The sequence below is a fragment of the Mastacembelus armatus genome, chromosome 15, assembly GCF_900324485.2.
Source record: "Mastacembelus armatus chromosome 15, fMasArm1.2, whole genome shotgun sequence".
NCBI classification, from domain to species: domain Eukaryota; kingdom Metazoa; phylum Chordata; class Actinopteri; order Synbranchiformes; family Mastacembelidae; genus Mastacembelus; species Mastacembelus armatus.
In genome coordinates, this window is record NC_046647.1 from 15,446,234 (window position 1) to 15,505,955 (window position 59,722).

At 38.0% G+C, this 59,722-nt stretch overlaps 6 protein-coding genes across 6 annotated transcripts; 2 read left to right on the forward strand and 4 right to left on the reverse strand.

Annotated features, from left to right (window-relative positions):
* The first annotated feature begins 5,152 nt into the window (after nucleotides 1-5,152).
* On the forward strand, nucleotides 5,153-10,063 carry LOC113132042 (protein phosphatase 2, regulatory subunit B, delta). The gene is made up of 10 exons (XM_026309846.1): nucleotides 5,153-5,347; nucleotides 5,550-5,624; nucleotides 6,062-6,159; nucleotides 6,257-6,422; nucleotides 6,526-6,638; nucleotides 6,739-6,916; nucleotides 7,030-7,194; nucleotides 7,595-7,764; nucleotides 8,289-8,380; nucleotides 8,471-10,063. The coding sequence occupies exons 1-10, from the start codon at nucleotides 5,341-5,343 to the stop codon at nucleotides 8,748-8,750; spliced, it is 1,344 nt and encodes a 447-aa protein (XP_026165631.1). The 5' UTR covers nucleotides 5,153-5,340; the 3' UTR covers nucleotides 8,751-10,063.
* A 238-nt stretch (nucleotides 10,064-10,301) lies between these two features.
* Nucleotides 10,302-12,846, reverse strand: bnip4 (BCL2 interacting protein 4). The gene is made up of 6 exons (XM_026309736.1): nucleotides 12,708-12,846; nucleotides 12,154-12,325; nucleotides 11,970-12,030; nucleotides 11,691-11,797; nucleotides 11,190-11,339; nucleotides 10,302-10,805 (listed from the first exon to the last, which is right to left on the reverse strand). The coding sequence occupies exons 1-6, from the start codon at nucleotides 12,748-12,750 to the stop codon at nucleotides 10,763-10,765; spliced, it is 576 nt and encodes a 191-aa protein (XP_026165521.1). The 5' UTR covers nucleotides 12,751-12,846; the 3' UTR covers nucleotides 10,302-10,762.
* An 8,356-nt stretch (nucleotides 12,847-21,202) lies between these two features.
* On the reverse strand, nucleotides 21,203-22,423 carry LOC113131949 (alpha-2A adrenergic receptor-like). Its single transcript, XM_026309732.2, has one exon. It carries the CDS (start codon nucleotides 22,421-22,423, stop codon nucleotides 21,221-21,223), a length of 1,203 nt encoding a protein of 400 aa, XP_026165517.1. The 3' UTR covers nucleotides 21,203-21,220.
* Nucleotides 22,424-24,229: 1,806 nt separating this feature from the next.
* smndc1 (survival motor neuron domain containing 1) lies at nucleotides 24,230-28,455 on the forward strand. The gene is made up of 6 exons (XM_026309734.1): nucleotides 24,230-24,377; nucleotides 24,752-24,871; nucleotides 25,335-25,477; nucleotides 26,132-26,293; nucleotides 27,178-27,331; nucleotides 27,862-28,455. Exons 2-6 carry the CDS (start codon nucleotides 24,752-24,754, stop codon nucleotides 27,997-27,999), a joined length of 717 nt encoding a protein of 238 aa, XP_026165519.1. The 5' UTR covers nucleotides 24,230-24,377; the 3' UTR covers nucleotides 28,000-28,455.
* Nucleotides 28,456-29,778: 1,323 nt separating this feature from the next.
* On the reverse strand, nucleotides 29,779-36,363 carry LOC113131950 (max-interacting protein 1-like). Its single transcript, XM_026309733.1, has 6 exons — nucleotides 36,005-36,363; nucleotides 34,785-34,887; nucleotides 34,579-34,608; nucleotides 33,069-33,183; nucleotides 30,879-31,050; nucleotides 29,779-30,745 (listed from the first exon to the last, which is right to left on the reverse strand). Exons 1-6 carry the CDS (start codon nucleotides 36,231-36,233, stop codon nucleotides 30,582-30,584), a joined length of 813 nt encoding a protein of 270 aa, XP_026165518.1. The 5' UTR covers nucleotides 36,234-36,363; the 3' UTR covers nucleotides 29,779-30,581.
* Nucleotides 36,364-39,037: 2,674 nt separating this feature from the next.
* Nucleotides 39,038-53,593, reverse strand: LOC113131947 (gamma-adducin-like). The gene is made up of 15 exons (XM_026309731.1): nucleotides 53,347-53,593; nucleotides 52,270-52,507; nucleotides 50,997-51,141; nucleotides 50,184-50,335; nucleotides 49,420-49,500; nucleotides 46,989-47,138; nucleotides 46,566-46,709; nucleotides 45,982-46,080; nucleotides 45,333-45,506; nucleotides 43,585-43,845; nucleotides 43,275-43,391; nucleotides 42,891-42,980; nucleotides 42,355-42,478; nucleotides 40,924-41,019; nucleotides 39,038-40,771 (listed from the first exon to the last, which is right to left on the reverse strand). Exons 2-15 carry the CDS (start codon nucleotides 52,468-52,470, stop codon nucleotides 40,521-40,523), a joined length of 2,085 nt encoding a protein of 694 aa, XP_026165516.1. The 5' UTR covers nucleotides 52,471-52,507; nucleotides 53,347-53,593; the 3' UTR covers nucleotides 39,038-40,520.
* Between the last annotated feature and the right edge of the window lie 6,129 nt (nucleotides 53,594-59,722).

Here is a 59,722-nt window from a genome sequence, read left to right on the forward strand (position 1 = left end):
TACACATTTATGTTATCAAGTGCCATGTAGAAAAAACACTGATTTAAATTGGTTTTCTTTTTGCAATTAAAATGCATCTCAGGATAAAGGATGACTCCTCTCTTATACCATTGTTCTTTGCTTCACATCAACAACTGTCTCAAGGGAGACCCTTAATGATGTTTTTTGACATTAACATTTCGGATTAGATGAGCAGACCAAGGTATCATGCGAGCAGGAGACGGAAACGGTATCATCACAGAGATCATAAAATGGTGTCGTGAGTAGTCTTTTGTCCTGGACCATAGGAGAGTTCTGTTGCTAAAGGGAAGGACAAAAGCAGAAGGCGCCACGGGTATAAGGTTCCCCTGAGCAACAATGCTGAAAGTTTCAACTTGCAGCACATGGGTGTAACTTTAACTCGAATACTGTGGATCAAAGACTCACAAACAAAGTGGGTGGAAATGCTGGAGGAGTGTCTGTGCTCAAGTGAAGGACAGGTTCACTAGAGAGAGAACGGTAGAGACCATTTATGAAACACAGACCAGGCAATCAAGGCTAATTACTGAGACTGTGTTTTATGAACTCAAAGGGCAGAGTGATTCAATTAACAAAATTGATGTGTATAATAATTTTCGCTCATTTTGAAAAATTAAAATTACATTCACAATAACAGCTGCGAAACAAGCTTATCAGATATAAAACAAAATCAGCATTAAATTAAATCTAACAAAGAGATTTAAAAATTCTCAATGCTTCATGCACACAGAGGATACACGGTGGATTTTGCGTTGCATCTCAAACATTCATTCCACACTCCTGTCATCTTTTAGAGAGTGGGAGAATTATTCAGTTCTACTTCTTTAAATAAGAAACGCAGCCTTGAAATTTGTGGGGCTTAAGGCAACTCATCAGGTTAGATCAGTACAATGTGGATGTGTAACCTTTACACTGCAGTCGAACCTGCACATACAAGTGTTATGAAAGTTCCCCGTGGCACTCTGCTCTTCTGACATGGATTTGAAGACTTGCCACTTTATTAGCTGCTAAGCCCCCAATACTTGTTCTATATAGTGGAGGCCTATGTTATGAGCTGGGATCTCATTGTCTAGCGTTATTAGAGGAAGAGTCTGCAGCACTCTCTTGTCCCCCCGAGAGAATAGCCTGACTGTTTGAAGGCAAGCTACAAGTGCAATTTAACCCATCTTATTTACAATATGATCTGTTACAAGGACATCATTGCTACAAGGATTCACATCTAATATATCCTCAATGTGATTCTTTCCTGTTTTCAATGATTCGAGAGAGTATTTTGTTTGATGTTCACTTGAGTCTTTTTATAAAAACTGTGAATCTGTCAAGTTGGAGTAAACCTGAAGATAAACTGAAAACTTTAGTGATCTATGTTACTTCTAATTCAGTATTTTTCTGTATATATATTTGACTTGAAATTATGGAAGTCAAAATTAAAACAGCTGCTTTTGCCTAAAGGTTGAGACAGTTAATTAATAAATGTAATTGGATATGGAGTTCTCCATGATACTATCAACATCAGCTCGGGGAAAACAAGCCGTTTGTGATCATCACTTGTGTCAGCAGCACACACTTATCCTCCAAAATGGAAATTATCTGTTGGCATTGAATAATAAGTGTCATAGTGCCATCTAGTGCACAAATCTGCACACTGAAGAATGACAGACCTGTATGTTAAATATATACACTGTGTTATATATGTAGAATATCTTTTCAAAGAAGCACAGCTGATAAAGAAATTAGAAAAAGCAAAGGACAGTATATTGTTTACACTGATCATTGTGTGCTTTAGTGTAGGGTTTACCTACACTGAATGACCAGGCTAAAAATGATCACCCCTGGGGAAAATAAACAAGGAGGCAGAGGTTTTTCTTCCAAGCCAGGACTCTGACAACCCTTGGATATAGATAGCTACAAGGATAATCTTCTTTACACAGTGAGGCAGTGTTGAAGGCTCTGCATATAAATTATACCGTACCATCTAAATTACAAAGACATAGATGGACCTCCAATCATCAGGTCTCATAGCTAACTCATTGGGCCTCCTGGCTGTTAGGTTGCCAGAGGATGCTATAGAAACAACAGAACAGAAATAATAAGAAAAAACACATGAGCCAAAACAAGAGTCTTGAATAATTGATTGTGTTTGTCTTTGCCGTTTTTCTGTGTGTCTATATGTGTATGTGTGTGTGTGAGAGAGAGAGAGTTAAGACTGAGGGTCTGGACAGAGCTTATGCCTCTGAGCAGAGCAGACACAACCACTGGCCAACGGTTTGTGTTAAAACTGTCTGATGAACCAACTGTGGGGGAAGGGCATGTTTGTGTGTGCAGGGTGCATGTGTATGGGTATTTATGTGCATGACTCTGTGTGTAAATTCAAACTGAAATAAACGAGGGCAGCAGCGGTGTTTGATTTTGTCAAAAGAATATTCAACAATGATGAGGTCATGTTGAAATCGGCACTGTTTTTGTATGCACTCACATGACAATAAAATGAAGTAATGATTTCCAGGATAACAACACTTGTTGTTAAATGGCTCAGGAATAGGTGTGTTGCAAGATGTTAAAAAGTCAATATACCTTCATTTTGTCTGTGCTGGTAATGAGCCATATTTTCTGGGGAAAATGGCTGCTTCTCCGGAGGCACCATGTCTACTGAATGTGGCCGTGATCCTGGATGAAACAGAAGGCTCACCAATCAATCTCTCCAGGTTGCCCACAGCCAGAGAAAGCAGCTGCACCACATGTTTGCCTTGCGCGATAGCGACAAGTTAACATACGGGCAGCACAGTAACCATCCACAAGCAGCCTCTAGCTGTCTTATAATGAATTCCCACAGGGATGGGGAACTATCAGAGTCAGTGGTGTTACTGGAGGCTCGGAATAAAGTCAACACCTCTCCTTATACCTGATGAAGCTACGGCACAGTAGCACATACACGTACGCATGAACACACAGTCACAGCCACAACACTGAACTCTTGAAAATGTGAAAAATCTTGTGTACACAACAGTTCAGCCATACAGTTTATTAAATCACAAATTAAGTTGAAGTCAGATGTTTCTCCTTCATATGGTGATGGTGAATACAAACAGTTTTTGCTTTTTGAAATTGCACTATTAGTGAATGCAGCAAATTTCTTTAGTCCAATTTGTAAGTATGATATATCGTAAAGGCAGATATTTTAGAATGCAGTAAGACAAAAGAAAAACACCTCTTTCGATGAAATGCTAGAATTCAAATGCAGTATTTATTTTCTTTTACTCTAATTTGGCCTTTAGTATAGTATCTATACCCACACTATATACTGCTTTCAAATCTAGACACATTTGTTCATCCTGTATCCAACAAGTAATGCAAACCCTGCCTCAGAAATTTTGTTCCATTTAGTCAGAGGTTAGAGCTGTCAAAATAAAAACCACCGCAGACTCATTTAGCACTGCGTGTAACTGCACAGGGCTTCTACTGTACAAGTCAAGGTTCAAGTGGATCTTAAAATAATAATGGTTTTATAAAACACTGGTTTTTATTTCAAGCTAACATTCCCATAGCTACTAACTACAACTAGGACAACTAGATGTTAAATATGTATATAAGCAAACATTTAAAAATTATACAAATAACACATATTAAAATGCAATGTGAGCCTGTATAATCTCAAGTTCATATGCCATATTTCTATTTCTGCTATTTCATTTCTATGAATAGTCTGACCAGCCAAAATGTAGCAACACTGCAGGTACAAGTTGGTCCACCTTTATATATAGTCTTTCTAACCTCCAGGCCTCTGCTCTGCTGCTCCCCAAGGGATGCTGTAAGTGATGAGAATGTTGTGGAGCTCGGTAGGTATCAGGGAGAAGGTTTGGTCAGATCTGGTCCAGGTCTTTCAGGGTACATTCCTATTTATTCACCTTCAGGACAATCCACAGATGCAGAAAATAGATAAAAACACTTTGGACACACTAAGTCAGTGTTTATGATTAGTTGGAGTAAAAAATGTATGCAGCCTATTTAGTTTGATTTATACAAGAATTATAATTCACACTTTTAAAGCATAAATTAAGAATTTACAAACAGAGGACCTCCTTTTACTTTGGGGTATAAATATTGTTTTTCTATCAAGTCGTGCACTTAGAAGAACATACTATATACAGTATCTGGTTATTTTATTTTACCTACTGAAATGTGGCCTAGATATTACATATTCTCACACTTCATCAGCATTTTTCATTTTTGGAATGCAACTTTTTTATTGCACAATCAGCCCCTATGGGCTATCCAAGTCCCACCCTTCAGAGAATGCCATTTACAAAAAATAGGCATAAAACTAAAAACAAATATAACTTTTGATAGATTTTGAGCTGAACACATTAAAAGGTCTTTCCCTAAAGTAACAACTATTATTTTAGGAAGGCAATATAAATAAATTATCATATAATGAAAGTAAATAATAAAATAATATAAGCATTACGATAGATAGATAGATAGATAGATAGATAGATAGATAGATAGATAGATAGATAGATAGATAGATAGATAGATGTCAGGACAAATATTTTTTTCTTGGATGAAGAAAAAAATGGACTAACAATAATATAAATTCACAAAGCTTCTTGTAGCAACCAGTTTCACAATTTCTCCAGTAGATGTCACCCACTGACCATACAATACACTGGGCTACTCGCACGCTGTCATACATTTTTTTGAGCTGAGACACTTCACAGCCTAATTAGCAGCAACAGTGACCAAGCGAACACTAAAAAAAAGTTTGTTCACGTGTAATATAATTTGTAAATATAAGTTAACGTGTTTTCCTCGTATCTCTGCAACAACTTTAGCAAGTAGCCCACTCTTATAATAAAACGTACATATCCGGCGTGTGAGTACAGACTAACAAATCTTTTTTACTGCAGGGCTGTGTTTTGTTTTATTTTATTTCTTTCAGAGCCACCTACACCCTGATTTGTAAATATTATTCGTCCCACCCATCAGAGACGGACTTTACCGGGCCCAATAAGCATGTATTAATGTGTAATGTCATGCGATAAAGTCGATTGCAGGGGAAACACAGGCGAAAAGCTCAGTTGATAATAAGATGCTCGGGAGGATGGATGGAGCAGGATGTGGCATGTGTGCATGACGTCATTTCTCCATGTACTGTGCGCCATTTTGGAAGAGAAAAAAAAATCACGGATAATTTCCGTGGTCTTGACAGATCTGGACCCGAGTCTTCACGCTGATTGTGGATGCTATCTGTTTTCCTGAGCAAGCCGCGGAGGTTAATCGGGTATCGGAAGCTGCGTACAGCAAGAGCTGCTAAATGAAGCAATGGCGGGTAAGCTACTTTTGAAGGGAGGGAAAGGATCCGGCTCACTTGGTGTGTGTGATGGCCTGAATCTGCAAGTTAGCTAGCCAACGTTAGCGCTGGCGGGCTAGGCTGCTAGTTGTCAAACTGTGTCACTGTCCGGTCATTTCATCGCCAGACGAAACGCGAAGCTGACTCAAACTAACTGTGTGTTTCTTTTTTTTTTTTACAGGGGTTGCAGGAGGAAATGATTTTCAGTGGTGTTTCTCTCAAGTGAAAGGAGCGATAGATGAAGATGTTGCGGAAGGTATGGAGCTAACCTTAGCTTGGCGGCTAGGCTAAAACGGCAGGCAGCTAGGTTAGCTAGGGGATGCTCACATGAATTAGCTAGGAGGTCGAGTAGCTTTTATTGTAACACACTTATTGTGGTTGGTGCAAAGCTGCGTGTGGAGAACTTGCACAAACGCCCTTGTGCGAAATAAATGTATGCTAGTTGCTGGTTAGGTGCTAGGTGGTGGCTAAGCTATTAAAGGGGAGCGACCGTGTCCATGACGTCAATGTGCTGCGTCCATAAATTGCCGAGTGACATCATGCTTGTTTTCATTCATTCATACACACCTGAATATGTACGTGTCTGTTTACCAGGTAATTCATTTGAGAAATGTAGCATGATTACAGTTGCCATTGGAGCCATCGTCATAAAAGTAGTTTGTTTGATTCAGTCTGGTTTGTGCTCATTTTCAGCGGACATAATCTCTACAGTTGAATTCAACTATTCCGGAGAATTGCTCGCAACTGGAGATAAAGGAGGGAGAGTAGTGATATTTCAGCATGAACAGGAGGTAAGAGTCAAACGTCTTCAACAACAGTGTTAGCTCAGGCTTTATTTACTGACTGTGTTGCAGTGATAATGAACATGATTTTTTTTTTTTTTTTCAGTCTAAGAATCGTCCACACCTGCGTGGGGAGTACAATGTCTATAGCACTTTTCAGAGTCACGAGCCAGAATTTGACTATTTGAAAAGTTTAGAAATTGAGGAAAAAATTAATAAAATAAGATGGCTACCCCAACAAAATGCTGCTCACTTTCTACTTTCGACAAATGGTAAGAGTTGTTAGAATCAGAAATAATGCCAATTCCTGTGTTGGTTTTTTTTCTCATGCAATTCTTCTACATGAAAATGTTATGACTTTCTTGTTTTTCTTAGATAAAACTATCAAATTGTGGAAAATAAGTGAAAGGGATAAACGGGCGGAAGGTTACAACCTGAAAGATGAGGATGGACGACTCAGAGATCCCTTTAGAATCACCTCTTTACGGGTATATTTAATCATATATCAAACCTGTCTCTTTTTTTGAATGTTGCCTTTTTTCTGTTTATATAAAATCTTGTCTAAAAATGAATGTGTTTGTATTTCAGGTACCAGTACTGATGCCAATGGATCTCATGGTAGAAGCAAGCCCACGGAGGATCTTTGCAAACGCACACACCTATCACATTAATTCCATTTCTGTAAATAGTGATCATGAAACGTACCTCTCTGCAGATGACCTAAGAATAAATCTATGGCACTTGGAAATCACAGACAGAAGTTTTAGTATCCTTTTCACCAGAAAGCAAACATTCGATATGTGGCTTGTAAGCCAGTATACTCCACGCTGCATCATGATGAAACATAAGGCTGCTAGTTCCTTAACAGTGTGTTTCCAGATATTGTAGACATCAAGCCCGCCAACATGGAGGAACTGACAGAAGTAATCACAGCTGCTGAGTGCCATCCACACCAATGCAATGTATTTGTGTACAGCAGTAGCAAAGGCACCATCCGCTTGTGTGACATGCGAGCAGCAGCTCTTTGTGATAGGCACTCAAAGTGTAAGTACCTCTACGGTAGTGCTGCAGTGTACTGTCAGTCTATAGGTGAAAAATTATTTGATCAAATGTTCATACATTTGAGAATTTATGAAATAATCCTAGGTGGCGGTACTTTCTAAAGATCGCAGTAGTAACATTTCAATTTGTCTATGTTATTCCTTTTACTTTTGGTCAGACAAAATAAATATAAAGACCTTACACTTTAAACTTTTGGATCTGGTAGACTGTGATTGGGATTTCTATATTTGACATGCATTAGACTGAATAGGATTGATAATTGAAATACCAGAGTATTTGCTGTGCTAATCATTTAAAAACATGTTGCTGCTAAAATAACAAAACATGACAGTTTTAATGATTTCACTGAATTGTAAAAGTTTTCTTTTTTTTTTTTGTAAAGTCTTTGAGGAACCTGAGGATCCAAGCAGCCGATCCTTTTTCTCTGAGATCATCTCCTCCATCTCAGACGTGAAGTTCAGTCACAGCGGACGCTATATGATGACACGTGACTACCTCTCCGTCAAAGTTTGGGACCTCAACATGGAGAACAGGCCAGTGGAGACGTATCAGGTGCTTAAACATACTTATCTAGTTACTTATGACATACAACTGATGGGAACACTAAGAACAAAATAAGCTCTGTAATAGCACTGTCTATATTCTGTAATTTCCACTGTGTCATTATTTTCCTCGAAAAATGTAATATGCTTGTCATGCTTCCCTGTACTTCTCATATGCAACTCCACATTGTTACTCGTCCATTTTGTTTGAAAGTGCATATTCTCATAATTTATGTAAAAATATTTTTTTGGAAGCCGGTAATGAAACAACTATGTATATGTTTAAAAAGATCATACAGAAATACCAGAAGATATGGTCCTTTCAGTGAATGGCATACATGCTTCTTGTGACTTGCAAAAAGAGTGGCTTTACAGATATGTGTGGGGCTCTTTTTAAAAAAAAAAAAAAATCTTGAGTATCAAATAGATCCATAGTATAATACTTGGACCAAGCATTGTGTTAGATGATATCATTGCAGCTAAAGACAGTGAGTTCAATTGAATATTTGTTAAGTCAACATGTTACTGTTACAGGTCCATGAATACCTTCGCAGTAAACTCTGCTCCTTGTATGAAAATGACTGCATCTTTGACAAGTTCGAATGCTGCTGGAATGGAAGTGACAGGTAAGCATCGGAAAGGATTTTATGTTCTACTACTTTGACGTGTAAGTCAAAATATCAGTCTTTGGTGACACATTTTCTTTTTTCCATCAGTGCCATCATGACTGGCTCCTACAACAACTTCTTCCGAATGTTTGACCGCAACACCAGACGGGACATCACACTGGAGGCATCCCGGGAGAGCAGCAAACCACGGGCTACGCTCAAACCCCGCAAAGTGTCCACTGGTGGCAAGAGGAAGAAGGATGAGATCAGTGTGGACAGCCTGGACTTCAACAAGAAGATCCTCCACACTGCCTGGCACCCCAAAGATAACGTGATAGCTGTGGCAGCCACCAACAACTTGTACATTTTCCAGGACAAAATTAACTAGAAGATTTGGGGCTCCAGAGGATAGGGCTTTTACCGTACCTGTGTAGTTAAGCCTACTACTTGTCTATCTGTATAAGAAGAAACAGCCTCGTTGTCCTCCTGGTCAAGAATTCGAAAGCACGTGTCTACTTTTTTTGCCACAGGAGGTTGATCCATAGGCCTGTTTTATTTTGAGTCTGAGCTTAGGTTGTTTTTGCCTTTGGCACCCAGGCGGTCAACATGCCCCCCTGACCCAGAAAGCCCAATTCGGGTCTAATTGACGGAATGGCACTCTCTAGAGGTCAAACTCTTGAACGTTGGTGTTTGTGTTGACATTTTAAGCCTTCATTTCATGATTTAACGACAGAACTCTTGGAAGCCCTTAAAATGACGTCTTGTCAAAAGTTATAACAGCATTTCAAAGATTCTGGGCCCACTGAAGCACGGATTAATGGCCAATAAGCCTAACTGTAACATTCCCCCCCACTGGCCATGTATTCAGGCCAAACTACTGGTGGAAGAGGCCATGAATTTGGAAAGTGGACTTGTTTCTTTTCTTGCCCCCCTCCTCTTACTTTACCCCAGTCAATACAGTGACATAATTTCACTGACTGTATCTACTCAAGTACACCTTGTCATCCACATAATAAAAGAACTAAAACTACAGATGTGTTTTTAAATTTAGAAGTATGTATTAAAACATGTTTATTGCTTTGCATGTTTTTATGTTGTAGAGAGGTGGAAAAGTGTCCAGTCACACCACTGTCTTTTGAGCAGATCTCAAGCAAACCTGTTATGGAAATACTATTTGGGGCTCCCAGTTTCAGAACCGCTGTTAAGAGACAACTAATGTGTTTGTGTTGAGAGATTCATTTGTAGGTTTTGACCATGTTTTAAGGTGCAGGCTGGAAACTACATGGCACAAGATGGGGCCCAAGACAAAGGGAATCTGCAGCCTTAATACCTACTCCTATCAGTGACAGCTACAAGTTATGTCCCCAGACGTTTTACAGACCTCATGTGCATTATTTGTAAATCCTATTTTATAGAGTTATGTCCTCATATACTGCTGCTATATGTGGCTGTCTATGAAAAAACATTATGGAGGAAAATTGCACACCATACAGTTTATGTGAGAGTGCCTCCAGATCATGTAATAAGTAGGAAATCCAGACAGGCCTCATACATGTGCCCTTATTCATCTATTAGATGTCACACAAATTTGAACCGCAAAATTCAAATGTGGATCTTCTCTCCATAGTTGTGAATGCAGAAATGAAGGTTGACTACACAAAACATATACTGATGACATTAAAATAAACACATAATAATGCATTGTCTTTGTCCATTGATTCCTAACATGGTGGCAATGTATTCACTTGTTTATTTTGACCAAAGTTCAATAAAATTTTAATTGTGTTCATCTCCATGTGTTCCTGTACTTTGATAGCTGTGTTTAGAAAATATAACTCCATCAGACCCATGTCATGTGTTTCCAACTTTTATTTTGTGTAGGATGAACAAAATGGACTACATTTGTGCATAGGCTAATACTTGATTTTCTTACAGTTTACAATTTCAGAGCAATTGGTGCGATCTCAAACACAAAACTGATCCCATAGGTCAAATAAAAAAAAATTACAAATCAAAACAATTTCCTTTATCCACAGCAGATCTAAAAAGAAAAGCAATCAGTTGACAGTACATCATTTTAAACCCAAAGTGATTTCTCATTGCAAAAGGAAAACTTAATGACATACAACATATATCAGTCCTCTGCCGTGCAGATTTAAACAGCAGGAAGTAGCAAAACATTCATCTCCAGGCCAGAACAGGGCCTACAGCAAGGAGCAGAGGACTGGTCATTATTGAGTTCTGGAGTATATACACCAGGAAACAACAATAACGCACCCTTAACTCTGAGCTGGTGTATGTTCTCAAATTGGACATTGTCACATGGCCACATCTTCCTTGCTCTTCAGAAGGTCCCATTTTAAGGCATGGCACGATGATAGGAACACACCACCATCCTCCTTAGTAGGTGTTGTGGGAGGTTAGGCGCTTCCCAATATATATTCTAAATGGAGAGAGTGAAATGTAAAATGTCATGGTGCTAAGAGTAGGATGTGAGTACATTTTAAGATTTTCACACTAACACTGACAGGTTGTTCAATACAGGGACTACCATTAGACAACTATTAAATTATTCATGCTCTGTTGGAGCAATTAAAAGTCTTCTTACATCAGTGATTTCTAAACAGTGGGGAAACATGAATATTTTAAGTATGATCATTTGAAAAGTACAAAAAATATTTCTCATGTGTACACCAAATTATTAGTGAATATACGTCAATTGTACATTGTCACAATTTGGGGCTTTAAACATAACTCTGTAAATGTCTCCAGAGCTTCCTGTTAAGTTATTTTAGTTTATTACCGGTGATTAAATGAGATTGCTTACCCTAGGCCAACAGCAAGTATGTGTGAAATGATTAATGAAGGAAGGAAAAGCTTCAGAAAATCAGCAGAGAGAACGCCTCCCTTCTTCATGACGCTGGTGTTCCTTATGCTGAGAGAGGTCGAGCGCTTAGGGTACTTCAGCAGGAACTCCCTACAGAGGCGCACATTAATATTTCATTGTTTGAATACATTAAAATCAATGAGTGCCAGTTTAATGTCACACTGACACCTATGCTCACACAGACATTTAAAATTCCATGAATTACAAATCATGATATAAAATAAATACACTTAGGATAATACATGTATGAGATCAGTAAAGTAAGATTTAACAAATTCCTATTCCTGCCCTGTCTCTGAAATCACTTCTGTTTTTCCTATTGGTACTGATTACTTTTTATATAGATTTTCTTAATCTATAATCTATAATATTTGAATACTTATACTAAATAAGGTAATTTAATTGTAATTCAAGTGCCACCAAATTAGTGGTGGAACATACTTTGGTGGATTGTTCTCAGGTCGACTGGACCAATCCCAGATCCAGTCAACATTCTTCTTCGTCAGATTCTCTACTTCTCCTTTTCTTTCTTGGTAGTCTTCCTCTGACTAAAAACACATTGTGGACAGTACAGTGCTGTCAGAACACATCCAGCAGCAACTTGGCTATTGCAGAAAGGTAAAAACAGCATTATGCTGTAAAACATTAAATTAATGATTTGATAAAACTACACTTTGAGAGGCCACAGATCAGATACAGACAAGTCGTTCCAAAAGATACCTGTGAGCTGTTCCCCTCTGAGCCTCTCCACAGAAGAAGTGGGGTCTGTGCTCTGAGCGGACTGTTGTGAAGAAGACAATAAATACTACATAGGGAAACTGATCGCGTGTTGGGAATATAACTTTCTGACAATCTCTATTACACAACACACAAGAAACCAACTGCTTCCTCTTTTTCCACAAACCTGTTGCACTGAGAGCTTCCCCTGGAGCTGCTTCTGCCCGATTCGTGCTGTGCATCTAGCAGCATTTTCTCCACGTCACTCTCCTGGCTGCACGTCGGGATTTGCTCCTGGCTTCCATGATGACTAGTACTTTGAGAGGCTGTGCCATTGAAATGCAGCTCAACCCAGGAACCTTAAACAAAACACACAGACTTTGCACATGAGCCCTGATGGATATGCAGTACGGAATGACTGGCCTACAGCAAATATGGTGAGCTTTCCACCCAGGGGAGGGATACAGCAGAACAACAGACACACTGGGTGTTTTTGGCTTTAATAGTGCAGCAGTGCCAAGAAACCTAACTAGGACCATGGGCTGTCTTTTAATGGTCTGCCCAGGTCTAACAGAGCCATAAAATAACGTAGCTACTAACGTTAAGCTTTAACATGGCTACTTAGCTAAACTTAGCTAAACGCCTCGACTCCTCAGGCGATTTAACATTATTTGCCTCTTGTTTTGTTGACTATCGGAGAGAGCCAGCATCAACACTGGTAAGATACCTTAAGTACTTTACCTTGCAAACTGTCGTCAGACGGAATTTCCTTCTGCAGCGACATTGTACTGGTATTTTCCTTGGGTTCCACACGTTTATGCTCTTTTGGAGGCCGAAATGTGGCGAAATCTTCGCAAGCAGCTGAAGCTCCAACTACCACAATAACAATGACGCAATTTTCTGTTTATCTGCGACGTGATTGGCTCTGGAAGCAGGGCACGCACATCACGCAGGTTGAGCTCGTGCCTCTTACCCCAAAATTACGGCACGCAGCCACGCACATGGACACGAATATTTAATCTGAATAATCGTGATCGCCAGGTCTCAACATTACATTTATTCCTTAAACAAACCTTTTTTTTCTTCCATGACAGCTTAGTTTACCTTTTGGGTGAACGTTACAGCAGTTCCGCACAGCTGTCTGCAGATGGCAGACTCCCCCTGTTTTGTTATTGTAGGCCACACATGATGTGGTCAAGATGTACTGTACTGATCAGTCAAATGAAGTCTGTGGCATAACAACGACCCCAGACATACAGCCAGAGTTATAAAGAACCTTCAGATACAAGAAAAACTCCTACAATAGATGGTGTGATGCCACTGAGCCCTGATCTCAACATCACAGAGGCAGGAAGAGACAGTAAAAGACACTGAAACAACCTAAATCTACTGTGGCAAGTCTTCCATGGTGTGTGTAGGTGTTTTTAGCTGTTAAATACAAACTATTCATGGCATTATTTTTTAATTCATTTGCACTTTCACACATTACTGTACTTTCTATATTAATGCTTCAATAATAAGTGAACAATAAAGAATAAAGAAAATAATAATAAAGAAAAGTAATTGGGAGCAACTATATAGTCTAATAGTTTTCATCGTTTTTCTTAGTAAACTGTCAAATATTTGCTGTGTTTATGCAGTGTCTTTATACCTATATCCTGTATTGATCGGTGTCTAAGAGTCCTGAGCCAGCTACAATTAAATTAATGCTTTCTGGTTTATAGTTTGTTTGCGTCCCACCCTGAAGAGCACAGAAGGATATGAAGCCAAGAAAAACCTTGCTTCTACTGCCTTCTTTTAATTAACTATTCCGCAGGTGATGACCAATGTGCTGTATTTTGAGAGGTGATACATGTACTCATTGTCTGTGATTGCTTGATGGGGTGACTCTAAATTCAAAGCTGGCAAATTAAGTTATGTTTGCTACAATGGAGCTGAGTAAGACTGATTATTCTTCCAAAATGAAATTATTTCTACAATTGCAGGGGCTTATTATTCTGGAGTGTGTTCTCTTTCCTGGCACACCACAATTCAAACAGAATACATGGAGCTTAATACACCATTATAAAAAAGAGATAAATTAGTTGGGAAACCAGTGAAGTAATCTTACTGCAGTTTTCCTCTTTAACAAAAAATAGCTTGCACAAATAAGCTATATTGGGCCTAAATAAACTCTTTTGCTGCATTAGAGTTTTGTTTTGCAATTAATCTATTTTATGTAAGGTGTTTAACAGTAAATCGCAGTTTACGGTGTCATTACTGTAAAGAGTACGTACAGTTCCTTTATTAAGAATCATACCTAGATAGTCTGAAGGCTATATTTCTCTAGCTGTGGAGAAAAGGTGCTTTTTCCACACTGCACATGGGAATACCTGGCAATTGACTTACACGCTAGAAAGAGAGATCATTAAGACTAACCATTTTAACACATATTGGCATTGTGAGGGGCAGTAATAAATACACTCTTTTCCAATATTAAAATACCACTGTGTACAGAAGTGGAACTAAAACATTCCAAACATAAAAGTAAGCATAAACAGAAACACAAATACAAAGCCCATATTTTCTAATAATTAAGCCTTTTTATGTTCACCCCTGTTCAGTGTAGTACAATATCCAGCATGATAAAATGTCAGTGATGTTGATTCAATGACCACATCTGTGGTGCTCATTAATGTCTAAATAAACACATATGAAATCATAAACAAGCAATCTTCTATCACAGGTAGTATCACAAATAATGCTATGTTCTATTGCCGTTATTGTTTAGACTTTTATGGAGTACTGCCAGAATTTATGATGGAGGTATGTATCTCAATGAATGACCATAATATTAAACCAGAAATTAGCATCTGGAAGTTTACCATCACTCACTATAAAAAATCTACAAATTTCAGATACAGAAGAAAGCCACTTCCTGCTTTGCTTCAGCTAGACAAAGAAAGATTAATTCTACCAGCCGTTTTCTATACTCTTGTGATCAGCCACATGTTGCAAAAGCCAATGTCTTCCCCAGGATAGGAGATCAATAGTGATAGTACAACATTTCACAAGAACAAACTTCAAATTCGTTGTGCTTGATGTATACCTTCCCTGAAAAACACTCACTTGTCTTGACTCCACCTTTTCCAGGACTATTAATGTTTATTATAAACCCACATGATGTAAAGTCCAGTGGTGCCATCAAGAGACATATATATCATTGCACACAAATTTGTTCTATCACCTCATAGTGGGTCCTAAACACTATATTGAACTGTAAAGTTTATATATATTTGTTTATGGGATGTCAGATAAATATATAATAAATATAAATATAATAAATATGTCATATATAATTTACATAAGTGTCTATGAATCTCAATTACATTTGACCTTCTTTTTACTGACAGTGGCTTAGAGCTGCAGTGTAACTAGATCAAATCCAAATTATGCATTTTAATGCCATGGCTCCCAGTTGTGTGATATCTTTGATGGGTAAGCAGTCCTTATGTAGTAATTAATGTGATAGTTAAAATGGAACTAGTTTAGGATTTTCTAAATGATAAATCCAAACCCATTAGGATCTTCTGTAGTTTTAAAACTTTTTCAGATTTCCTAAAGACTTTTAAAGACTAGAAGTTGAGCAAATATTCCATGGGCCAATAGAGTTTTTTTTAACCTAAGGATTTTCTAAGATGCCACACAAATGAATGATGCTTCTTTAAGACATTTTAGTCACTTATTAAATGATTTAACTCTATTAGAGTGACCCCTTTCTTCTTCTTCTTCTTCTTTTATTTTGAAAGGAGCAGTGCCACTTCCCGCTGCCATTTTATTTGGGCAAAAAACGCCGAATTAACGCTAGCTAAATAACTTTTACACATGCAGCACTTCAAGTATGTTTTATAGAGAAACTGTGTTCATTTCAGGAATTTCGAAATATCCTCGAAACACCAGTATGTGTTGCCAAACTACATGGATTGTGTAGTCACATTGTGTGACCAATGCTAACCAAAGTGTAAAAACAATTAATGCTAACATTAGCTAGCTAACTAGGTTAGGTTAAAATCATTGAGAACTATAGCGTTAGTTACCTTACCTTAAGCTAAAACTTAATAGTTCATCGTAATGCAATTGTTAATTATGTTCATCGTAATGCAATTGTTAATTATATTTTGTTTTTTTTTCTGTCTTAATATACTAAGAAAGGAACTAAAGTGAATAAATGGTACAAACTACCAATACAAGTGTAAGGAAGCAGGACAATGGAAATACTTAAGTAATGTACGAATATCTCAAACTTGTACTTAAGTATAACACTTGGGTTGATGGGCATAGTTACTTACATCACTGTCCCTAACAGTTTTATCATCAACCTTTTTAGCTAGCTTCTTAAATTAGGCTCAGTTTTTTTTAGCAGCATTGTGAACAGCCACAGACAGTATCAAAAATATAATGCAAAACACATTTTCATTAAGTTATGCTTTTGATTTTCAGAAGTCAAGAACATCTTCAGTCTACCCTATTTCTCATGTTTGATGAAATGCCTGTCACCTGGGAAATACATAGACAAGGCACTGTCTGGTGATCAACAGAGGTAAGTACCATCTCACACTCATCTAAATCCACTGATCAAATGGCATTAATGAAGTATGGCAGGGTAAAGGTAGTTTATACAAGTGCCAAAGAGGTGAATTCTTCTGTGGTTTGGACAGACAACAATGCTCTACATAATGCAGTTTGGTTACAGGCTAGTATGCATGAGCAGAATCATTCCACTATACTTTCCTCTGCTTGAAAGGCTTTTTGCTTTACCCATAAAATTAATATAAGAGTATAATTTTAGCAATTAATGCCCTTATAATTAAATGATTTTTACTACCTGCATAAGTAATAAATAGTAAACTGAAACAGTGAGTCCACCCTGTCGCCATGAGGTTATGTGATGGCATGTCATGTTTTCACTTAAAATAATCATATACTGTGACTTATGTTTTCATTGTCCATGACAGTAGTCAATAGGTTTGCCTTATTGCCTGAGGCTTCGACAAAAGCAGGTACAACAGAAAATGTTGACACCCTTGCACTAGATGACAAGGGTGAAAAGGAGAAGCGGCAAGCTGATAGTATCATCGCAGTTGATAGTGTGGCACAGCTTGTTCTATCTGTGTGTAGGTGTGTGTTAAATGACAGGAAATTGAAAGATGAATGGTTGTCCACACAAGCTGGCTCGTGAAAACAGATAGAGTACAATGATGGTAAGCTTGGTTGGAGGTTTGTGTGTGTTTAATTGTATTTGCCATCATCCAGGAAGATGTCGGTGGGATGGCAGGTGCTGTACAGAAGCTTGTGCATGAGGAGGAAAGTAAGCTAGATTGAAAACGATCAATGACACAGACAGGACAAGATGACTATAAGGAAGAATTATGGTGTCCGGACCAGGCGATTTGCCAGAAGTTAATGAGGATTCACTGCAGATAATAGAAAGCATTGTTGTAGATGGTCTTTGGAGTTTCACAGAGGGTAGAGTATGTCTGCTTTTGATGAGAAAAGAAAATTAGAGTTCCAATTTATAGCCTACTAACAATAACTTTATACGCTGTTAAATATTGATTTATTGTGACTGGTTTGATTAATAACACAAATGAGTAAGATCCATATTCTGGAACTATACAACTATACAGCGGTTCAGTTTTTCACCTTTTCCCCCAATTTCCCCCTCTCTTTGCTTCTTTCTCACAATCAAACAGATTGTACCAAGAGCACCTGTTGCCACAAGGTCAGAAACGTTCTGTGCTGTAAACCTGATTTTATTGTTTATAAAATAAAACATCAGAAAGTAAATTTAATATGCTCAAAATGAATAGAACAAACAAAGGGAGTATAGTTGTTCATCCTTGTTTTCTTCTTCTTGTGCTTTTACATCTTATTTTAATTTACTTTATTTTATTTAAATTTATTTTATTTTAAATATCTTTGTTTTTAAATGCACTTTTCCATGCTTTTAATGTAAATATATGCCTTGTAAAGCACTTTGAATTGCGTAGTGTATGAATGGTGCTATACAAATAAATTTGCCTTGCCTTGCCTATAGCCAAAAATGAATTTACAACTAATATGCCCAAGGTGGAAGAGCTTCAGTTACATTAACAAAATAAAATTGCTTTAAGGAGAATATGGACGTCGTATTTTGATGCCAATGGGTGACCCAGCATTTTCTGCTCCAGTATACTGTATGTAGGTTATATGTATTGATGCGAGAATTTTATAAGAACTTTTTAATAGAGGAGGGTAAACTCTGGTTAAAGTGTGACTGAGTTGAATTTATTGGCTGTCCCAAAAAATGAACATCCATTTGTTACAGTAGATATATTTAGTAAATTCCACATCATCTTTGCATTTTGGCTCTTAAAGGGTACTCCCATTCCCCTGGGGTGCTCTTTAGCTACTCTCAAAGAAGCCTGTTTTGCTTATTTTAATAGCTTAAGATAACATAAATTAAAAAGAAAACAATTATATCCCCAACATGACTCACAATAATGAGTTAAAGTAAGAGTTTTCCAGTGTACATACAGTCGTGAGCAGAATGAGCAGAGAAAGGAATAGAGTTTGTATGAGAGAAATTAAACAGGATCTTCCTGCTGCTTGCATCCCTCAGAATATAATTTCATTATCTTGCATCCTTATCAATTCAAGAGGGAGGAAGTATCATATGTCCCAATGTGCATGATCCACTGTTCTCAATCCATAATGAATGACCTAACATTCAATTAAAAACACTCTATTCATCACTAGCTATGATTTAAACTTGTTAGTATGGTCTCAGTGCCTCTGTCTGACTCTTTGTGATATTTTCTCAGCAACCTCTGTATATTTAGGATGTAGTCTATTCTCTCTGGTCTTTAATTACCTTTCAGTTTGCCATTGTCTTTGAGAGACATGACTAGCAGTGTTAAAATGCATTTAGAGTTGGAGGTAGAGGAATATAGAAGTAAATTGAGAATACTGACTGGGTAGCTGTGTGTAAGTTGTGGGAACACCAGCCAGAGGCAGCTTATAAAACGTAGTTTTATAAGCTGTGGTGTCACAAACATAAATCGTGACACTCTGAAGTGGCCTGTAGAGAGAGAAATAAATCACTGTCTCGGCAGAGAGCGAAAGCCAACGTGTGTGTGTACGCACAGGCGCATGTACGTGCATACATGCTGAGACTAGCAAGTGTTACCAATTGTTTACAGTTTGTAACCATCAATAATTTATGTCAGTGTAGAGTGAGACATAGCAAACTGAAGACTAAATTCTCTGACACATTACACGTTTGAAAACATCCAGCATCACATGATTAATTCTGTAGATCACCAGTGTTTCTGTGGGTTAATTTAACATAATGATCATGAGATATTGCCACATCAGCTTCTTTTTACAAAAGACAATTTCAAGAGTTTTTCCCCTTCAACTCTTTTTTGTGACATCTTCAGGTTTATTATTGTTTTTGGCCAAGTAATGCAAAGGGTATTACGGCATTTCAACTCTCTGTTGCTGAGTAAATACGAGCTGTAATGTATGTAGTGCTGTAATGTAATGTAATGTAATGTGTGGGTCCTATTACAAAGTGTTGATTGCTTTGTTTCATATCAAACAGTTCTAAGTTCTGCTAAAATATTCCAACAACTATGATAACCTATTCAAGATTTTTTAACACTCCTCTTAAATGCTCGTGAGGCAAGATTTACCCATTTCTCCTGTTTGTATTGATACCAGATGTTCTAAAAAGTATTAGAATGAGTAAACAGCTGTGTAGAAAAAATATTTATCTTACATAAATTCTCATTGTCACAAAGTCTCAGGAACAAATATTTTGTGAGATCATTCGTGGGAACTCTATCAGCAAATCAGTAGGTTTATAGTTTATCATCTGTGGTAGTTGTGCTATCTGTGGTATTTTAAGACTCAAGGACATGGTTGAACCCAAACATGTGTACCACAGGAATCTCAAATCAACTGAGTCCCAGAGAGCAAGTCATGGGAATCATTCTGCTTTTTAGAGTATGTTCTGTATGAGAGGTCATTGAATGAAATACAGTATTTTCTATTTAAAGCAATTACAGATGGTGCATTTACTTTATTTCAAGTTCACATACTGAAGTCAAAGTCTATTTGTTACAGAATAGTTATAGGACTGTAAAAACTGTGCTAAGGAAGAGAAGAGACAGGGAATGTTGATAACAGACCATATCTAGGAACACAAAACATTTGATAAGCTTGTGGATATTAACCTCACAGTGCAATTTACAGCAGCTACTCATATTTCTATCGTTGCATGATTTCTGTTTGACTCCAGGGGAGGATTTAATGATGTCCTGATATGAAAGGCTATAATTCATAATAAACTCTATTCAGTATTTGTGTGCCACCTGTACCTCCTAGGCATAATTTTCTTTTCATATAATTGTTTTGTTCTTGTGCTTGTTATGAGCGAAGGAGATAGTTGGTGTAATGGGGATTGCTTTCGTGTGCTCTTTCTCTGGTTTGTTCTATTGTACAAAGTTTTTTTTCCTAAATTTGCATTTTCAATTTTCAGCTTTTCCAAAATTATTCTTCGATTCTGATAATTACAGAGACAGGAGCTTAGTTGCCAGAATAATGTGCATCTTTCAGGCATTCCAAATAATCGCTGCCTTGAGCCCACAGTTGTGTTTTCAGTTGAAATGAAATTATTTCCTTGTTTCATTATAAACTATTAACATTTCAGGGTTGTTGCAGTATTTGTGACATACGACACAACAAACACAACTAAACATCTTCTTGCACTTTCTCACAGTTTTCTTTCAGAAGTAATGTTCAGCATCCCTTCCCATTATTAAAACCTGCTTGACAGGCTTTAAAGTTTAAACCACGATAACCCAGTGCATGGTATTGTTATTGACGGATCAATTTAAATACTGCTACAAAACAGACACAAACATGTTGAAATTGTATCATCATGTTGTCACAGTTGTACAGTGTTAGTCTAAATTCACAGGTTGTCACAGTGCAATACTTGCTGTAAAAACAAACACATTAGATATTTTTGCATGACATGTTACAAAATTTTACAGACACAAAATATTAAAATAAGAAACTAAACTATTCTACATTTCACATTTCACAGAAAGTTAAAATATAAGTAAATTACTCTGCATATCACATTTTTAAATATTCAGTAAATATCTTGCAATATATTTAATATATTTATTTAATGAAGAGGATTCAATTGCAGGTGGAAATCTTATTTATAAATCTCTTATGTCTCTTTTACAAAGGATCTTTTTAAAAGACCTCCTGAAGTCGTGATTGAATATCGTATATATAACAGGATTTAGGGAGCTATTGCAGTATCCAAGCCAGAAAAACATCTTGAACAATGTCTCTGGGACACAGCAGGTGTCACACACAGCAGTGAGTGTGTATGTGAAGAAAAAGGGGAACCAACACAGAACAAACACTCCCATGACTACAGCCAAAACAAATGTGAATCGCCGCTCCCTGTACTGCTTTCCTTTCCACCTGCCCACCCTCACACAGGGCTGCGCTTTTGGCATTAGAGAGGTATCTCCAGGCTGTACCTGAACTACTTTGGTTGTTCTCAGACTCCTCTTTTTCTTCAGGGAACACAAGATGATTTCATTTGCATCAGAAGAGGAGGGTTCTTCCTCCACTTCTAGCCCATTAACCTCTCTACCATCTCCCTCGTCCAACTCTCTTCCTTCTCTGGCCTTTTTCTCAAGGGTATCTAAACACCTAGTGTCTTCTAAGTTACCATTTGCTCTTTGCCTTTCAAATCGTGGTGCTCTTGTTCTTTTCTTGGCAGTCTGGTAGATTCTAACATATACCATAATCATAATGACGCAGGGTGCAAAGAAAGAGGCAGTGCTGGAGAAAATGATGTACCATTTCTCCTCATTAATTCTACATTCAGGACTGTCCTCTTTACCCTCATCCTTTTTCATTGTGATAAGTGGAGGGAATGAAATTATGGCTGCCAGTACCCAAACTATGAAGACTGTACATTTAATCCTGCGTGGCGTCCTTCGCAGGTTGTACTCAATCGCTTGAGTGATGGACCAGTATCTGTCCAGGCTGATAGCACACAGGTGAACGATGGATGATGTGCAGAAGAGCACATCCAAAGCCAAGTAGATTTCACACCACACTTTACCAAAGTACCAGTAACCCATCAGTTCATTCGCTAAAGAGAACGGCATCACTAAGGTGGCAACTAAGATGTCTGCACATGCCAGAGAGACTAAAAAAAAGTTCTGAGGTACTCTCAGGGCTCGGCTTGTGATCACAGCGATTACTACCATGACATTGCCAAATACAGTCAGCAGGATGAGGATACCCACCAGGATTGTTAAAGGCACAGAGGTCTGCACAGTGTAAGGGTGCCTGCCAGGCAAAGTCTCATTTACGCTGGTGAAGTTTAGACAGCCCATAACGACGAGCTGTGGTGTCGTCGATATTGTCTGAGCGCTGCTGTGTTAGGAGGCTTGGAAGTGGTGTTTGTCAAAAGTCTTTAAATTGCATCCATTCAAGAAAACGACATCAGAGAATTGAGTCTTTACATTGTGTGCTCTGTACCTCTTTATCAGTGAGAAAATAGACATCAGCAGAGGAAAAAATACAAAAAATATCTCTCTTAATTGAAAAGACAAAAAAATAATAAATGGAATGAAAAGATGTTGATGATTGTTTCCAGTTTCCTACATCAAATCATTTAAAAAACATACCTATTCTTAAAAAATATTTCTTCATCCACCAACCTTTTTAGAATAAAAAGTTGCAGTTAAGTCCCCTTGCAAGACATTTCATAAAACACACTGACAGTGCAAATAGTGCTGGCTCAGGCAGATCTTTTCATCTGTTCGGCTGAAGAGGGGACTACGTCTTTTATATGAGCTTGATATGACACTGAGGATCTGTGGTGCTGGCTCCACTTCAGTGAAAACGGGAAGGGGCGGGGTTCATCTGCTGCTGGAGATTTAAAAGCAATTTGGTGTTCTCCCAGACCCCTGAACCAAATGGCTGATTATGGCATTAACAATGTTTTTGATTTACAGAAGTAATAACTGTAGTCTATTAAATTACAGTGACTTAAAAGTACACTCTGTATAGTTTTGTAGTTCAACTTCATGAACAAAATGTTCAGCTATATGCTGAAATAAGCTTGAATTATAGCTTGCAACTGTATCTGATATCCTGAGCCACTTAATGAAAAGAGCATTTACTAGTAGTGCAAGACAAGAGAAGTACATTTATAAGAATAGCATTTCAGATTGACAGTTTTCTTGATTAATAAGTGGAATAGGTTGAAGAGAATGCAATGATACATGTAGTGGATTTGATACATAACCATTAAAAGTTAATTTTTTCTTTGACTACACTGTGTTCAACGATGCATTAGAAAGGTTTGTCTTAATAATTTGAGAGTATCATATTTGGGCCAGATTAGAGAACATATTGATAACAGGGATTTTGTTAATTCTGGTAGCTGATGTTTATGACAACTTGCCTAAAAGAAAAAAAAAATCTTTAATAGTGTTATTTTCCTGAACTTTTCCACTAAATTACATTGTTTTACCATTTACTATACATGCTGCTTTATTTTCAAGTAATCATAAGAACGTTATCCAGTTATTCATTATGTAATTTTGTTTATCATTACCATTAGTATAATGATGTAAATATATTTGTTAACTGGGCAATTTGAGGTTTAGTATCTACACAAATATATACATGTGTTTGAAAAATCCTGTGGCTGTGCATAATTTCACTATAGTGTAATCAGGACATAGGTAATTAAGTAAGCTTGTCTTTATATAAAAAACATTTAGCCTCACTAGACTTAGCTATTTTGGCTGTAGCCTACACATGTTTTTCTTTAATGTATTATTAGGAAAAGAAGAAGAAGGTTATTACTTCTCTTGAGGTGTCCCATTATTCATATAACCAGTGAGTTTCCTGAATGTTTGAGAGACTACCCAGAATCTTGTCCACAGGTGCTCTGTTTGCTATGGGCCACATTATTTATAGAAGTATAGTCTGTGACATCCATTACACCTGCCTCCACCTCATTGTGTTAGTGTGGCAAACATGTTGAAGTGGCTATTTATCGTAGATATGTTAGAGGGCCAACAAAAGCACAGTTAGTTTAAGGTTTTTGTTGGAGGTGTAATGATAACAACTGGACCATTTAATAAATGATGCACAATCGCGTTGCCGTAAAAAAATCAGCCGCGGTGTTATCGCGAGAACGTCTTTCCCGGATTTCCGGTGGGCTTACTATTTGTGTGCGAGAGGACGGAGAGAGCTGTTGTTCTCGATTTGGCAAATTTTCGAGTGGTACTTGAATGCTTACGGTTTTTGGAGGTCAAGATCAAGTATAAAGAGGTAAGATTAAATATCAATCCTTAGTTTTTGTGATTTACACCATCGGCCGGTCCTTGCTAGCATTAGCCGTCGTGCGTTACGTTTACGTCGACGAAAGAGGGCCGAAATACCTAGCTAGCCTCTGACCATTTAAGCTAGCGTTACTTTCAGCTTGTAACATCATATATCATGTTTACTGTCGATGTTGAGTAATACAGGTTTCACTCATTACACGTTTAATGTAACTCTCTAAGAGGTTGTACTGTTTGTGTGTTGCTAATGTAAGGTAACCTGCTAATTTACGATGTTTAACGTTATCTTTAGCCTTTCACAAATGCTAATCCAGCTCTTCAGAAAACAGTAGAAAACAGTCTAACGGTGCTTTTGCCACACAGATGTCGGAAGACTTAGTGAAACAGTTGAGCAGCTACAAAGCTCAGCTGCAGCAAGTAGAAGTTGCCTTGTCTACTGATCCAGAAAATGAAGACCTCCTTAAACTCCAGAAAGACTTGCAGGTTTGTTGGTTTCTGTCAATAAAATACATTAGTTCTGATGGATTTTTGGTAGTTGGGTAATCGTTTGTCATATTTTAAATAAACGTCATATTGAGTAAATACGCAATACTTCAGCTTCTCAAATATGAGGATATGATGTTTTTCTTTGTCTTGATGATAAGCAATTTATGCCTTTTAAAATTTTGCACTGTCAATCAAAACATTTGGAGAAGTCATTTAGACGTGAAAACTTTTAGCTGGCACTCTCACTTTTGTGTTATTTTATGGTCAAGTTATAAATATTTAATTGTAATAATATATATCCATCCATAAATGTAATTAGTTATATGGGTCAAATTATTACTGCTTTGGGCAGTGAAACAGATTGGGCAACAACTTCATGAATGTACTTGATGACTAAAGTTTTCCTGGGGGAAAATTGCCTCCTAGAACATCTGACTCCGTTTTTGTGTTTTTTCTACAGGAAGTCATCGATTTGACAAAAGACCTCCTGACCTCACAGCCCAGTGATGGTGCTTCCACCACTGACGGCTCAGACATAGTCCCATTGAAGCACGGCTGGAAAGTGGGGGACAGGTGTATGGCTGTGTGGAGTCAGGACTCACAGTGAGTGTCACCAACCTCTTATGAAATTATTACATTCAGCTACAACCTTATAACACTACAATTGTTTTTATTTGCCTCAGAATAATGGTTTATAGATTAGGTTCTACAAGTTTATGTTAGTGTTCATCCTAGATGTTTAAGTTTGTCCATCACTTTATACAAAATCATCTGCCAAACAAATACATTTAAATATTGCTCAATAATCAGTGGTTCAGTGTCTCTGAGCCTATAAAGTTGTGGATAATTTTTTTTTCATGAGCAAGCATATGCTATTCAGAAAAATTATTAGAAAATGTAAGAATACAACTTTACACAGCAAAGGTATGAGTTGACATTAGAGATTGCATAGAAATACTTAGTCCTGAAGTATACTTGTTATATGTAATACATGAAAATTATGTTGTGGTTTACTGAAGACAAATACTTTGAGCAAACTGATTTTATATTCATGCACATTTGACACTTAAAGGAGTTGAAGTAAGTTTGAGGGAAAATGATTGGTAATTCACAATAATAGAAAATCCTCTAAGAATACCCCATAATCACACCAGATTCATTTATCGGTAACTATTATATCATTTAACTTTAGCTTTCTTAGTAGAGCTTGAGTCTTTGGCTCATACTCACCTGCTTACAGATGTGATTCTTTGGCAGGGTGTATGAGGCTGAGATTGAGGAGATAGACCACGAGAACGGCACTGCAGCCATTACCTTCACTGGATACGGGAATGCTGAAGTGATCCCTTTGCAAAACCTCAAAGCAGTAGAGGAGGGGAAACGTTTGGATGAGGATGGGAGTATGAAGCCCAAATCAAGGTATGATTTAAAAAAAAAAAAACAAAAAAAACACTCTCACTCACCCAAATTTCATATACATAATTGTGTTTAAACCATGTTCGTTGATGTTTTAAGGAGAATACATGGCCAGTCTCTGGCTTTACTTATTTGAGCCAAAATTGCGGTAATAGGCAGTGAGTTGGGCTGCCACACACAACCAACAGAGCTCCCCTTCATTTCTGTTGAACTCCAGGCTTTGGTCTGTATAACTGACTAGTACCTTTTTGAAGTTCTATATAATTGTTCAAACTGGTGAGCGCAATAGTATTCAGTATTACATGGGTGAATTTGATAATCAGGCGTTCCAAGGTGACTGCAGTTTTCTTTTTCACGTAACCATCAAAAAAAAAAAGCCTACTAATCAAAAAAAGCACTTTGCTTTTTAGCTGATGTCCTAATTAGATATTTGAACAGGAAAGTCTTATTGTTATTTTGTTATTCTAGAAACATGTTTTTTCTAAGGTAACCACAAAATCAGTTTCTGATTTCAGACTTTGAGTTGGCAGTTTGGTAGTGCAGTTTTAGAATCACCTTCAACCTGCTGGTTGGAAATTATATTAACATGCAAAACCCACAGTACCTCTGTTTGAACTTTTTTTTTTCTCCCTCTTTCACTTTGTTTCACAGATTTAAAAGTGACACTTAACTTCTATGCACACCTTAATGAATGAGACCTATTGGTGATAGCTCCGGTACAGTTTCATTGACTTAACATATGGCCAAATGGTTCCATTAATGCAGTTTTGCAGTTACACTATATGTTAGACCCATTAATTTAATTTCAAATTTCTAGCATTTTTGCGGTTAAATTTGTATATAATAGACAAGATTTTAATGTTTCTTTTCCCTTAATGTGTTTGTAGGAAAGAGCAGATAGCAGAGCAAAGAGAGTACAAGAAGAAAAAAGCCCAGAAGAAGGTACAGAGGATGAAGGAGTTGGAGCAAGAGAGGGAGGAGCAAAAGTCAAAGTGGCAACAGTTCAACAACAAAGCCTACTCAAAGAATAAGAAAGGACAGGTATGTTGTTTTTTTTCTGGGTTTTATTGTTTGTTTGTTTTTTTTTTTGTTTTTGTGGGCTGCATATACAAATGTGTTAGTGTACCTTTTTATAAATTAAGAGTATAGTGGATGCTGTGTGTATCTGTCAAGATACTCAGTAAACTGCATTTTGAGTTATTCTGTCTCAATTATTGGAGTGCCAACCGACCCATAAAGCTGAGATTTGAGCTCCTTATAGAATCACTTTCTAGTATCAAAATGCAGTTGTATAAAACATAATAGGAAACTTTTAAAGTCACTATGACACAAATTGCCATTAAAATTCAGAATGCTAGCAAGCAGCAGATCCAGATATGAGTTATTTGTCACATCGTCACATCCACTTAATTGTATGTATTCGAAATTAGTGACACTATCTATGAATTGCCACTGGAAGAAAGCAGCAGATACTGTTGTATATACTGATGAAAGTCCTCTAATATTATTTTATATTTGTGTCCATTAATAATGGCTTCTGACTTTTTTTTTTTCCTCTTCTCCCCCCTTAGGTAAAAAGGAGCATATTTGCATCACCAGAAAGTGTAAATGGAAAGGTAGGAGTGGGAACATGTGGTATTGCAGACAAGCCTATGACCCAATACCATGACACATCAAAATACAATGTCAGACATTTAATGCCACAGTGACGTAATATATTCTGTATATAATAATCCACTGTATACTAGCTGTATCAGTGCTTTCCATTGTGTTTATACCTGAATTACATTTCTGAAGTAAAGGAAGCTTTGAAAGGAATTGCTTGTACACCATTGTTTGGAAATATTCATGTAGTTTTCTTATATATTGTGTTGGTACAACAAAGCATCAAAAAAAAGGGAGGGTGGCCCACTCAGTGGGGGGACCCACTCCTGTATAGTTTGCTTTTTGTGTTTAGGTTCAACTGAGGCCAAAATACCTGCTAAGATGTGTATTAAATATACACCTTTAGATTTGATGTGTAAATTTGGGGCTGTATTTTAAACACTGACCGTTTCTTTTCTGAACATCAGTAATGGTGTTGATTTGAGATGACTCGGTTTATTGTCATTTCTGTACATATAACAGTGAAATAAACATTGTTTTATTTTCTGTTTTTTAAAGTGCTTCCACCTCATTTGACTCTTTTTTTTTTTTTTTTTTTTTTTTTTTTTTTTTTTTTTTTGGTAGTTTAGTTTTGTCTGGTCCTGTAGGTGGCAGCAAACACTTGTACCATCATTAATAAAGCCATGCCATGAACATTTAAGTGGCAACTGTTCAAGCAGCCTCTTTCCCCATTAATGCCATTCATTTCTTTCCCCCAGCTTTCTTAGTTAAGGATGCCATATCTACAGTGTTATTAAAATATGTTTTCAATAACCAAAGTTAAGCCTTTGGAAACAAATGCAATGTGTAAGTGTAATGCAATACCTGAGAATAGACAAAAAAAATGACAACACTTCATTGGGGGAGTAAAGGTTTATTAAGATTCTAGGATCAGGTGTAACAATGTATTAACAGGGGACCAGCAGCACGATTTGCAAAAAAGTCACCTTGAATGGCTGATTAAGCACAAGAGAAAACATTCTGGAGTGTGCTTCAAAATACTTCCTTAACGTAAGTCTTTTTTGTAGTGCATTTTAGTTTCCCAAACTGGTTGGGGGGAGATGTGGGGGTGGGGGAAGACCTGTAAAAAGTAACTTTGTGCAAGAGTCATATGCGTATCTTAAGACACAATTTGGTGGTGATCTAATTAGGCCTTGGGGCACAAAAATGTAGATACATGGTCATTTTGAAATGTCTTATTTGGTTTCATGGATTCAAATGTCAGCAGCGCAACTCTATTAAATATACATTAAATTATTACTGGGAAGCCTCCAAATTGAAAGGATTTCAGCTTGTAATTTTTCTGTTACAATACAGAAAGACTGAATATTAAACATTTCAGTTTAAACCAAAATTAGTGTTCTGTAGTGTTTGTTGGTCATGCTACAGACATTTTTACAAGATTTGTCAATCCAAAGCACTTTACATGATTAGAAAGGCTACATTCATTACACATGCACCATAGTTTCATTTTACTGCTGTTTAACTGATACCACAGTTAAGAGAAGTGGAAAACGAGCCAACTGTAATTTGGTATTGGACGGACAGAGTAATGTGCTAAACAAAGCTAATGTTGAAGATAGAGAAACTAGATGCATTATTGCTTGGACCTTGTGCTTGGACAAGTGCGGGATAGCTTATTACTATCTGAATAAAATTAAATCGAATTTGCACACAGCATAAAAGAGATGTCATTCTTTGGACAAAATACCATTACGTAATGCATTACGCCGGTAGCACTGTATACGCTATTGTGGGGATTCATTTCATGTCAAGTATTTTAGTATTTTTATTTTATTTTTTTAACACTAACAAAACATTGGACAAAATTTTAACAGCAGAGCTTTTTTTTTCAGGCATGGCCAAGACCTAGCTACAATACAATTAAATATACCAAAAATAAATACTATAATCATAGCAAAATAAATTAGGACAACTAGGGTGGTCTCCACCACCTGTGTGGATATGACTGTGTTTCAGTCAAGAGGGACACCACATAGATCAGTGATAGTCCTAAAGCAGGAGTTAGAGAAGTGTAATAAACATTTTGGAATGCAGACAATGTAGCCCTTGCCACTGGCTTATACACTGACAAGAATTGTCATCTGGATATATCATCCAATAAAAAAGGGCAATGCTTTTACAAGGCAAACGTTCCCAATGGTGAGCTTTTAGCTGGTATTGGGTTTTTGTGTTTATGCTGGTTTCAGAGGATCACTTGACTAAATGTAGTTTTCCCTTTAGTGCTTGACTAATGAGGTCACGGGTCCTCTACAGGATCTGTATTGAGTGCAGGTATGGTTAATTCAAGCTGGTAGTAGGTAAAGGGACGATCATAATGATTAGTTTAATCAAGTTGAAAATGAGGAAACTTTATATTGCCAGAGATGCTAAATTTGTGTCTGTTGTGTAAAATGTAGTGGAGCCCCTTGGTTTAAAGGAGATTTTTTAACATTTTTGACTTGAATTTAAGGCTGGTTCTTGTGAGAACTAGATGTTTCATTTGTCAGGTAAAGATGGGATTGAGGCTGGTTCTTCTGAAGACAGTGAAACTAAACTGCAAGGGGGAATGGAGCTCTAGGCTGGTACTTGGAAAGTTGAAAGCCATAAAAGACTTCAGCTCAAGTGAAATAAGTGGGCTGGTACTTTAAGCAGAGAAGGGCAGTTTTAGACTGCATGTGGAATAGCCCTCATCACTGGCTGAGCTCTGTCGGCTGCTGTGGTCATCCAGGTCACTTGCACCACTGGTGCTTACACTGTCCATTTCTCCATGGGAGAACTCAGTGCTTTCCACATCAACTTCAATTTCCTCTGCTCAAAAACAAAACAGAGAAGTATAAATTAATTCTCTGAAACATCCATGGTCTAAATATTTGAAATTGTGTTTGGTTAAAGTCTTTATGGTGACAGATACCTTTAACAAATAAGATTTAGAAGCACAAACCTCTGTCTGACTCTGAGCGATCAGAGTCCATCCTGGAGCTCAGGCTGTCCATACGGACCCTCTCCCTCTCTTCATGAGTCTGCAGCTGGGCTAGCTGTCTTTGCAGGTGCCTCTGCTCTCTCTCTAAGGTTTCCAGCTGGTGTTGACTCTTCCGGTCCATCTCTTCAAGTTTCTGTAAATAAGGAAATGCATAAGAGTTAATTGTATGTTGTTTTGTGGAAAATTAACAATAATCATTATGTGCAATGTGTGGGAATTTGATGTGACGCAGTTGGTGTTTATGTAAATAATTTTGTATTCAATTCCACCATTATGGCTACATCTCTCTAGATGTTACTAATATTATCTTGATATAGTATATATAGCAATATAACTGAAATATATGCATGGTAGACGTCTCATATGCAGTGATGTGATGTTAGCTGGTGTGTCCGTGGGAGGTGGATAACGAAAGATTACTGTATGGAAAAGGTAGAATAATAGGTTTATAGGTTAAGGTATACAAGTTAATATAAAGATCATCTTGTCTTGCCGTTGGCAGGAACATCTATGATTTATTCTTGTTTGTGCTAACTAATTTGCCTGGAGATGAACTATAAAACACAATTTCAGTTAAAAAAACAGTTATAAACATTGAGATATGCTGCAATGTATCAGATGTCATGCATTATTCATTTTCTGTCTGCCATGTTGATTTTCTAAATTACTGCATCACATTACGTTGATTTTTTTTTTTTTCTACTTAGAAGCCAACCTTGCATAAACAGGACATCATTAGTTGCTTGTATATCAATAACATTGGAAGAATTATTTCAACTGTTATCCTCTCATACCAAAATATACTGTGTATATATATATATATATATATATATATATATATATTTAAATCCTAAAGTCAGGATTTTGTTGCTAGTCCTATTAAATGTTTGAAGAGGCATTTACGATTCCTACTGTCAAAAATGCATTTAAATTAATTATCTTTTCAATATAATGTGTTACAGTGTGAAAGAGAGAGTAGCATTTATCTGTGCTTTTCTTGTGTCACAGTACAGGATGTTTTTTTTTTTAACTTCCTGTAGCCGTGAGCTTCATGCTGGCTGCACCTGTTCCAGCCTTTTACATTACTATACAACCACTGGTTCCAAAAATACAACACAGCGGCATTCAGAAGCCCAATTTCCTGGACTCAAACAAGCAAGTCCAAAGTCAACACTTGACATCATAGGTACTTTGTCCATTACACCCCACTGTGATAAACTTCCACAGACTGCTGCCAAGACTACTTTCATATTGCAGCCTTCAACCATCCATTAGCTGCTTTGTATTGCTAGGGTCTTATGTACTGCACTCTTGAAAATCAAATATTTCCCTCAAAAATATCTGGCTTAGATTGTAGCCCATTAGGGGAATCAAAGTGTTGAGTTTTGAATGCTTTGACACTACACAATCATTTGAGCTTATTGTTAGGCTCATGTAGTTTATAAACACAGTGGTCCATTCAAGCAGGGAGGTCTAACAATCCACTGCTCTCAAGACCAAAAGTCAGTGTGTTATTCTCACATTATCCCATAATGTGAAATACACAAGACCTAATCCAAGACTCACCAAGGCTCAAAACAGCCTTGACAATATCCCTGGAGAATTTCTTCAAATGGAAAGAAAAACTGAAATAATCAAGCTGCAGCCATAATGTCCTAATAGTGAGGCCAGAGTGCCTTAAGGTGTAGTTCATTCACAGCTTTCTGTGTAGACAGTGGAGCGGCACTATGATCTGTGACCTGATTGGCGGTAAAATATTGGTGCAGCACAGCAGTTATCTTGAGGAAAAACATGAGACTGTGGGCCACCAAGGGTGAGAGCTAGGAGACAATACCATTTCATTTTAAAAATGAAAAGCAGAATCAGTATATTGACAGGTAAGGCTAATGTGTTGTAAGCCATCACTATGGATTCACACTGAATCCCACAAAGGAATCAAAAGAATATTACGACCCTCATTTGTACAGTATATTAAAGTTATCTTCTGTAGTAGTATAGATCTAATTTTGCTGTCAATTTAACTTACATCAATTGATTTTCTCAAGGGAGCAGCCAGATCTTAATTCTAAGTGTTTCTATGTTATATGCACAAATTTACTTTTTGCTACTTAGAGTTTTCATTACCTCAAGGTCTGTCTTAGACTACCATACCTTGATATGTGCTTTGGCCTTGTTGAGCAGTCCCAACGTGGTGTGCCGACTGCAGTCCGGTCCCAGAGGGATGAGGGACTTCAACTTTTCCAAACATAGGCGGAGATGTGCTCGTCTGTGTGAGGAGACACAATCAAGTCGGGTCATTTCTCTTGAGAGACAGGATACATGAGGCAATATGCTTAATAGAGCAATGATGGGAAATACATGACAGAAAACTGAAAGATGAATTCCTAGACTAATGTATTCTTGTCTTCTATACTGATCTTGATTAAATCAGACAATAATCTTATTCAATTTGATTAGTATTGTTATAGTTAAGACAAATAATTATTGGATTGGTCCTGATCAATATTAATTAGGATACCATTAACCCATCTATGATGAGCAATGTAATGATAAAAGTATTTGGGCACTGATTGATCTGTTTATCCATTTTGCTAGTTGGCCACACCACCTGAGTCCTTCGCAGTTATGTATGAAACTGCTGGGTCCAGATTAAAAAGCTGCTGAGGTCAGCCCAAAAGCCAGTTTCTGACTGACCAAGGCCTCTAGGCCTATGTACTGAATGAATGCAGAAACTGGCAAAGGACACTCACTCACTATCCTTTCAAATAATGGAATTAAATGTAGGTCAAGTTGTGATGTCATTTCTTTTCTCTGCATTGGCCACCATTTTGTAATAAAAAATAGTCTAATATGAAATAAGCTTGAAGATACCCATCATTTATCTTAAACTAAGATTCTTCCACACATGGCTGGACATTTAATTTTAGGATAAATGTGTCCTGGCATTTGTTTTATGCTCAAAGCAGATGCTGCCTCATCCTGTAGCACCAGAAGCAAGCTGCGATTTGCAGCTGAGAATGTCTCAGGAAGGAGCCCTGTTGTCTGGAAACAGACGGTTCCCATTTGCTGACTGGGGAAATGTCTGCATGTCCTCCAGGAACAGTGCTGCTACTGAGACTACATTACACCTCCCTATTATTTGCCTTGCAAAAGCCACACTGTTATCATATACTCTAGGTAAATTCCTAAATAATTGATAAAAATTCCTTTTCCAAGTCCTGTGATGATAATAGGCTGATTTATAAACCTACAGTATATATGCCTTGCTGAAGTGGCATGACAACATATTTAGCATGGAAAGCAAGATATGCAAATATGTAAAAATACAGAAAGCCTTTGGTTTATCAGCTTGAAGCTTCATTTTGAGACAGCTGGTTTATGAGACAAACTCTCTGTGTAGCTCATTTGCTACACCAGTTTAAAAACTGGACATTATTTCTCCCTCCTCTGTGTGACTTGTATGTGCTTTTTAGCAAATGTTGATTAAAAATAAGATAGAAACATAAATCTCAGATCACTGACCTAGTCGTAACATTTCACCATCTTTATCTTGTTCTTTTACAGGGCAATAGTCATACTACCCTCCATTCCCACTTTTCAGTACCATTTGTTTTTGCATAAACACGTGTACAAATGACCTCTCAAGTCTTATTTTACTCACCTATTTTTTTCCAGTTCATTGTGTGCTGATCTGTTGAAATTATAAACATGTAAACAAAACTGTTAGTCTTACTAATGCACAATATGACATATTACACAATAATGATTTTCATAATAAAGGTATGTCAGAGAGGATAAAATACATTTTGTAATATATATAATTGAGGACGAACATCATTTGATTTAAAGACCACGACATTGACCTACCTATTGTGAATATTGTCCAATTTCCTGTTTCTAAATTTACGTTGTTTCTGTTGATGTGTTGTCTGGGCTGCAGGGTATGTTGAAGCATACCCATGCTCACATTCTGGTGATGAAACAGATAAAGAGGATTAAATGTACAGTACTTTTCTTTTTTTTTTTTTTTTTTTACAAATGTGCTATGAGCAAAAAGCTTCACAAAGGCATGGATTTGCATTGTGATTGTGACCTCATTTTGGCCTGCATTTTAATTTACAGCTTAGTAAACCAGTGGTAACACTGGAACTGCACATTAATACAACCTCCATTTTTTTCCTTATTAATATTTAGGATTTAATCATATATAGGTCTTTCCTTATTTACAACAGCCCACATTAAATGGAAAAATCTTGAAAGTGGCCTTTGAGTAAGGTTTCAAACACATTTATATTCCACAGCATTTGTACTCTTAACTTCTGCCTACAGTACCCATAAACCCTCCCTCCCAGTAACATTCGACGTAAGGCATGAACCTGACCGTGATTGGCTACCTGCGATGACTCTCGCGCTGGGAACATGTTTCCTGACCAATGAAAACTTTACAATTTGTTCCATGTGGAAACCATGTGAACAACACATACAAGGAAGCAGCAGCTGCCCCTGAAAACCATAGCTGGATTTCGAATGACTGTTTTTTAAAAAAAGAGGAAATAAACTTTATATCGCAGTTTGTATATGTGAGAGGAACCATGAATGCAACATTTTTAGTGGAAAGGAATTATCGTGAGCAGAACTGTGATAAACTGAGATAGAAGCTTACAGGGAACACAAAAAACTGAAACCATTTTTGTCTAGCCTACTTATAATACACCAAATGTGCACACATGCACGTCTGTTGAGAATGATAAATACACTGAATCGTGCTTTTCTCATTTGAGGCCGCAAAGGTTTGCAAAAGACCACTTTTAATGGGAACTGATAATTTAGCTGCAGGCTGTTGTAATTATATATGTCTCTGGCGATGCAGTTGCTTCCAGAATGAAAAATGTAGGCAATTTTCCGACTTCTTTTCATATGGTCGTATTTTGTAAGTGCTAGCTCGATTAGACAGTAGCAGGTGAATGTCGGTGGCAGCTGTGGGGTCAGTTCATCTGTCCGCTGTGCGTCTTTTGTCGCCTTCGCCTCTATTGTTGTCTGCTCGGTGCATTACGTGTTAATATCCCCTACAGCCCGGATTTACTTACTTCCGTTGTTCTTCTCGATATTTTCTATGTAATTTGCTGCATCGAGCAGAACTTGCACGTTCTTCATAAAAGTGCCGATTTGGTCCATTGCGGAACATTTGGAGTATAAAACGTCGCTGAAAGAATAGTCGGACATTTCTCCGAAATCCTGCTGGTCCATGGATGCATCTGACTCCGACAGGACCTCCTCGGGTTTCAGCTGGCTGTGCTGTCGCATGTACTTTACCATTTTCACTTTAGCCTTTTTGGCTTTAACAGAGAAGCAGTGCTGAAATCTCTCTCCTTGTCCTGTCTGTGCACTGAGCGGATGACTGAAATGAACTAGGCTGGATGGAATTGCAGTCCTTAGACTCAGCCACTTGCCCTACTTGATGGATAATCCCTCCCACTAACGCATGCACATTGCATTCATTGTCAACTATGGCATAATAAATCCTCATTATCAATACCGCAGGAGAGTAACAAACAACACACTTATGTCCAGTGACATTCTAAAAAAAAAGCCTGCTTTTATTTGTAACAATACTCCGTTTTTTCAGTTGACATATATTGAATAATTATTACAAAGAGCTGCCTTTCATATACACTCAGCTTGTATGTAAAAATATGTAACAGACTTAAACTGATAAGCATTAATTTAGCCAGGTACTAGACAGTATCAGGTCTAATCACTAGTGCAACTTGAATGTCAGGGGCATTTGCCAGAGTTGGTCAGTTATAAATATGCAGTCACTTGAGACTACCATGTTGCTTAAGGGTCTGAGGCAGTAATTTTTCACTGTTAGAAATCCAATAATATTACTCACATGCCTGTATTTATAATGTGCAGTTAACACCTCTTCACATTTGAACTAGTCAGGGGAACAGTTTAGAGATGATGCTTTTCTTCCTCTTAATTTTCTTCCTTGTTTTCACTAAGAGTATTTCACTTCACATCCAATGTAATTTAACTGTCCATTTGAGCTAATAACTAGCAGTAGTTTCTAAGTACCACATTTTTGTTTGATATGTGAAGATGCAATATATAAATTAAATACTTAATACTCCTGCTCAAAAATGATCCAAGTGCACAAAAAGATAAGAAAGTAATCACTTAGTAAATGCATGTGTTTAATGTCACAATGAGCAGTGCCGCTCTCCTAGGAGCAGACAGCAGTGATGGTGAAAGGGATTATGCTTTAGTAGCCTTTAAAGTCATCATCCCATTGAGGAAAAAAAACTGCCCTTGAAATTGAATTTACTTTTAGCTTAATGGTCAACTTCTGTTGTCCTTTTGATGGATTAAGAAGTCATTTTCCCCACACTGTGACGGATGGAGGAGGACAGACGTGAAAGGGCCTGCCTTTACAAGGCCAGCCATGCGTGCAGGGCTGTGTTGTGCCTTTGAGACAATGGGTGCAGATGGCTGGCCCGGTGCAGATGTGGCCAGCCCTGTAACGGACGCCTGTGAGAGAGTACACCCTCCCATGGAGTCTATTTCAGCTGTCTGGCAAGGCCTGACACACACAGTCGGCCCTGGTCTGGACACTGAAACTGACTACATTTGCTGAAAGGTGCCTTAAAATTGTTTTCTTATACAAGTCTATTTTTGAAATATGGCTGGTTTTCTGTAAGTATGCACTTTCTATTTATTTTGCACTTCTGTTAGTGCAGCATCTTCACATATCAGACAACAGTGTTAATGTACTGAGACACTATCTACTGCTACCCATGTGTTCAAAAAGACAGATAAAAGCAGTCAGACGTGGAATTCAGTGGGGGATGGAAACTGACAGCATCTCATCAGGAAAAGGCTCATCTTTGCTATGAGACTTGTAGGCAGGCTGACTGACTGACTGACTGTTATCAACAGCGTGGAAAGCTGACCCGCTGTAGGTTGGTGTAGAATGTAACCCCAACTGTAGTAATCTGAAAAGCCTGAGGATTATACAATATCACAGAGAAGGCAAAGTCACACGGTGCTGCTCTGTGTACTGCTTGGAGCAGGTAGTGTAAGGCATTTGGGGAGTTGTTTAAATCTAACTATTCATCTGTGTTGATTCTATTCTCACATAAACTGGAGGTCTGTGAAGATGGCAGTCTCATGAAGCATTGTGCAGCAGCATTCTCCTGTTGTTTTAAAACAATAGCTGCACTTTACCCTGCGGTCACAGTGTAAGGGCACTCCAGCAGTCCAAACATGTGTCACCTGCTCCATCCTCTCCTTAGCACTGTCAGGACATGGAAGTGCTCAGTGCTAAGCTTTGTCATCCAGACATTATATGGGACTGTTAAGATAACAAATCTAGAGCCTGGCTCTAGTCATGCTTTTTAGAAGACGACTGCCTTTTACTCTAAAAAGCATGATTAATTATCATCAAATAATTTATTCTCAACTCCCATGTTTGGACTTTAAATGAATCTTCATTAGTGTCATATTTCAAAAATAATGTTAATCTGTATTTTTTTATGTTTAAGTAAATGACTATGTTTTGATCTCACCTTTGTCTTTTTATGTCATAGAAGAGGTGTATGTAGGATGGGGGTGGTGTATGTATAGATGCTGTCACTCCCCCAACACGAACACCTGTTGGAGATACCAAATCCCCTTTGTCTCCACAGTTCGTTCTCAGTGGATTACCATGACAATACCCATTAATATCATGACTGAAGTCTGATTATACAGCTTCGTGCAGTCATTGAACAGAAGGTATTGTTTTAGGGGATGCTGTTTTTGTAATGGGAGGTTGTGTAAGTAATTTTCTAGAAAGCTTTATTGAATTCTTAAGGTGCTATTTTGTCTGTTAGAAATGGATATAACCAGTTACACCGTGTAAAATAAATGCAAACGAAGACAAGCATGAAAAACCGAGGTCACGGGCAGTTGTGCAAGCATTTCACTGCATATCATACTGTGTATGACTGTGTATGTGACAAATAAAAATTTGAATTTGAAACCCGTTCATATTTAAAACTACATTTAAGTAAATTTAAACAGTAACATCCAATATATGACAGTCAGTAAGCAAAAGACAGTTATGGAAATGTATCACAGCTTTTATTACATCGGTTGGAAGGTGATTTTAAAAGACTGACTTTAAGGCAAGGTGACTGTAATATAATGCACCATGGGAAAACCCAGGTGATACAAATGGCAATGTAAACAGCAGAGGAAACACAATTACTAGGCACACAAATTGCATAAGTAATACAATATGTAAACACAATGAGCTGAGCACGTTTAGTAAATAAGGAGCTTAATTAAGGTGGATAAAACATGATAAAAGAAGTGTTAAAGTACTGTTATTAGAGAGTACTGTCACATTTCTATGTTTCATTGTTTAAACATTTGGTTTAGCCTAACAAAAGAACTTCACAAAACAAATTATTTACAAATATAGAGTATACACCCTTTGGGTCTAACCAAAATATTCACATTATTGACTGGGATGTAAATATATGGTCCTCTAATATATTTCATGTCAAACTTTAACAGTGGATACAAAGAAAAGCTTTCAACAACACATTGCCATTAACTGACTATTTGGACAAACTTGAATCAAAACATCCATCGTGTTCAACTTTCTGTGATTCAGGCTTGGCACTTACATTGTCAACATCAAAACAGGACGTGTTTTTCTGACTGTTTTGTAAAAATTAAACTTTATCAGTCTGTCACACATCAGTATGCAAGAATCACCACTTTGCTAAGCTCCCTCTGTTAGTCAATCAATTCCTTGTCACAATTACAATAAAGCAGCAACCATGGGAACAATACTACTTACATATATTGTATGTAAAAACAATATGAATTATTACTGTACTATCAATCACAGCCTGTTTAGTATGTGTTAGTACGTAGGGTACATATGCAAAAACTAACCTTTATTTATCAATCACTATATTGTAATACCTATAATATAAGCCAACATATATCATTACAAAGTAGTATAACTATGAATATGTTCAAATACAAATCATAAGGCTAAATATTATATAATCTTAATAGATTCAGTCACTGTTACTCTGGTAGTGTAATAATTACATTTAAAATTGTTAGAACAATTTTCCTAGCTTTTTGTGTACATTCAACAATGATCATGTGCAAAGAGAAAAATGAAAAAAAGTCACAAATATGTAAGAGGCCTAATCTGAATGTGCATTTATAAACTTCAAAAACTTGTGTCCTATGATATCTTTTTTTAACCCCATTACAAATATGGGTAATAAAATACACAGCTATGCAATTTTGCATTCACTTCTTATTTCTTTCATTTTAGTTAGCCCTCAGGAAGGGTCAATCACAGATTCTCATAGGAAAAAAAAAAAGCATCTATATTACTGTCTTCTGTCACATCTTGGAAAAACATTCACATGAAATAATAGGTGTGAATGTGAAGGATGTATAAAAACAACCCAGTCCTGGGAGAATATCAGAAAAAAATTCTCGCATTTTACTTTCTTTTAAAAATAACAACACTATTCAGATGTTTCCCTAGCAAACCATCTCACCTCAATGATTTTACAGTAAAGGCCCTCAAGCTTCTGGTTTTTCTTTATCCTCCTTCTTTTTCTTGCTCTTTTTCAAGAACGAAGGTGTGCGGAACTTCTTCTTCTTTTTCTTAGGGGACTTGGTTTGACTCTCCGGGGTCTGAGCCTCCCCCGACTTCTCCTTCGTTGTTATGGAGATTTCCACAGTTTCCAAAGTGCTCACACTCATCTTGGATACCTCGATGCTCAGATCCTCCTCCATCTCTGCCAAGTGGTCTTTCCCGTTGGGTATTGTGTCTGTCAACACATGAAACCAAGTCAGTAAAGAGGGATGTGAATAAGATGCAATTACACAAACCAGGCTGTAATAATACAGAATACACAAGAGGGACATAAAACACAGAAACAACCACTTCATCATTAAAAAAACCTACTGACTAGTTAATTACCTTGTTTAGCTGGTGTCATTATAGGAGAGAGGGAGAGGGAAATAGTAGAGCCATCAAATGTGGTCATCTCATCTGCATCAGTGGCATCATCATCTTCTGTAAAAGGATTTAAGTCATCAGAGCTCACCAAAGCTGGCATGTCCATGTGAGTGAGGCTTAGTAGATGAACTTTATATAAATGAAAATTGCATTGTTTCATGGCACTTAGGCACAGTGGTGCTTTGAACTAAATGCTAACTTCAACATGGTAATATGCTTACAATGACAACACTGACAGATAAAATGTTTACCATGTTAGTGTGTTAGTATCGCCTCCTAATTAGCATCAAATACAAATGAGACCAATGTGAATGTCATTATTTTTGTAGGTGTTGGATCATAAACCAAAGTGTTGCATACATTTTTAATTTGATTATGACATTAGTTGAGAAGCTAAAGTGGTTACAATTCTTTCTTGAGATATAAATATCTGTACAAAGTGTAATGGGAATCTATGCAATAATTATTGAGATATTTCATACAAAAACTCATGGTGGTGCTAAAGAAAAGGTGAAGGGGTGACTGTAGTCCGTGTGACTCATCCTCTGTGCATTTTCATGAAGATCCATCTAATACCAGTTGAGAAATTTCATTTTGGACCATGCAGTTAGCATGGACATTAGCCTGATATTAGCAACTTTGTGACATGGCATTAGTTAATATTATTTTGCATGTTCAAAACTAAAGGTGACACTTGAATACACAGCTGTAGAAATGTTTCCTTGCTGCACTAACACTTTGTCCTTGTCTATAGTCATAACCAACACATGAGCAATTTTGCAAGACTGATGTCTTTGCAGCTCATCAACACATCTCAGTGGAAGAGCTAAACTATGAACCAATATATTTGTCATGATGGCATTTTTGTAGGAAGTTCCTTAATACTGTGAATGTCATTCCATCATTTCCTCTGGACATGATCCAGGTAGTCTGGCCAGACTAATTAACTGCCTGGTACAGCAAACTTGTGGAATATATAAAACTATATTATAAGCAGACCATAAAATATCAGCATCAGACCCAGTAATTAAGATTCAGAGTCACAGCAACTCATTTTCCCAGTCAATAACGTCTAATGTCTTATTAAAACATCCGCTGGTTAAATGTAACTTCAGAAATCTGCATGTGAACAACTGTCCATATTATATATCAGACAATTTATCTGTAGGTCTCACTTCCTGAAATCAGAGATCACTGTCTCTGCATCTCGGTTTCTTTCATAACTTGAACTTCAAAACATCATTATCTACACGGGATGATGTCAGGTATGAGCCCATGTAAGCCCAAGTAGGAATAATTAAAGTAAAGGGCAATGACGTGCCGTGAGGCCTTGTAATAGTAAAGAAACAGGTTGACCCCTGTACAGAATGTATGAAGAAGAGCAATTAGTACCTTCTTGGCCTTGCTGTTTTCTTTGGACCATGTCCTTGTATTCTTCCAGTTCCACCTCTGTAAGCTCATTGAAGGGGTTGGGGGGAAGAGAGCGAGTCTGCTCCTCATCCTCAATGATGAAAGCCTAATAGAGAGGATAGCATAAATGGTCACCTGATGTCCTCTATTTTGTAGTAAACATAAGTAAGTGCTCATGTGCTAAAGATTGACTTTAAAAAATGAAATTAAGGAGTATCCTCACATTTCTTTGTATTTTTGAATCTGACTTGGTTGCACATACCCTGCTCAGTTTTCTGTTTCTGGCTGAGGTTGATGTTTTTTTCCTTGTATTGTCTTTACTTAAGCAATAATAGGGGGACTGTCACTTTGGTGGCAGTTGACCAAGTCTATTAATACTTTTGGCACAAGTCTAAAAGAGAACTGGTATTTTGCAGGATAAATAAGATGTTGTGCTGCTCAGCATAAAATGCTGTGGTGATTGCTTTTAATGTTTTAAGAGCTGTAAACTACAGTGACATTACTATAGGTATACTCACTGGTCCTGGTATGGTGTCCACAACAATGCCTGCTAGTAACTGAGACTTTGGTCCTGGTGTCATCTGGTCACCTCTGTGCTGTTCTTTTATCTGAAATTTTTTTCCATAAACATTATATTAAACTCATTTTTGACATTGCTCACAATATCTTAACATCACCACCACCAGCAAAGAGCAGGTGTAACGTGATGCTTTTCTTTGTCATATAAAAATTGAGTATTTTAGGGGTTTTAAATTCTTAGACAAAATGAGTCATTGATTAATCAAGAAAATAAATGAAAGATTAACTGTGAATTAAAATGTTTATTAGCAGTCTTTCTCAGAACATATCTCATGTCAGGCACAGGGGCAGTGTTGCGTGAATATGTGATGTTTACAACTGACCCGGTTCCTCTTGTCCAAAACCTCTGTGGGATCAGTGTTGAGTGGGACAAACTGGTTGGGGTCCTCAATCTTTATTGGGGTTCCAGTGTTGTTCCCTGGCTGTGAAGACTTCATCCACTGAGAGAATAAAAAGGGGAAAGAATTATAAGAAAAACAGGAAAAAACCTCATGTAATTTAAAACATGCATTTATCTAATTTGCCACAAGAGGGCAGGGTAATACAAAGGAAGGGACACTCCCAAGCGCACATGTCCAAAATGTAAGGTTTTAATTATTAAATTTCTTGTTATAGTTTGACATGAAAGCATACCATAATTTTGGTCCTTGGGCTGACATCCCCACTGGGTGACTGTTCAGGAACATTGACCTTCAAGTAGCTGTTGGGTGAGTTGAGCCACCGGGTCCTTTCTCTTTGCTGTTTCTGCACCATAAACTTGAAGGGACTACGCAGACCCAGTTCACTGTCCTCCGGTGTCACAGCAGACACCGTGGCAGGGATCTCCACGTCATTTTTAGAGCGGGGTTTTTCACGGACTATGGGGTTTCTGTAAGAGTAGCTTGTTCTGTATCCCTACAAGGTCAGGAAGGAGAGGAATCATTTTAAAATACTGCTTGCTGTCATTTTACAATCCATTTAGTAATCATTAAGTATAAATTATAAAAGATACAGAATTCAAAAGATTCACAGGACACCCAAGATCCACTTACACAGTGCTTTTAAATATTGAACAATGCTGTAGATACAAACAAGGCATTTGCAGACAAGCCCAGTTTCAGAGCGAAAAGATAAAACATACATCAAACAGTGGGAGAGACAACTAGAAAAGCACTGAAGGGAACTACTGATGGTAGTATATGCAGAGTGCAGTTTGAATCTGGCAGCGCGACACTACAATCAAAATTGGCATTTTCTTGCAGGCAATATGACAGGTGTGCCACTGAAAACAATCCCTTCCACAGTGTAGGCAAGCCATCGACAAAACCCCCTGTAATTTTTTATCGAAAAATGTGAATCATGGCTTTTATATAGAATACAGAAAACATGAACTGTAGCTTTTAATAGATTTCTGCACAGACAAAAAGTACACAACTACACACACTAAACTTATTCTTTTGTGATTTGTTTTTTCAATGTGATGTATTTCTTTTCCATACAATGAGCAGTGGTCAGTGACACACTTCATCTGTTTGTAGAGGAGCCTTATCTGTCCTTTCTATCTCCTTGTTTGGTTTGGGAAAGTGATATGTCAAAGTAATACACCATGTTCTTTTCATTACTGTTGCTGTAAATCATTTTCTTTCTCCTGTATTATTAACTGTGACCTTTAGTGCAGAGCTCTTGTTGTCTTTGTTTTGGATTTCACCGTTGGGATTATTTCTGATGTCATTCCCTACAACAAGCAAACTCCACCTCCTGCCTTGGAAGAACAGACTTCCTGTTGCAGTGGGTGTATTGGCGTTTACATCTAGTGTCATATTAAACAGTATTAGAGAAAACACAAATCCTTCTTCCAGATTGAGTACACAAGACTCTTTACACTAAGTGACTGTGTGGTCTGTGTTGTTTGAACTGACCAAGGCATGCCTCACCATCTGGAAGCTATGATTGAGAGGGTGGGCGGGCTGTGACCACACAGAATTAACACAGCTGCAGCTCACTTCAGCCACAGTTGTTAGTGAGTAGCAAAGAGATACACAGAACATGTCATGCTCTGGTCATTAGCAGTGTAGTTAGAATAGGGGGGTTTAAATTGACAGAAATCCAGCACAAGACAGAAATCTCAAGGGTATAACCAGATCAGCAGCGAGCCTGCTAGCCACAGACAAAGAACAGATCACTGCGGTTAGCAGGTTCCCACAATTATTACATGAGTGTGTGTAATTGTAGTGAAAACATACACAGATATTATAAAACCATATGATTCAGTTATACAAAACATTTTCAGATCTGATTAACAAAAACATATCTAGTTTCATTGTGTTCACTTCCCGTGGAAGTGTCTGAGACAGGAAACTTAAAGCATCATGGGTAAAAGGCAAAGGTCAGGGTTCACTTACCAGGTTGTCAAGCATCCTCATAAGGGACTCAAACTCGGCCTCGCCCACTTTCCACTTGACCTCATTGTCTATTACCACCCTGGCAGCAGCCACTCCCTGGGTTAGGGGTTTAAACTTCTCCCTGTTAAGCAGCACGAGATTGTCCACGCTGCCTGAACACCCCAAAGCATTCACCTAAATAAAGGCAGGTAATAACAATAACAAAATTATTCTAGTAACACATTGTAATTTTTGGTGTCACAAGGCAAATCATTATATTGAACAAAAATCGATGACAATTTTCTTGTATGCATTCATGTAAATTCTACAATTTCAACACTTTTCACATTTCAGAAAATATTCTTTCTTCTGAGAGACAGTAGGATTTTCATCTAAAAAGAACTGTAATTGCATGTGAACTAAGCTGTCAGTGTGTCAAAAACAAATCCAATCCAGACACAGCAGGATGATGAAAAAACTGCCTCCCTGACACAAAGCAACAGGAGTGTCTCAGAAACTGCAGGGCTCCACCTGGCTCTGACTGTCAACTCTCTAACACATATTTGACTTAGCTTTTTTCCACACATGCTTCCATTTTAGGGACTACTATAGAAAGGAAACCGTTTTATCTGTGTTTAATAAACATGAAGATAACTTTAGATAAATTTACCTGGATTTCACATGCTTGCTGCGAGTGGTAGACATAGTAAAAAGCTTCTTCTACCGTTTCTCCCAAAGCAAGCAGCCCATGGTTCATAAGAATCATCACCTGGAAAACACATGAACCATTGAACAAATCCAGCTGAGCTAAATCATTAGCATATCCAGATATATGTCGATGTGGATTTATTAATTCTCGTATGCCTTCATTATCAAATTAATTAGTTTCCTTAACAACACTTGTCTTGACATGACACAGGTATAGTATTAATACAATTTCTGTAGATGTAGGTGTCAAAAAACGTGTTTCTAATATCTAATATGTTCCCTGTTTAAATAATATAATTGATATTCAACACAAACTGGCTAGTATTTTAGTAACAATGCATTTTTGAAACACCTCATTTCTGAATATGATATTTTATGCACATATTAATTTATTTAGGATACAGAAGATCTCATATCTTGATATGATCTTGTCCATAAAGTCTAATGTAATAGCTGATGACTTTTTTACGAGCACTTGCTCAAAGGCCTCTCCCTTCCATGCGAAAGTGAGCCTGTCACTAATGGAGTCCCTTGGTTTGACAGTACCTTGGCAGTAGGGCCCAGCGCTTTCTGAAACTCCACCTTCTCCTCTTTATTATACAGGCTGCCATGGTAACCAAAGCAGCTCACGTCTCCCAGAAGCAAAGCCTCCTGGGAAATGGGCAGGATTCCACATTTCATCGAGGACACCTGTTAACATGGGATAAAAGCAAGTGAGACCGTGACGCACTAACATTTAAACTCAGGCACATTTTTTGCTATCAGGCACAAATAAATCCTAACACAGCGATGTTCATCATGTGCTGTGCATTTTACAGCCGCGCTTCAAAGCAAATGTTAAAAGCACCTCTAAAACAACTAGGCTTTTAATTCATCCCTTTTCCTGTGGTGCAAAATAAGCACCTAGCAACAGCCTTTATACTTTGATTAAGATGAAGTAAGTTTAATATTTGCCTGGAGTGTACTTACAGCAGCTGTGGCAGGAGTATGTATGTGGATGATGCATCTCACATCAGGACGCATGGAATAAATGGCCGCATGAGGAACAAATCCGAAATGGTCGATTCCCATATCAGTAGCACCCTGGTCCACCATTTCCCCAATTATGTTTACTTTCACCTAGAGATGACAAAAGAAAAAAAAACAGCATAGTAGATGTGATATGATGAATACCAGAAGGCAGTACAAGGCAGTGGTAGTAGTTTAATAGAAAAACCAACTCCCTGTTATTTCAGGATATTAAAGACTAGCAATTTCTAAAACTATAGAATAATTAATTACATACAGTATAACAGAATCATGGAAGGTACTCTGTAAACGAATGTTCACATTGATTTATTTCTTACCTACATCTTGGTATCCATGAGGCCTCCAATACATGCTGAATGGATTTCACTCTTCATAATAACCATAATCATATTTACACAGCCTATTTTTTGAATATTTTGGCACTTGCACCGTTTCCCTCTATATTTGTAAGCTCTAAAGGTCTTCTTCCCTGCTTTTTGCTGCCATTTTATAAGTGGAATCAAGTCAAATCATTAGCAGGAATCTGTCCAAATGCACGCACATGTATTTATATGTGTGCAACCTTGTGCATATGTAAATATATCGCAACATGTCTTTAAAGCCAAATACTTCACTGTATCTTTTATGTACCTATATAGTTTGCTGAATAACAAACACTGATAGTCCAAACTGCCTGACAGATATTTTTTCCCTTCTGTATTTTATCAAGAATCATCAGAACATTTAAACAAAATAATTGTACATATCCTAAAATTCAAGAAATGTTAGTTTCTTTTTGCTGGAAGTAATCTTGTAACCATGATTCAGTTCAGAATGGCTCATATCATTATCGTTTCTATTAGATGACTTACTCTAATTTTTCCTCTAGGACTAATTACAGCAGCGCTGCTGTTGTGTGCGTGTTTGGTTGTGTGTTGCTGGACCGTGTTTACATACACATTGGTGGAGAAACAGCTCGAAACAAGCTTAGAATGATTATACAAAGGGTTATTCATGTTCACCTTGTAGGTGTTTTTTTTACTGGTAGCTTCTTAAAGTTGATGGGCTCTGGAGGCGTAGACAGTTGCAGTAATAGAAGTCTCCTCTCCTGACCTACTATTGAACCCCTTTCCTCTCTCCTCTATGCTCCTTGCTGGTCTCGCTCTTTTCCTTCCTCCCTCGCCCTCCATTAACATATAAAAGAAACAACCCTTCATTAAACTTAAAAGGTGACTACTTTGCTTTACTGACCTCAGCTCCTCCATGGTCACCATTATTCTTTCTTTTTTAATGAGCCAGACTTTCAGACTCATTTGAAAATTCAATATAATTTGACTGACAAGTGAGTGTACAAGTTTCACTAATTTAGGTTTTTAGCTTTTTGAAGGTGGCACTAATATAACCAGGATATTAATAAAGGCATTTTGGGTATAATAAAGCCATGTTTTTGCATGCCTGTATATGCAAAATAAAAGATTGTGCTTATAACATTATCGAGAAAGTATACATTATATGTTTATATGCATAGGTCTTAGTATCTCATTGCTGTCCAAATGACTCGAAACTGTTGAGTGATGCATTATCAAATATTTTCTGCAAAACAAACATCTTTGTTTCATTCATTTTCATGCTATAAGCATTGCACATCAAATAAATAGTGAAAACTTGAGAAACACAAGCATAAGCAGATGTTAGTTTTGCTGTACAGACAAATTAGAGCAATTTGGAGTCATTTGGCTGTCAATGGGGTGCTGGTATAATAGGCCTACGCTTTAGATTGTATTATTTAATTTCTCAAAAGTGGTTTTAGCATATTTTTTTTATTTTGTAAGCACAAAAAGAAACTGAAATTTAATTTATTTATATCCAGGTCACATGGGGTGCCAAACTCACAAGTAATTTCGCACACTGTTGTACATCTATTCAATTAAACTCAACCTAAGTAATTATTGCAAAATGTGCAGATATGGCAGTGCATAAAATAGGCAGTGCTGCGGTGTACTCACAGTGGTTAGCACAGAACTGTTTCATCAGGTGTTCCCTGTTGGTCAGCAAAGAATTTAACCTCCAAAACTCTGATGGGCACTGTACCACACTGGCTACACTCGGATCGTGCTAGTTTTTACTATCAGACACATCTAGAAACCTGCAGGAACTCTAATGGAAACATATCTGGGAGATATAATGTAGGTTCAAAACACAGTCGGTACTACCATCAAGTGTAGTTAAAACCAATGTACTGTCACCCGGTGCCTGGCAGTCCCATCAAAGACAAAGTCACAGGAATTGCTACACATTAACAACCTATTCCTCACATAATTTGTCAATAATTTGTCGATAATTTTCCATAAAACATTTGTAGGCCATAACAAAACACAAATATTGTGCTCACCAAATTTGCTGCGGTCACCTCTGCGAAAGACAGACCTCGTGGACTAATAAGAACATGATCTTGCTCTTTACTGACACGTACCTGAAACAAAATGAACATATTAAAATCCAAAACTTATTTAGACTGTAATCACATGAATTGCAAAAGAAAATGCCAATATTCAGAAATGTCTTTATTTATAATCAGTATTTGTTGAGCTCATACAGGAGAACCTGAGCCTGCAACTTGAACCTGAGCCTGCGTCTGCAAAAGTGTTTCTTCCATAAATTCATCCTTGTCAGGGCCAAAAAGTGCATTAAAAAGCAGTGACACCACCAGAGACCTAATGTCGATACTTTTAAAAGTTCTTTAAGTTGGTGTAGCAGCTACGCAGAGTAGAGAGTCATTTCACCAATTCAAGAGTACAGAAAAGTGTGAACCACAGAGGAAAGCTCTCTTCACTTCAAAAAAAACTTTAAAATTGGTGTGTGGGTATATAAAGCTGACTTTTTAGGCTTCGTCTTTAGGGAAAATCTGAGCTTTACATTGTGACATTTCAGATGTTCATCACATATTTCAGTGTGACTTCCTGCTATTGGAGAGGAGTTCACAAAAATTTAACTTTTCAAAATCATAAATAATATATGATTTCTGAAAGAAAGAGGTGTTCCTCTTAAACCCTTCCCAGAGCCAGAGAACACCAGGCTCACATAAAGATATATAAGTCTTGTGCTGCATACATAAGCAGGTGAGCACTGGAGCGTGATTGTGAAATTTATACTCACAGTAATGTAGGAGCTTGTAAAACGAGCCCAGCTGAACAGGTCAACGAGTCTGTAGAGGCTGGCCAACTTGCAGCGATTCTGTTTCTCCCCTTTTGCAAAGGAGGGAGACTCAATGCCATACAAGTCATTGACTGGTGTCACCATCCCAAAGCCTGCCAAGGGGACATAACTTCATCAGTACCTTGCAGTGCATACACAAGAGTGTTTATATGGTTTAGCCCCACAAAAGATAAAGGTAATCATCCTAAGGAACTTGAACTGAATCTTCAAAAAAGCCCTGCCCAGAATTCTCGACAAGAAACTTAAGGATATTTTTGAACTATAAGACCATATAAGGACATTTATTGATACTGGAGCCTGGCTTTTACAGCCATGTAAGACCAGGTCTGCCTTAGTGATTTCACAGATATTTCCTACAGAGATATTTTCCAAACATTTACAGCTGGGAGTCAAACTTTTTTAATTTGATTTCAGGGTTTTCAGAGTGTACTGTGACCTTCCCCTCCAGCAAGGCAAAGATTTGATGCTAACATAATTAGCATTGCAAACTGCTGTAATTCATTACCAAAATCGGTCATGCGGGCTGCTTAATGGAAACCCTGACAATGAAGAATGCTGTCAATAATTTTCTGCCTTTTCTGCTGTTTAAGGGTTGTTCAGTGTCACAAGAGTCTGAGAATTTAGCCTCTTACAATGAAGATACTCATCCTGCATAATGCACGCAGAGTGCACATGGTGCATGACAATCAGTGCCCAAAGGACAATAGACAGGGACATTCACACACACGAACAGTGAAACACACTGACACTCACTGATTGGAGATGTCAAGGGACCAGCCCCTCCCACTGTGCTGGCCATGACCAGGTCAGCAATCTGTCTCAGAGCCAGCAGACCTGTCGGGGTGTTTCCCTTTGTCAGCTGGTCCTGAATCAGGCCCTCCAATTCATCTTTAAACACCTGTGGACAAAAAAAGAAAAGGCACTCTGACTTTTTTCCTGTAGAGTAAGGTGAGCTAAGGTAAGGTGAGGAGTGAGGGGAGAAACACACAACATTGTAAAGCTCCTATAACCTAGCAACCCAGATATACACAAGCTGACCTCGACCTCATTGCAACACCTCAGGATGTCAGGGAGCACAGCATGCTTTGAGACTGTCCTTATTACAACTGTAAACAAATCACTGACCACCGTAAACCTCTTTGTATGTCTGTGAAAGGGGACTTCACTAGAAGCAGGGGAGATCACATTAAACCAAATTTTTGCCTTCAAGAGTAGCCTGTGAATCTTGAAACAGTATTATTTTCCTGTGTGCTACAACTAAGCCTCAGCATTCTGTTTCATCCGACCACGGTTCCCATGGTGACAAGATGAGCTCCACTTGTTGGGCCTGTTATGCAATTGCATATGAGTGTGGGCTCGTCTTATTTCTATGCTCTTCATTGGCATGTGCACCTCCTTACACTCCATCCAACCAGACTGCACTGCTGTGTTTCTCATTCTTATAGGTTACATTATAATATCTGCTCCAATTCACACTAGAGCTAAAACAACTGTAGTGTAATACAAGAATCCTACAACAATATCTCCCTTCGTGAAGGCAATAATGTTCAGTTTGTGCTGAAATCGTTTCGGGCATTGATTCAACTGTATGATTATTTTGGAGGCTGCCGTTTGCGGTGCTCATGAACTGTATTACGCTGCACTGACAGACGTTTCTATCATTTTGTCCATCCTATTTATGCCAGTGAGGGTGGGCTAAATAACAGAAACACCTCTCAGGATAATACAAGAAGACAGCTGAGAAACCAGATCATTTCTGGTTATTGGGACTTTGGAAGCATATCTGTGGCAGTGGCATATTTCATTGTAACTGCAGCTGTGGTTTAGCACTGCTTTCCTTGTCTATATCTGTAAACTGAGGCAGTGGCACTATTTTACACAGTAAACTCACAGCTAAGGAAAATACAAACGTTTTAACTGAAGATACATCACATCTCTCCAGCTTTATAAACACTGCTTATTACTCATACACAGTGAAGGCTTGTGTGTAGGAGTGCACTATATATAGAGCTGCAGGCTTACATACTGGACTCTGCAGAATTTGGGTGACCCTCTTCTTCTGCTCCATCATGTTGAAGTCCTGTCTCAGGTCCGGTGACATGTTCCTGCTGCGGAGGTAGTCGGGGTCACTCTCGTCCACGCGGTCGAAGTAGCGCTCCTTGGTGTCGTTGCTAGACAAGGACAGGGTCAGAGACCCTGGCGTCTGCCTCACCTCCACCAGACTCATGTCTTTACTGCACAGCCTCCTGCTCTCCCTCTGGAATCTGCATGAGATTGAGGATGACAAATCACGGCTTATTTCACAATCAGGCTGTCGAGGCGATGGGTGCTGTTTCAACAGAAAAGCTACGGGTACATGGGTACATTGGTGACTCATGTAATTGCAGGGATTGAGACAAAAGCAAGGCGAACATTGTTATATGATTGACATTGCTTTCTAAGTACAATGCTATTGATGTGCAAAAAGGATGATTCAGTCATAGCTGCTGGGAATACAGTATTGCACGTATTTTAACAGAAGTACAGTTAAATAACACAGCATTCAATCATACCTCTGCACAAACACTTACAGACCCAACAACTTTCATTCGCACAAGCATGTCTTTTCTGTCACTTAGTAGGTTTTAGCACATATGCAGAGTGTTCTCCTCTTCACAGATGGACACCAGCTTAACAAGTGTGAGATAAAAGCAGCAAGTTTTCCCCACTTCTTGGGTCTACAGTAAACAAAGGTAGGCCTCGTGTAAATTTGCCAGTTTGAATTGCACTTAGCACCTCTGGAGCTGCAGCGTTACCTGGATGTGGGGGCGGGGGCATCCAGGAGACACAGCAGGGCTACTTTACAGTAGGCCTGGAAAGGAAATAGTTTCAACACACCAAAACAAAAGGACTATTCTTTATTTCTGGTTTAGCAGCATCCCATTATCCAGAGCACTCCATGCCTGGCATCAAATTACAACTTTAAAGTATTTATACTAAGAAAGGTAACGGGAGAGGAGAATACATTAGACGAAACTACACTTGGAGTCTTTTCCAAGCGCCATAAAAACAAAGCGAACCACTAACCCCACGAGGAAAAGTGTTACTGTAAGTTGCAGATTACCTGAAACTAAGTGCTCAGCTCGTGAATTAACCGCCTTCGGATGATGTGATGCCGAAATTTTCCGATAAGAGGCTCCAGGAATGATGATAAAGGCAAATCAGACTGATGTTATTCCCGATTCGGATCCTACATTGTGGGGGGAAGAAAAATGAGTGCGGGGCGCAACTTGGAGCTGCTACAGTATCCAGACGGAGCAGGGTGCCCGCTGTGTGCAAGTAGTGAGTTGAAGAGTGGCTGCATGGAGAAGGATGTGGGTGTGTTTGTGTGGGGAAAAAGGAAAAGTGACCATGTGACTTCACTTATCCACCCACTAGGCCTTATGTGCGTAGCGGGACAAAGAAATGGCCACTCGAGATCAGTTCATTTTCTTTTTTTGTACAGCCACACGGTAGCTTTCTATAATAATCCTACATTGTAGTGAGGCGACCTTATTTCTATGATATCGTTTTATCTCTTGTGAAATTCCTAACAATGCTCAAAGGAACTTCTTATAGATCAGCCAATGTAATTGGTGATGATTTAAAGCAGAGTTTGTGATTTTTCTAGAATAATCTTCTATTACCTTATCCCTCTTTGTGTCTATATGTGTGATTCTTTACCTCTTGCTACTTAATTCATAGAAAACTGAGGCTCCTCTCTTCCCACAGCGACTCCAGAGATTTTCATCAAAGTTATACGGCCCAGCCATATCAAAACAGAGCACTTCAAAGCCAGAACAAGTGTTTTCCTCAAAAAGTGAGCCCTCCACCACAATGTTTTCCAAAATAAAGGAAGTTTACTCAGGGAAAGCAATGAAACACAGATGTTCTTTAAAAAAAAAAAAAAAATCCACAGGCTACTATTTCTATTTATTCAGATTCACACACACACAGTATATTGTAATTGCTTTCATGTGTCAAACATATGCATACCATTAAAAAATATTGTATTGTGTGCATCAGGCTGAGCTCTGTCAGACAAACAAGTGCTGCATTGTTACAAAAAAACTCTTTCATGGTGCTTTTCTGCAAGTCTACAGTAAATTGGTTCTTTCTATAAATGAGGAATAAGAACAAAATAACAAGATCAAAACTACTGTAGATTTAGCCTGCTCAAGAGAGCAGGGATCCCTCCTCTCTTCCCACCAGAACTCAACTCTTTTCTGCCTTGCTGGTCAGTCTTTCCAGAAAGTATCGTTGCAATATACAGATGCGCTCCATAGTAAGTCAATGCAACTCTTGAATCTCAAAATTTCTCAGTAGCCTAGTCGTACCAGCCCACAGATTTGGGTGTAGAATAGGTGCCAGATAACATCCAGCATTTAATTGCACACAATCAGACACGCTCACACAAGTATTTAGGTTGTGGAGGTAGGCGAGAGAAGGATTGGATCACTGACTGACATAACAATTCGAGGAAACAGTGGAGTCTGGGAGGCGGAGCAGATATGTGCACATATGGGTTGATGTAATGAAAAGCAGAACTTTCTCACTCTGGAGCAGTGTGACCCCTCAATCCCTGCCTCCCTGTTTTTGGCAGAGTTCCCACCGAAACCACATACAAGCTTAAATATCCTCGTACACACAGAGAGAGATACACAACATCGTCCCACCCGCAGGCCCCCACATTCTTGCTGAGTATTTGAACTTTTCAGCCAGGACAGTCTATCATGGAAGCATTGACCAAATGTCAGGTGTTATTAGTCGAAGTCTCATTCATACAGATTACTGCTGAGGATACTGATGTCCACAGATAAAAGAGCATATTTGTCTGGTCCCAGACCAGCTATTCCACTGGAAATAACCTGCAAATGCAATTACCTCAATTTTGAAGGAATTTTCTGACAGAACCCAGACTTTTACTGTAGGAATGTTAGTTTTTTTCAATGTGTCAAGCTTGAACCTGTAGATACTATTGTAACAGTTGAATACTTTAATAAAGAACAATGGAGTGAATCTTTAGACTTTGTTCTGTATCGTGCAAAATGTTTTTTGTGCATCTATCTGCAGCTAATCATATCAATAAATGATAAGTGAAAGCACCTGAACAGCCGACTTCCACTCATGCCTTTGATGGTGCTATATAATGAAAATAAGCTAAATTAATGCACATCAAGCATAAAAGATAAAAGATGTGGATTTACCTTCAATGAAGCGAGTGAAGAACACAAAGGTAAATGTTCCCAAATTTATTAGTGCAGACTAAAGCTTCTGTTATTCAGAACACTACATCACCCTTTTTGCAGACTTCTGGCTAAACACATCATCAGATGTGTATTCATGCCAAAATTCAGAACGTCAGAAATTCAGAAAGATTTACATTTTTGTGATGATTGATTTTGATGAGGGAAAAGGACAACTTTGTTTCAGGTTTGTACTAGCATGGTAGCCATGGTAACCGGTGCTTTTGCTGTCTCTTGTCGTGGCAAAAGTAGGAGAAAAGTGAATAGGTGCCAGATAACATCCACCTTTACAAAGAAAAAGGTGTTATCTACACACTGTATGAAAATGAAAAAAGAAGCCTACCCAGTTTAGGGAAATACTGTAAAAAGAGGACATTTTCTCATAATGAAATAAAGCCCCCTCTAATTGAGCAACAGTTAAAGGGCTATTGTGTTAGCTCTTTAATGAAAGCCAGTTACTCTGTACTGATTTCCTACAAGACTGAAATTTCTTTTCAAGCCCTTCACGTTACAGATGTCTTTGAGATAATGGCCATAACCCTGTCAGAGTTTTCCTGCCCACTCCCCAATATCCATTTCTGTTCATTACTGTTTGGCCTTTGTAGGAGAGTCCATGTATCAACTCAATGGCCCTGAGCCCTGAGTTTTATGACTGTTTAGATCCATATGACAACACAGTCATTCGGGATGCTTAAATTCTGTTTCCAGACCCAAATAGTATAATATTTGTAAGCATGGTCTGCTGAATGTGATCATGAACCAGAGTGTTAGATCACATACTATATGCCTTCTAATACTCATTCACAGAGAGTAAATGTTCTACTGACCCATTTACTGACATTTATATGTGCTGTTCTTTAGTCTTTCTGTCATTGACATTGATATAATTCTGAAATTGCTTTGTTAATGTTTATAAATTGAATTTTCTAACATGAGGGACATTTGGATCATTTAGATGACTGATCATAGAATTAAGCATTAAATGGCCCCACTCTCCTCCTGGGAATTGTCTGTTTCTAAAATACAATTAAATGTTACTGAGTGAAGAGGAATGAAACTGTATTTCTCTGACTGGAAACACCAACCTCCCTACTGTAGTTTTCCAGGAATGCTGTACATTAACATACACATTTGCATTGAGCACACTAAGCTTTTGCATCAACCTAGGAGGGAAGGCTGGAGGAAGAGAACTCACACCACCAGTTTTTATTTTTGCTACAAAACAATGCCATTATTATGAGCGCTTCACACATAATATATCACTCCACAACTTGCTAAAAATGGTCCTGCTACACTCGCACAGCAGGATGGGTGGCAGCAACAGAGCACACTTTGAACCCGAAAGAACTTACATTGTTACAGTTGAAGCTGTGCCTTAACAGCATTTGGGCAAATCTGCACACACACTTATTGCAGTGGTGTGGAATAAGACATTTGACTGTATTTATCTAAGTGGAGGAGCTGGCTGTAATCCCTCTTGTGGCTATCTTTGGATGGCCTCCGTGTCTAGCGGTTAGTGTGTGGTTCGCTTTAACTGAGGGTGAGGTAGCGGCCTGGCTAAAGGCTCCCATGTATGTTGTCAGTTTCAAACCAAGACTCTAAGAAGTAGCGATCTCCAGTTTGGTAATGCTATAAATTTCCTGTAAGCCCCTCTCATTTACACTAAAACCTGACATTTACTACAAACTGCACAATATCCAAATTTAGTGCAGTAAGAGAATTACATTTATCATAAAATTCATTTAGCAACAAGTTGATGATGTTGTAAATCTCAATCTAGCATAAAATTCATAAAATAAAGACTGTGTAAAAGTGCAAATGAGAACAGGAACAGTCTATTGCATGGGTGAAAGAGTTTGGGTCATGACCTGGCTTTTCAGTTTTATTGCAGCCTGTAACTCACATCACCAGGTATGCATATTGTGAAATTCTGCCAGCTCCACATCTAAAGTCAACAAATGCATGTTTGAAGTAATGTTTCTAGAGGCTGACATTAATTGAAAGCAGCTGTTTAAAGCCCCTGCAGCTGGAGTTGACAATGTAGCCGCAGAGAGGCCAGTTTAGTAATGAAGATCTAATACAATGTTAACTCTATATGCTGTTGACTCGAACTGCCAAAATGTTAATGAACTCAAAAACTATATAGAGTACACTACATCATGCCTGGATAATTTATATATATTAGAGGAAAACGTTTGACAGGAAAAATGTATCACAATTTGTGGCTAAGAAATTCTTTTCTCATGGACCATAAAGTGTCAGTTATCTTCTATCACTATATTGAAAATAACCTTTTACTCTCCCAAAGCTTCAAAGCCCAGAGATTACAAAATTACACCATGCCACCTAACTTATTTGCTTTGATCTCAGTGCTAGCAAATGCCTGCTTCACTGAATAAAAAAGTAAAAAGAATACAACTTACAGGGTTAGTTGTTTTTACACTTATCCTGCCAGAGAATAGCTCACGTTTTACTGCAACCTCCCACAGTTCCACCAGTTGCAAGATAGATGGTTACATTATCACTTTTAAGAGGGTCATCTGGTTTCCCAGACGAAAGGCAACTGCTGCTTCCCCTCTGAGCTACTAAACTCCCTCGACTCCTCTGTGAGAACGGCTGCCTATTCTCACAGGAGGGTAAGGAAGCTTGTCAGGAGATTCTGGACAGCAGGATTAGAGAACTCGACTGAACTGAAAAAATGGGAGCGATGCACTTCTACACCCGAACATATAGATATATAAATCCCATGTGATTTGACACACTTCAGAATTTGATATTTTTTAACTCATATTAAATGTTTTATTAAGCAGGGGTGTCTTACAAATCTGTAACTAACCATAAATGGAGGAAAACTGCAGCAGCCTCCTGCCAGGCATATTTTTCCTCTGCATATTGAGCATGCCTCATGTTCTAAATTTTGCTGTTCAGGAGAACATTGTACACAGCGAATGCTTGCCCGCTATCACCTCCTCCCACATACTCTCTTACAGTGAATGAGTAGGATGTGCTGCTGTCCCTCTTTACTGCACCACCTGAATACATCAGGCATCTGAAAGGATCATGATACTGCTGTGGAAATGGAGTACAATATAATTACATGGTCTTAGCAGTTAGTTACCATTTTCACTGACTATAGCACCAAATGCACAATGATGACAAATGATCAAACAGTGAATGTGGAAAAACAGCAAGTGGGTTTCAGTGCAATTCATGTTATCAAAAAACACCAAGAGTGTAAAAAATGTGATCTCTGTGTGCAGATTCCAGCTTGTACTGTGTCAACAATGATCTGCTGTGATATCTAAATTATAATATATTTTTTTATATTTACCCTCTCAGCAAACACAGATATTAGTAATCAAAAGAAAAGAGCAGGAAACTGTCTACTGGTGATTTTATTTACGTTGGCTGCAGCTGATGAGTTAAATTTAGAAGTTTCTTTTTTCCCACCCACTACATTGATGTTGTTGTCTTTGCGCAAGCTGATAAAACATTCATTTCCTGAGCTTTCTGCAGTCACTGAACCACACCCACCCAGACGGCCCCAGTCAAAGAGCACACCCATCGAAGTCAAAGGTCACAGCCCGATGACGCCAAGTTATTAAAATTAACATTCAAATGATGAGAATCAGATACTTTCATAGTAATATTAAATCTGAGCCATTAATGCATTTTTGTTTTACCCACACACAGAAGTGAAAGGTCTGAGAAAGTTTGTCAAAAATGATACCTTGGTTGATAAAACTTAGCAAACAATATTCCTACACTACACTGCCATCTAGTGAGGACTCTGCAAACATAACAACAATAAAAGATGTCACTTCTCCTCCTGTCACAGATGCTCTCGTGCTCTCTCTCTCCCTCTCTTTCTCTGTCATTTTGTTCGTAGACAGGCAGAACCAACTATCTGGAAAATCAAGAAAATAAGTTTGTGGCAGTGGAGGCAGGGAATGTCACTGTGGCTGGTAGCTTTGGGCTGTGGGAGTTCGTGTTTCAGATTTGGGCACAACAAAAACAAACTTTCAATTTGTTTCAGTGTAGGGAGACAGATACTTTGTGTTGTTGACAGGCTGGGGAGAGTGAAAAAGGGCATGGGCATTAATTTTGGAATTTAAGTTCTTTCAATAACTACATTTTATTTAAAAAAAAAACCCAAGACTATAAATAAAAAATGTATATTCAAATGTGACAATCTATTTGATTTTTATGAAGTTA

Bases quoted from the DNA above. Each gene is read 5' to 3' on its own strand.
- LOC113132042 (XM_026309846.1), top strand. The intron at 6,917-7,029 runs GTATCCTTTTCA...GTGTGTTTCCAG, and splicing joins AATCACAGACAGAAGTTTTA to ATATTGTAGACATCAAGCCC. The intron at 7,765-8,288 runs GTGCTTAAACAT...TTACTGTTACAG, and splicing joins GGCCAGTGGAGACGTATCAG to GTCCATGAATACCTTCGCAG.
- bnip4 (XM_026309736.1), bottom strand. From the start codon at position 12,750: ATGTCGCTGCAGAAGGAAATTCCGTCTGACGACAGTTTGCAAG. The intron at 12,326-12,707 runs GTAAAGTACTTA...GTTTTGTTTAAG, and splicing joins GTCTGACGACAGTTTGCAAG to GTTCCTGGGTTGAGCTGCAT. The intron at 11,798-11,969 runs GTATCTTTTGGA...ATGTGTTTTTAG, and splicing joins CAGAGGGGAACAGCTCACAG to TCAGAGGAAGACTACCAAGA.
- LOC113131949 (XM_026309732.2), bottom strand. From the start codon at position 22,423: ATGGGCTGTCTAAACTTCACCAGCGTAAATGAGACTTTGCCTGGCAGG.
- smndc1 (XM_026309734.1), top strand. From the start codon at position 24,752: ATGTCGGAAGACTTAGTGAAACAGTTGAGCAGCTACAAAGCTCAGCTG. The intron at 24,872-25,334 runs GTTTGTTGGTTT...TTTTTTCTACAG, and splicing joins AACTCCAGAAAGACTTGCAG to GAAGTCATCGATTTGACAAA. The intron at 27,332-27,861 runs GTATGTTGTTTT...CTCCCCCCTTAG, and splicing joins CAAAGAATAAGAAAGGACAG to GTAAAAAGGAGCATATTTGC.
- LOC113131950 (XM_026309733.1), bottom strand. From the start codon at position 36,233: ATGGTAAAGTACATGCGACAGCACAGCCAGCTGAAACCCGAGGAGGTC. The intron at 33,184-34,578 runs GTGAGTAAAATA...CTCCTCACACAG, and splicing joins AATGAACTGGAAAAAAATAG to ACGAGCACATCTCCGCCTAT. The intron at 30,746-30,878 runs GTTTGTGCTTCT...GTTTTTGAGCAG, and splicing joins TCGCTCAGAGTCAGACAGAG to AGGAAATTGAAGTTGATGTG.
- LOC113131947 (XM_026309731.1), bottom strand. From the start codon at position 52,470: ATGAGTCTGGTGGAGGTGAGGCAGACGCCAGGGTCTCTGACCCTGTCC. The intron at 43,392-43,584 runs GTATGCTTTCAT...TTATTCTCTCAG, and splicing joins GCCCAAGGACCAAAATTATG to TGGATGAAGTCTTCACAGCC. The intron at 41,020-42,354 runs GTACTAATTGCT...ATCCTTTTACAG, and splicing joins AAAACAGCAAGGCCAAGAAG to AAGATGATGATGCCACTGAT.